Here is a 72,089-nt window from a genome sequence, read left to right on the forward strand (position 1 = left end):
TTGCATCACTGAGGAAGCACTGAGTCTCGTAGCAAGTGCAGAAAGCACAGTGTCTGCATCCTATCTCATAACAGACAAAGTGCTTCTCCCGGTCAGAGGCCTCCGATATCTTCATCTCCATAAAATCCCTTTTGGTTCAAGTCGAGGTTGCACACTTTGGCAGCGGAATACAAAATGGCATCCAGCAGAACTACTTCCATCGGATCTTGGCATTCTTCTGTGCTCTACCCTTCTTGGCAATTCAGCCATTGCCTGTGCTTTGGAGATATGCAGACTTGAGATATGCTTTTGCTTGGTGTCAAGAATAGAGAAATCTATCTAAAGTTCTGCCACCTTGCACATAGAAGAGTTATTTGTTTTGGCCAAGTCTTTTAAAGAAAAGGAGGATTTTCTTAAGACTATAAACACAAAAGAGTTGGCATGCACTGAACAACCGTGGAGTATTTAGATGCAAACCTTTGGATTATGACCGTTTCTGTCAGACAAATCAATTAAAATACTTAAATCACTGTTGCTTTAGTGGATTTCCTGACTATAATGCAGAAGCTCCTGCATATTTAATCCCTCATTTCCATCAGTAAGGTGATGACTTTTCTTTCCAAATCCCCTGAAGAAATACAAAAACTGCTTCCCCGCCTGCTCAGAGATATGACATCCAGTCAGTATCTTTGGAGCCCGCTCGTCTGAGACAAGATTGAAGGAAATGTACAGAAAAAAAGCCTGCCTGTATTATCTGATGAGCTTCCCCCATTCGGCTTTTTTCCACATTTTGTGAGAGGAACTGTTTGGCAGGCCCTTAAGACGAGAAAAAAAAAGTCTTTAATGTTTAAAATGAGGTCATCTATACAATGTCTTTCTCTGGCGTCCAGTGTTTTTCGACTTTGCCTGTAGAGGAGCTGCTTGTCTGAGAACTGATAAAATCCGGATATAAAACCTGACGTTGAAGATGAATGTGTCCCTCAGCCACTCTCGCCTATCAGTCGCGAGCACAGTCGAGGATAGGGGCCTGGGAAACATGTCAGGGAGCTATCTCTGCTGCCGCTCCCAGTCTCTCTCCTGCCCTCTTCAGTCACAGGCAGAATTTAATTTGAAAAGGTTTGCGGCGAGGAGAAAAGAGAATAAAGACTTTTAGAAGATGGTAACATTTAGTTTTAAGTTTTAAAAAAAAGATATCAGGGTTTTGGTATCATATATTCCCGGTTAATTTGTTTCCAGTCAAATAAAATATGAAATAAATAACCTAGACAAATCTCCATTACTCCATGATATCAAACTCCCAAGATACCAAAAGAATAAAGAGAAAGTTCCAAAGCATTATTGCCAAACATGTTAATCTGATATTGTCTGGCCTTAATTAACCAAGCGGCAACCTCCGGGTCTAAACAGGGAGGCAAACCAGGAAGTGCCTTGAGCCTGCATTCTATATATAATATGAAATTTAACTTTGTTAAACAGATGCACAGTCACTGGGTTTACATGGTTAAGTTCAAGCACGTCTGGAATGCCCTGCTTAGCCTGCTTAGCCTGCTGACCCCGCGACCCGGCCCCGGATAAACGGAGGAAAATGGATGGATGGGAGTTCAGGCACCAAAACTGATGGTTAAGTTTAAAAAAATATATCAGGGTTTTGATATAATATATTCTTGATTAATTTGTTCCCAGTCAAATAAAATATGAAATAAATAATCTAGACAAATCTTCATTACTCCATGGTATCAAACTCCAAAGATACCGAAAGTTACAAAGAGTCATTGCCAAACATGTTAATCTGATATTGTTTGGCCTTAATTAACTCTGGCTGGCTAATTGTGCTGTGTAAACCAGGCGGCAACCTTAGGGTCTAAGCAGGGAGGCAAACCAGGAAGTGCATTTACATGGTTAAGTTCAGGCACGTCTGGAATGCCCTGCTGCTGTTCCCAGTCTCTCTCCTGCCCTCTTCAGTCACAGGCAGAATTTAATTTGAAAAGGTTTGCGGCGAGGAGAAAAGAGAATAAAGACTTTTAGAAGACGGTAACATTTAGCTTTATGGATTTTATAACAGGTATGCTCAGAGAGACGTGGGGGCATTTGGATGGCTGACCCACTATATAGTCACCGAGCCAAAAAGGCCTAAAGATAGCTGTTTTAAGTATGACAAAAAGCAGGGCTGAAAAATGATTTTAGCCCCCAGCAAGAACCCATTATCTTGAAATGGGTCAGAGCCTGCACAAATGAGAGAAAAGACGCCAAGCTCCACAACATTCTTCAAGCTGAATTTCAATTTCAAAGAAAGTACATGCAGAAAGACATTAGTGACACTATAGTAGAGCAGGTTCACCTCCACATTCTCTCAATCGATGGAAACAAACACAAATCCTGGTAAACATGCTCCGTGGCAAAACAACTGCGACTGCAGGACGCATTAAAATAACTTTGAAAGTTTAACCTTAAATTCTTTTTTTTTTTAGACATTGTCAAAGACATTTTTGGGGCATTTTGTAGCTTTATTGACAGTAGAGGTATTTAGAATGAAAGGACTGGGCCCCCAACGTTAAATTCTTAAACATAATACAGTACGTAAAAGAATCTTGTGTTGCTATATTTTAAATGGCTACACTGTAAAACTTTTCAGTGTAAATTTACAGCAATTTACTCTCATTGACAATTGATTATATGTAATTTAAATGCATATGGAATTTATATCAAATTAGTGGTTGGGACATATCCCCCACAGTCCATACCATAAATTGTACTGTGAACTAGCAACAGCTAAATGCTGCATGGTTTGAGGTGATTAAAGGTAAAACAAAACTTTTTGAAGTTGAGTATAATGATATACTGTAAACCTTGCATGTAAATTTACAATCATACTGTATATTGCAATGCAATCCGGGAGAAAAAATATGTTATACCAGCACTTTTAAGAATTTAAGAGAAATTCAATGTTTGAAATTCAATGTGTTTCAGAGGTGTTCAGGCCCCTAACAACAACTAAAATTATGAATTATCAATGTTACATGTCTTTCAGGCATAAGTTACATTTAGGTTGCTGGTCAGTTTCATCCAGCTTGATTGATAGATATAATTGAGTGTCGTCACCATAATGATGAAAGTTAATCAAGTGTTTTCTTATATTTCCTAAAGGAAGCATGTCAAGTGTGAATAAAAGTGGTCCAAGCACAGAACCTTGTGGAACACCATGACTTACATTGCAGTGCAGTGTCATACTGTATATCTGGGTGAAAAAAAACTGTAAATATAGCTCCTAAAGTGCTGTAATCACTGTTTTATGAAGTGCTGACATACAGGATGGTAAACTGGCGAGACGTGTACCATGTTATATCTGGAATTTACAGTATATATGAGTATGTATACAGTCTACAATACTTTATTATGGCATTGTACTTATGTATATAAGAATGTGAATTTGTGTGTTTATTTCACTCAACTTTTTTTTACTTGCATATTTATTATCATGATTACACATTTTTCTTTTAATTTTCTTTTCCTTTTTCCAATGTTCTTTTCTGCCTGGTTCGAGGCTTATATAATGTTTTCTGCCAGTTATTATGCTTTGCTTTTATGTAAATGCTGAAAAGCAATAAAAAAGCTTCATCACATCCGCTATACATGCTGTGTGAATATGACCCACTCAATTCACTCTGAAATTAATAAAGAAAAAGAAAGGAAATTGTACAATTATTATGCTCCGAGTTTGATTTATTTGATAATGACAAGTTAACACATTTATACATCAGGAAAAAACTACGTTGATCAAGTCCTCTTGGAATGTGACACTGTTATTTCCATGCAGCCTTTGATTTGAATCTAAGTTAAAAAAAAATTGTTTTCATACTTAAGTCAATCAAAATTAACTACAGAGACTTACAGCAAACGCAGTAGGGGTGGGTGATATGGCCCTAAAAGAATATCACTATATTGCTATAGTATGGCATTTTATAACGATATTCTTGAAGATATTAGGAGATACCTAAAAAGATATAGAAAATGTATAAATAAATACAAATCTAAAATGTAGTGTGAAGTGCAAATCTCAACAGTTGCCAAATACAAAAAATGTACTCTTGACTCTTGAGTATGAGCAAATAATAAAAATAACCATTTAGGGGTTCCGGGGGCATATTTTAATGAAATATTATAAAGGACAATAAAGGTTCTTATATGTTTTATTTAAGGCATCTTATTTTGACAGTCTTTTTGTAAATTCTGTGGTGGATTCTCTTAACACACTGTGCTCTTATTTTGAAAGCTGCATGTGTTTAGCGACAGGGAGTAAGTAGCTTTTTGTGATTAAAACAACTTTAACCACTACATCAAAAAGCAGGAACATTGCCAATATCATGATATGCATAAAAAAAAAATACCGATATTATCGTGAACGATACGATATGGCACACCCCTAAAACGCAGGCATGTAAAGAAATAAATAAACCACATTTCAGACCAGGAGAGAGTTAATGACATGAACAACAGAGAGTGAGGCATGTGTGTGAGTAGGAGAAGGTAAGAAAAAAAAAGAAAAGGTGGAGAAAAAAAAAGGAGACAACCCCCTCCTCGAGGATGAAAGCCCAGGAAGGCTTGGAGGGGAAGTGGATGGGAGTGCAGTGAAATCCTATTTGAGCAGCCTGAGGGGGACCATGGCACCAGGCTACTGCAGCGGGCCCCTCTGTTAAAGCCTGCTCAGCGACAAGAGGGGGGGGGGGTTATGTGAGTGGTCGTGAGTGTTGAGGCAGACATGAGTAGAGATGAAAGGGTGAGGACTGGATTACACTGAGGAGAGGAGCAGAGTCTTTGGCATTTCAATAAGGCTGCTTTAACACAATGTATGACAAGGACACTGTGTGTGTTCAACAGCTTCCTGTCGTTTGATTGACAGCCAAAAGAGTCCGCCTTACACGAGACAAATATAGAACTAGATTTTAATGTTTTGAGTGAAGTGAAATTCATTTCCGTCCCTTTGTAATTGGGATGTTTAGGAGGCAAAAACTTCAACTACCTCTATGACTTAAGGCAGAATATATATTTTTTTAAATCAAGAAAAGAGTAATTAGACACTTTTCAAAGGTTTTCTTTTGAAGTTTTTGTGATCTGATGGGAACTACTATTTGACATTCCTATGTATTGCCCACAGTTCATCAAATGTTTTCTTTCAGAGGTCGTAGCGGGCTTAGTTATAAGTAGTGATGTGCTAATGAAGCCTCATGAACCATTGTCATTATTTTCTGAGACCACTAGATGGTGCTATTGGTTTAAAGAAAAAGGCTTGAGAGCACCATCTAGTGGGCTCAGAAAATAATGACAATGGTTCATGAGGCTTCACTGGCACATCACTAGTTATGAGGCTATAGAGAAGATGTTGGTATCATATCAAACTAGAATATCTGATTTCAGATCAGTTGGTATCAACTAGTGATGTGCCAATGAAGCTTCATGAATCATTTTCTTTATTTTCTGGGCCAACTAGATGATGCTCTCTGTTCAACAAAGGGGTTAAAAGTACATTCAATTACCATTGCTTGAGCCTTTTTCTTTAAATCAAGGTCGCCATCTAGTGGGCTCATAAGATAAAGAAAATGGTTCATGAGGCTTCATTGGCACATCACTAGTATCAACCATGTCATGTTATGTTGCGTCAGGAAGGGGGTGAAAAAACATGCCAGAGCTATTTTAGCAGGAAAGTGAATCACTTATATGTACACTGTAAAAAAATTCTGTTGCTTTTACAGAAAAAAAATGGCAGCTGTGGTTACCAGAATAATTCTGCAAAAAATACAGTACAAATGTAAACAACTTTACAGAACAACTTGTAAATTTTACTGGCATTTAGTGTACAATAAATAATAACCGAATGTTAATTTAGTGGTATTCAATGCGCAATAAGCAAAATCTGCATGTAAATTTTGCATAAATAATTAGTATAAAAGCAGCATCGTCCTGTTACATTAGCAGTAAAGGATGGCATAATCTAAAACTTTATTTTTTTCAATTTTTTTTTTAATTACTACAGTTTTAGGATGTAACATTTACAAGTTGTTCTGTAAAGATGTTGACATATGTACTGTATTTTTTACAGGAATATTCTGGTAACCACAGCTGCCATTTTTTTTCTGTAAAACAATGGGACATTTTTACAGTGTAGCATTTATTGTTGATCTTCTATCTCCCCCTAAAATCCACTGCTGCCCAACCCCCAATTCTGTAAAAGGGGGCCGAATGATAGGGGGTTAACCGATACCTTGATTGTGTCCTGTAAAGAATGAAACTGAAGACCTGCTGTGTACATATTGTGGTTTTTTGGTTTTATTTCTGGCTCAGTCAAACGCCGGCAGGCCAAAGAGCTCCGGCTCAAACTTCTCCATGCTGCGGAGTCGCATTGTGGCCTCCTGGGTCAGGCTGGGGTCCAGGTTGTCATCGGGAACCATCACCACCTGCATCCCCGCAGCCAGTCCCGCCTTCACGCCGTTGGGAGCGTCTTCAAACACCAAGCACTGAGCAATGACGGGAGGAAAACGAAATGATATTATCCTATAAGCCTATTAGGGGGTACAGACGCCGCAGAGCTGAGAGCAAAAACAAACAGCAAAATGGTACAACATTTCCATTTTTCAGTGTCATGAACTTGGTATTCCTCAGAGAGTACAGTTTACCTCTCCCAGGTGGAATATCCATTTAATCTACAATTACAACAATGGTGCTCCATGTGGCACCATGTCATTGGCATTGTTTATATATTCAGTCACAGCCTTGAAGATCTATGTTTGTCATATAATGTGTTTATATCATCTATGTTTTTGAAAACAAGTTTACTGAAAGTAAACACAATTAACCCCTTAATACCCCTCAGAGATATATGAAACTAGGACAGGGGTCGACAACCTTCACTAACAAAAGAACCATTGTTGGCCAAAACGAGAGCCTTACAATTAAGATAAAACAGCCTTAATTGAAGCCTACCAACATTACTAATAGGTCACAATGAGCAGGTATTAATATGGTTTTCTTAGAATGCAGTAAGGATCCAAGTGCAAATAAGAGGCTAGACTCCTGAGAAATATCTCAGGAAAGCTAGCCTGGCAAGGGAAACTCAAAAACTATACTTGAAGTTGGAAAAATGTAGAGGTTAAGGTGCCAGGCCGTAGTCTTTCAAAAGCTATGATGCACATTTTAGTTGACTAAAATTAAAAAAAAAAAAAGTTTTACTGCTGTTTATAAACCACACATTTTTACAATTGAAGAATACAGATTGATTTGGGCCTATAGTGTGAATAAAAGTGGTCCAAGCACAGAACCTTGTGGAACACCATGACTAAAATTACTGTGCAGTGTCATACTGTATATTACAATGAAATGGGTGGAAAAAAAAGTGATTACAGCACTTTAAGAGCTACATTTACAGGGATTTTACTGACAAAACTGAAGAGCATAGTGTTGTAAATTTACAAGAATACAGTAATATACTGCAAATGTAGCCACTGTATTTCTAAATTACAGTAAGAAACTGTAAAAAAAACAAAAAACAGTACTTTGAAGACAAAGCTGCTTAAACTTTACACTAAAAAGTTTAACAGTGTAGTCTATATATACTTGGGGCCCTACTAAAGGGGATCCATGAACCCCAGACATATTGGATCCACAGTCACCGTGCTGGGCAGAAACCTCCATATAAGGGAATAGAAATTGGTGAATCCTCCTCCATCTTTGTACAACAGGAATACTCATCACCATACTCATCAGTACACCACTTTAGTGTGGCACCTACTGTTGACCTGCTATCTCCCCCTAAAAATCCACTCCCCACAACCCCCAATTCTCTATAAAGGGGGATGATTGCCAAGGGGCTGATATTAGTATGTGATTTATTTTTGAAGAAATGTATAAATTAGCATAAACGGTTTAGTTTTAACCCCACCCTGAGTTAGGTATAGCAAAAAAAGAAAAGAAATCAGACTAAGTAGTGTCATCACTTCATTACTTACTTAGAATGCATATTCTATGGAGATGTACTTCTGTGCACTACAGTTAACATTTATTATCATTTGGCCACAATTATGTTTATTGATAATATCTTATTTTAAGATTGTTAGAGGAAGAAGAAAAACTATTTGGCCAAAGTAAATCAGACAGAAGCTTTACAACATGCTGTTTCCCATTAATGAGAATATTTATCCAACTACAGGAAGAGAGGGAGCAGAATGTGTGGGGGAGAGTCTATATAACACAGAGGGAGACTATTCCTCCAATGTTATAATTGGATACCCATGTATTAATGCGTTTGTAACAATTTACAGCATGTACAGTCAGAGGGTAAAAGTTCCAGCAATGGCATGAACGCCTGTCGTATTGAACCAATGAGGATTAATGCCTCAAACACCAAAAATAAGGGATTATGGTGAGAATTTGAGAATTTCACCACAGGGAGGTAACAGTTATCCTCTTATATGTCAAAGAAAACTGTCTTTCTGTGTGAAGTTTCTTTTGAAACAAGTTGCCGCGGTAGTGAATCCTGTCTGTTACAGTCTCGGGGAATGGATGTCATTTGTGAGGCAGAACTGTGTCGCAGAGACATGCCAAGCCGAGTCAAAGTCTGAGAAACACGGAGGCTAATTGACATTTGAAATACTTAACTGTGCACATGTTCAAACAAGGACATTCCAGCAGCTGCAGTAAATTAATACGGCTGAACCGTCACCAGGAGGTTAATCTTTTTCAGTATCCAATAATCACATTGAAAGAGTGTGCAGACAGGAAGAGGAGAGGCTCACTAATCTTAGAGTTTAATACCAACAATTCAAGTGTTTGAGTTGCAGACAAAAAGCAAGGGCATTGATAATTACACTGAAATGGCTGCATTTCATATAGGCTGTTCCTGTTTACGTCCCTATTATGATGCACAAAATTCAGATAGAGGGCAGATTATGATGAATCCATATACTGCATGAAAAGTGACTGCATCATAGAGTTGGATTAACCTGAAAAATAGAGGTGCGGGAAAAAAGATACAGCATAGTATAGTGATATCGATTCAAGTATCGATACTAAACATTCTGACGGCCGGAGGCTGTAGTGGGCTCACTTTTTGGAATCTACTGGAGATACTGGTATCATATGAAACTAGAAGATCTAATGAATCTATAGGCACCATGTGCATCAGGACATCTTGTAGTTTTGACTCTTGTAGTAGTCAAAAATAACGCTGCAAAGTTAGGCTTTTTTGTGTTTTATTAAAAAAAAGTCAGAGCAGTAAAGCTTAAGGTTGAGAAAAAGTTTGATAAAATGCTGCAGTTGTTGTCGTCCATACATGTCCATACATCAGTTCAGTTCAGTTTGACTGAATACTTTGTTGGTCAGTCTGTGGGTTTGACTCTCATTGTGGAGAAATAAAAAGACTGAAGTGCGAAGAATACACTGAGTTTTTTCTCTTATTTGACAAAATTCTTGATTGAATTTAATTTTGTGGACACAAAATGCAGTTAAACAGCTAAATCACATTATATTGTATTGCAATACTCACCATATTGCAAAATGCTTAAAATCGTAATAATATTGTTTGCTGATTCCTACCTCTACTGCAAAACTTAGTAGTTTTAGGTTGTAAATTTCCATCCGTCCATCCATCCATCCATCCATCCATGAAACCCCCATATTTTTGAAACCTAGACTGTAATTTCCAAAGTTTTGTGCCTAAGTGACCACACTCGGGTCCCGGGGGGCTGGAGACTATCCCAGCTGACACTGGGCGAGAGGCGGGGTACACCCTGGACAGGTCGCCAGACTATCACAGGGCTGACACATAGAGACACGGACAATTTAGAGTCACCAATTAAACCTAAGTGCAGGATTGTGGGAGGAAGCCGGAGGACCCGGTGAGAACATGCAAACTCCACAAAGAAGAGCCGCAGGCTGGAGTCAAACCGGCGACCCTCTTGCTGTGAGGCAAAAGTGCCAACCACTAGACCACACTGTGTAGCCCCCTAATGATGATTAGAATTATTGAAATTGGTCCAGTATTGAATGAGATCAATACAGCAGACAGCCTCAAAACAGCCTGCAATCATCCTTAAAGTGCTTGGTTTTGCCACTTTTTTTTTGTTACATATACGACAAGATTGATTGTATGCATATGAAACCAGATGGGGGGGAAAGAAGAACACATAGCTAAATTGTTGTCAGATGATTGCTGATGGGTTCTGAGATTGCATTTCAGCCTCTTTTGCTCTCCATGCTGATTATATGCATGCAACCGAAGCCCTTACATGGTCAATACTATTCAGACTACAAACTGAATCCGTATCCGTTTATAGAGATTATGGTTTTAGTGACTGAATAATGACTTTAACCTGTTACATGGTTTTTTGTAGCCTATATATTAAATTTTTTTTATGTTTCTCTCTATTGCATTGACAGCATACCTTGGGCTTTATCAGCATTTGTGCTTTCAAACCTGTCATCTGTAAGTTCTTGTCAGGTTCATGTTCATGCTGACCTCTTATCAACAAACCATGAGGTCTGAACGATGAGTCATCAGGACTGAGTCACCAAACCATCAGAAAATGTATTTAATGCTAGTTGAGCTGTAAAACTCCTGCTAAAATGACATCACATCACAAAATCTTGTGTTTGGTCTGTTTAATTTTAGACCACAAACAAACTGTAGAGTTCAGAGTCCACCTAGAAGTGAACCAAGACTCAAAGTCTCTTACCCTGCTTTTAAACAGGGTTTTTTTTTTTTTTAAATGACCACTGTGAAACTAGAGGCCACAGTGTTAAACTTGTTGAATTGTTGTGGAATGATTTAAGTAATGTCATTAGTTTGCATATTTTTTCCCAAATGAGCCACATTTTAAGCCAGAATCTACCCCAATATACACTTTATTAATCTGTAAAGTAGTGTTTACAATCCATTTTCTTTGTCTGCAGCTTGTATTTATTGAATGCCTATATAGTAAAGGTTACACAAGCTAAACTTAATTGCACAAGCCTTAGAATTATGCACTTGCACAAACTGATTTTTCACCGCTTGTCAAAGCTAAATATTCTATTACCCATTCAACAAGGCAGCGAGAGCAGGAAGCCCATTTCCTGGACAAAAGCACTGTTTTGTTGGTAAGTAGGTAAGTGAAGTGTCCTTGGCTCAGAATCACACTGAGGAGGAGTGAGTTCATTGTTTAATCACAGAGGCCTTTGGCCCACTTTTGTAATCCCTCATGAATACTTATACAAACAGCGGAAAATAAGGAAATAAAAGTCTATATTGATTTTTCATGCACATGTACGTTCACTTGCTGTAGTCTCTGTAGACTCACTAGACGTAGACTGTTCACTCTAAACTTTAGATGTAAATTTAGAGTGAAATCTGAACCGTATTATGCTAAGTTGATGATAATTGTGGAGCTCCAGGTGACACTTTGGCCTGAGCAGATGGTCCTAAGGGAGATATTAGCTGAAAAATATGTTTTAAGTGATCCACAATTTTTATCTTTCAGAAGGCTGTAAAGAGACTCACCAGAGTAAAGGCTATTAACTGTCTATGATGACATAGCTTGTAAGAGTCGCTCAGTCTTTATTCTGCCACGCTGCCATTAGCTGTGTTTCCTTTAGGGGGGAAAGTGGAAAGAGGAAAGTCTCAGGCCACACCCTCTCAAAAGTCCACTCACTCTGTATGTCTCCATTACAAAAAGGGCCCCAGAGGGATTTACGAGGCCCCGGAGGTGACGTATGGTTTTGAACCATCGCGTAATCTTTTAACGACAGTTTCGACCGTGACATCACAAACGCGACAGATTAAACACGGGAGACTCAACTGTGGCCGCCGTCGCTAACTGTGCACAACATCAACAGCTGATCATAAACAAAGCAGCATGGCTAATTATGCGCAGCTTCTCCGCTGATCATACACAAAGTGATTGTGAACAGTTAGTGATGCCGGTTAATTCACAGAGTGTCCGGTGCTTGTTGTAAACAAACAGAGATCGCTAAGTGAACACCTCCTGCAGCAGCAGCACATACACACTGTACTGCTACAGAGCTAACTGTTAGCCTATTAGCAATTTTCAGACTGGACGCTAAGGGGTTAACATCCCCTCCGGCTCTGCAGCTGGGAGAGACTGCTGCAGGAGTACTTTTGCCGATTCGAGTCGTTTTTACTCTTCTCTCAGCTCGTTGAGAAGAGTAAGAAGGAGTCTCCAATAACACCATAAAAAGTCGCTGGATTTGTTGCCAGTCTCTTTCTTAAAAAATAGTGGCTAAGGGGGTCTGAAAAGTCACTAAATATAGCAACAAAGTCGCTTAGTTGGCAACACTGCTTCATCGGCTTGTCTACAAATTGCGTGTGTTGTTGTCGTGTAGAGTACTACGTCACATCCTGCTTAGCAATCTATCCAATCAGTAACCGGACTTTTTCAGGGGAGAAAAAAGGCCCTGCTCTTCTACAGAGATGAAAACAGGCATGACAAAAGTCCACTCCGAACGGCTCAAATTCAAATTAGGGGTGTTTCGGCGAGTGAGACCCGTCTCATTCCGGGTATTGGGTGGTAGTGGAAACAGCCCTATTAATACCATAAGGGCAAAAAATAACATAATACAAGTACAAGAGCTATGACCTGGTCTGAGCAGGCAGGATGCAGACTGTACATAATATACTCATCAGTTTTATTTAGTTTGTCAAGTCTGAAGTGTATCTTAGATGAGTTAATGCAATTAAGCTAGTCTCAGTTTGTTTGTTTTTAGTACTTTTGCCATAATCTCCTGTATTTCTCCTGTGATTGCAATAATCTCCTGTATTTCTCCTGTGATTACTACAAGTAAACACTGATCTTTTTACATCGAGTTGTAAATTGTGCCTTTGGGTCTAAATCATTTGCTGTAGCCAATCAGCGTGATAGAACTCAGCAGTATGAACCACCATCCAGACACAAAAGGATTCATTATTGCAGGTGGAGCCCTCAATTTTGAGCCTTTATTTCAAATTCACATTAATATATGCTACAAATAGCCCTTCAACCTGAATTTTTATTCCCCTTTGTTATTAAAACCTGTGGATAGTGAATTCATTATTGGGTTAAACCACTGCTTTAACTTTGTGGTTGGAGTAGCACTTCATGTGAATAAAGGAAACAGTTCTACAATGAGTCTAAAGCTCTACAAAAGCCACAAAAAGCTAAGTCTCAGAGAAAGCCTTAAGGACCTTTATTCGTCTCAACTCTAATACTCAGGTAGAACAAAGAGGCCTCCACGAGTCTCTTTAAACCCTAATTGACTTCTATGATGTCACTAAGCCTGAGACTGGAGGATGTTGAACAATGATGGCGGAAACACAGAGTGCACAACGGAGGACCCTTGCTAATTCCCTTGATTGGGAGCAATTAAAACTGGTAATTACCCAATGAGCTAGTGAAATGACCCTTTAATCTGCTCTCAATGTGCTGTATTGAAATGAATGAAAACAGCCACAGATGCATTGCAGTTCACAGTGGATTGATGGCTTCGGTGGATTACAAGAAGAAGAAGAAGTTTATAGCTGATTGCACACCATTATGTGTCTGTACCACATGTTGAGATACAGTATTACTACCATCTTCAAGGACCATTGGCAGAACTGAAAAGCCAAGTGTAAAACACAGTCCAACCAGATGTTGGAAAGGTGTAAAAGTATCTCTCTCCCTAAAACACTGGGATTTTTGCTGGAGTGCTCTGCATCAGTACCACCACTACATCCTTTTTGAAATACATGAAAGACCTCTGCTTATTAGGGACTGAGCACTGAAAGTGTGAGGACCCTATTGTAATTGGTCCGTTTATTATTATTATTTTTCTGGAAAATGAATCGCCTTTTTGGGGCCTTTATCACATTCCTAAACTCTCCATATTTTGGAATATACATCTATCTCCATCTATCTCTACATATGGTAGTGTTCGCAGGAATGGACGTGGCAAAATGACTCACTAGCGCCTCCCTCGAAAATTTCAAAAAAGCCTCACCATATAGGATTTTTTTATGTAGAGACACGAAATTTGGTACATACGTGTATCATGGGAAGACGCACCAAAAAGTCTCAAGAACCCATACCCGAAAACGAACAGGAAGTCAGCCATCTTGGATTGAATATCGCACTATTAATCGTTTTTTGCCATTCCAACACCACATGTCTTTAATTGTCTTAGTAAATCAAGCTTTAGAATACAATAGAATAGCCTTTATTGTCATTGTATATAATACAACAAAACAACCTAAGGACAATAAAGGTATAAAAGGTATAAAAATATCACAAACAAGAATAAATAATTGGCATGAAAATATTGGAATATAGAATAAATAGCTATGTAAGTGGAAAAGGAGGATAATGAGGAGGAGTGGTAGCATACAGAGGTAATGTTATTATATGAATATAAATATTATTGCACTTAGACAGTAATTGCACTGGAGTGATAATTGCACATAAAACGTAACAGAACAAGACGTAGCAGATACAGAAAACAGATGGAGGTTATGTATGGATCTACTTGTTTAAAGTACCCTATTATTTATTTATTTCAGTTTATAACTGTATTTTTAAAATACCACCACCAACTGTAGTAGGCCTTACCCTGATTTGCATCAATATAACAAATTATAAACATTTGTGTTCAGACTCTTTCATTGGGCTAAATATGAAAGAGTTGAAACATAAGTATCTGGGGTTGAATTGTAAAAACATACCTTACACATTTGTTAAACACATATTCAACCTATTATTGTCAGTAAGAACAGTTAAGTATACACATTTCTACCTCAAGTGACCACAGAAGGAAACCACAGCAGCATCAATAGCTGAGTACTGCTGACTATGGCCCAAATCCATTCCCTACAGAGGCTGTCACACAAAGAGGAGGTGTTCTGCTTGTTAAACAGCCAGACATAAAGCAACAAAGCCTCATAAAAATGTAACAAGGTAAATCCACTGAAACTCACTTTCCCAACCTTTTTAGAGGAAGAAAAGAGTTTAACCACCTTTTCATGTCAACAGAAATAAAAAAAAAACTGAATTCTGCGCACATCAGAGCATGTATGCTCACTGACGTAAACAGAAAGAAAGAGGGGGAAAAAAAATCACTATTTCTGTCAACTGAAGGTCAAACATCAGCAGTACTGTGGGTTTAGTTTTTATGTTTATTTCACACATATATATATAACCCCCACTGCTTCATGTGAAGCTGCACAATCCTCACATTTTCTCTGAGAATACAAAAACAAAATAATAGACGAGTAAAAAAGGAAAGCATGTCATGGCCAAACACATTATAATACACTGTAAAAATGCTTTAAATTAACTATAAATTCCTGTTAATAATGCTCTTAAAGTGCTGTAATCATTTTTTTTGTCTCCCAGATTACATTGCAATACACAGTATGAAACTGCATGGTAATATTCGTCACGGTGTTCCACATGGTTCTGTATTTGGACCAATTTTATTCACACTATACAGACTTCCTTCAGGAGATATCATTAGAAAACATTCGATTAACTTTCATTGTTATCTCTGTAAATAATTATCTTAAAGTGCTGTAATCACACTTTTTTTCCTAGATTGCAATATACAGTATGACATCAATACAGTAGAATACTGTTCAGATTTCACCGTAAATGTGCAAGGTTTATGTTTTTTTGCTATTTTACTCGATTCTAACAGAGAGCTGTCTATTATTAGATTGGATTTAAGGTTTTAGGATGACTCTTGCTCTCTCTTGCACTTGCTAATTAACATAGGCCTAATTAATACACACTGACAGATACAGGACTACCATCTAATAGATAGAAACATCTATCATCTGCAGATTTCAACATCAGACATGATGCCAGAGTTTGATGGTCTTCCAAAGAGAGGTTATACCCTGTAGGTTAAATAACCTTTATCTAATTCACTATAGCCCTCTGGAAAAATAATGTTGCCCAGCCCTGATGTCGACAATGGAATACCTGCATTCCCAGTGGCACAGTTTTAAATACCACTCTTTAATTTCAGACGTCTCTACGGGGATTGATGGACTCCAGAGGCTTGTTTCAAATAAAGGAGAAATGAGACTGGTCTCCCTTCAAAAACAACACCATAAGCGCTTTTTACAGGGAGAAAAAGAGGACCAATCTTTTACATTTGAGACTGTCCTCCCACACCCTCTAGTGGTGGTGAACGGTTCAAACAAATGTCAGACTTTCACCCAGGAGAGCAGGGTTCGTGTCCCATGCAGGCGGCAACCTCCGGGTCTGAGCAGGGAGGCAAACCAGGAAATGCCTTATGCTGCATTCTACTGAAAATTCCAGCAGGGGGCGCCAAGTTTGGCTGCAAAAAAATTCTGTCCATTCATTGCAGTGCAGTTCACTTGATTTATTACCTCAGACATTTTTTTTAGGACAACACTATGGTCTTAATCACTAGTAAAAAATATTCAAGACAATTTGATGTTAATAGTTCAAATAATGGGGCGTCCCGGTGGCTCACACTGGTAGAGCGCTTACCATTAAGGCTGAGTCCTTGCTGCGGCGGAGCCTGGTTCGAATCCGGCCAGAGCTCCCTTTGCCGCATGTCTTCCCCTCTATCACCCCCTTTCTATCTATCACTTTCAATAAAGCAAAAAATGCCCCAAAAAATAATCTTTAAAAAAAAAATAGTTCAAATAATGGCCCCATTTAGAAGAAATTATAAGAAAAAGAATCGTATGATTTGGGGCGTGGCTACCTTTGATTGACAGATCACAAACAAGGTGAGCCGTCATCAGGAGAGAAGTAGAACAATGCGTATCGACGGTAACGTGTCAATAAAGTTATGTATAACGTTATAGATATAAAAAAGGACGTTTACTGATTTGGTCTCATAACTTTGACCCTTTCACTGTATTTCCACTTAATGACAGTTTATTTGAACGTTTTGTTCAGTAAAATTGTCTTGTTCAGCGTTTGGTTTGACTAACAGACACTCCAAGGCGTCGCTGCTCAGTTTTCTGAGGTAAGTAACGTACATTTTGTTTTTGTTTTTTGCTAGCCAAAATGAACTTCCCGGTTAATGCAAACATGAATTAGCAGCGACTTCACTCAGTCAGGTTGAGGTGCTCCCCGTATTGGAAACAAGATGGCAACGCAAGATGCGACGAGTGTAACGCTTAACTCGATGCTTCCAACGGGCCACAAACCAATGAGTGACGTCATGGTCACTGACAGATTTATACTGATTTATATACAGTCTATATTCCCATGTGAAAACAAAAGTTAAGTGTCATTAAACAATACTGAACTTACGTAACTTCAGTGTCTCACGTCACACTCATAACCACTTCACTTCCGGCATTTGCGTACATTTATTTACTGCTGAAACTGTTTTTATGACGCCTTACCAGGAAGTTTATTTTGCCCTTAACCTATTTTAGTGGTTTTCTAGTCTACATTCAATCAAACTGAAGTTTTTTTACAACCGTGAATCTACATGTATGTATAACGACGTGTGTGCTAGAGATAGACCGATATATCTAGCCGATATATCGGCCGATATTTGCGTTTTTTACTTGTATCGGCATCGGCCGATACCTGCATGCATTTGCCGATCAATGAGCCCATTTCACCGAGCCAACAGCAGGCAAGGCTCGGTGCACCATCTGCCATTCTCTGGTGAGCTGCTGCTGATACCGGAAAAAAGAAAAACACATTAAATATGTGGATCATCTGAGGCGCCACCACCTCGAGGCCTAGAACAACATACGGATCATGTTAATGGAGGGAGAAAAGGCAATATCAGCTTGAAGAATCGGTCCCCAAAAAATCGGCAGCACATATCGGGGATCGGTTAAGACTGATGTCAAAATAATCGGTATCGGCATTAAAAAACTCATATCGGTCGACCACTAGTGTGCGCTATTTCTAAGAACGCATCATGGGTGGAATTGACAACCTAGTCTGTCGTTTAGGTTGGAGATCTTGTTGGGAGAAAGGGATAAAGCAGTTGTTTCAGACTCATTGGCAGCTGTAGCTCTATAAGTGTGTACCGTATTTCACTGTCACTGAACAAAGTTTCAAATGAAGTCCCAGTGGTGCTGGCTGGTCTCCTGACTTTGCTTCCCTCTGGGTGAAACTGCGAGGAGACGCAGTACCCCTCCCCTCTTCAAAAGGTGCCATGGAAGATTTTCAACCTGTCCTCAGGCCTACACCCAAACACATGCAAGATTCATCAGCGCCAACTGAATCTGGATTCACTGTGTACCAGAGTCAGAGCTGCTGAATGGGACAAGACAAAGGGGATGTGGGGTGAGGCCAGAGCTGTAAACTGTGCCTGTTTGTGCACAGATACATACACACACCTTTCCTATTGTCTCGGACACAAGTGGCCCACGAACACAACACAAACCCTTTTTCGAAGAGCGTGTTGTGGGACAGCAGCTGATGCCTGCGTGCTGTGATTTGGAGAAGACCCAGGCCTTGTTTGCCTGCAGACAGTGCTGCAGGCTGTGGACAGCACTTCAATAAGAACGCCTCCACAATGAGCAGCGTCCTGCATTTCAGCTGGGCTCAAAGGCGCCCATAATCAGGAGGATCATTTCTTTACAGACAAGGATCACACATGGGATTTCACACTCTTAATAACACATTTTCAATACTTAAAATGGCGCATAGGTGCCGAATTTAATGCATCAGTGCTCTGTAATGACTGGCAAAACTACACATTTCCACAATCATTTATTGATCACATTAAACTGACAGGAGAAGAGGCTGTGGGGACTCTAAAGCAGGAAATATTAGATTGATATCAATAAGATGTTATTAATAATAAAATGTATTTTACTTCTTTAAAGAGGCTTTTCTTCCACTGCTCACCTATTTATTATTTTTGATTCAACTCATTCATTGTAATGTTTTTAAATGGGGAACTTAAAAATGGAAAGGAAGGATTTCTATGTGAAAAGTGTAAATTTGTTAATGCATGCTCATAAACGGCATAATTCACTAGTAAGTGTACATGATTTATTGATGCCAACCATGACTACCTATTGATATGGTAATTGTGGCTATATTTATGAAGTTAATTATTAATCAGATTTCGTAATTGATAGTTAATACAACTGTATTGTTTATATTGGATACCTCTCTGTTTTACAGAGTGGTACCCCTAGGTGATTTAATGTGAATATATTAACCATTTAACACTCTGATATAGGCTTAATCTATATCAGGCCTGGGCATTGGACAGCCCGCCTGAGGTTACCCAGAAATTAGAAATCAATACAACCGCAGTGCTTTTATTTTGAAGGCGGTTTAGGTGTATCTGCCTGCATGCATACCCACCTGCAAAGAAACACGTTCCACAAATACACTGAGTTACCTCGGTACCTTGTCAAAAACACCTATTGCTTTTTGCATAAAGTTAATAAATTACTGGTTTACTGAACAACATACATGCTCTTTATTGTTTTTGTGGTTTGATTGTATGTTTAGTAGCATTCCTGGCTGAATGATGGTCGACTCTTTAATAATAAGACATTCCTTGGTCACCTTGTGAATCCACCGTAAGAGCTAACAAACATTAGCATTAGCACTTGAGCAAACAAGAAATTTTACTATCGTTAAGACAACAAATATAGCCACTAATATATATATGACAGAAGAAAATAAACTTTAACAAACCTTGTGTCCTGTCAACCAGTCACTATAGAAGCCTTTTTGATACTTTATATCAACTTTATATGAATTACGACACACTCATTATTTACCGTTCATTTTTAATTTTACTGTTCCACCTGTTATTTCCTGTCACTACCTTTCAAAATGAAAGCACCCATTTAACACTGGATGGCAGCTTTTCAAAATAAAAGCATCGCAACATTGTATTACAGCTAGAACATTTACAAACCTGAAAAACAAGCTATATAATACAAAAACACCAATAGGAACCTTGCTAAAGGCCATTTACAGTTGTGTTTAAAATAAATGGAAAAGTGATATAGTGATTGGGGTATTTACTACTTTTTACTGCTATATTTGATTTACTCCACATTAACAGTCTTATCATAACATGTACTCTATTCTGTATATCTTCTCAAAAAGCTATTAAATTAATATTGAGCAGAATTTAGTTCAGAGTTTTGGTCCTGGTAGTGGTATTGGTCATGTGGCCCCTTGAGAAAATGAATTGCCCACCCCTGATCTATATGTTGGTGTCAGCATGCAGAAACCTTTTCGACTTCATCTATTCTCTTTCAATACACAGTCCTTATAAAAGGAAAAAGAAAAAGAAATTAGACGAACATTCAGCTCTTCCAACACAAAAACCCCTGAGAAATACACTTTTAAGTACAAGGACGTCGCTCCGGACAGGATTTAAATAATTAAGGACCAGCGAGTCTGCAGATTTAAAATCAATCCACCTCCCCTTAAAATACACAATAAAGGGGCTCTACATTTCTGTCTGTCCTTGTGCTTAGAAATGTCTTTACTTTTGCTCAATAGCTGTGTTGCCATGAACACTTGTAAGCTTCAACTCTCATAAATTCGATTCATAAAGCACCCATTACCCAGGATCCAGAATTCTCTCTCTCTCTGATAATTGTCTTCTAATAATGATCTTTGCTGTGTTGAGCCATAAGCGCTGCACCACCAGGAGGAGTCTACAGTATTTCCTCAATTTAAAGCCCCGCCCCTATTAATGACCGGCCTCATTTAGTAACCGGGTGTAAAAACAATTTTAAGTAAATAAAAGCCGGCCTCTTTAATAAGCCGGGTGTCTTACCGGTGTCAAAGTCTGTTCCCCCGTCGATATGTGTCCCTCTTACCTTAACCTGCACCAACCTGACCCCTGACCCCAACCAGTCCTCCTTTAAGTTGCTTAACCCTTAATAGGACACTCATTGAAATACTTGCAAATTCCAAATTTCAACCCTAGAGAAAATTGGAGGATATTACATACAGCCAGAATGTGTAAAAAATACAACAACATACGGACCCGGGGGAGGCGGGTAATATTTTGAGAATAAAGTTTACGAGATTTAAAGTGGCAAATCTATGAGAAAAAAATGTGCAGATTTATGAGATTTAAAGTGGTGAATATGCAAGAAAAACGTTGTTTTTTCCCACTTTTTCTCGTAAATCTGCAACTTTTTTGTTGTTGTAGATTTGCCACTTTAATCTAGTAAATTTGCAACTTTTTTCTCGAAATATAGTCAAGTTCTCCTCGTACCAGTCATTGAAGAATAACTCTGTTTGTACGACTTTTTTTTTTTTTTTTTACATTGGAAGTCAAGGCCAATAAAGTTAATATTATTATATTATTATCATAATGATTGGTCAGATGTCATGGTGTCACTGTCTGTGACGTAGCCCAAGTTTACCATAACCCCAACCAGTTCTCTCTACAAGGCATAACCTTAAACTTCAATCCTAACTCCAACCGCGGAGGTGATGCTACGGAGAACACCATTCAGGAAACATCGTTTGACGGGGTAACAGATTGACACAACACCTGTATTTTGAAGTTTGGCCACAAGAGTTAGTACTGTAAGTAAGTATGGTTGTTTCTCCCGCTGTCCTAGTCATTCTCTGTAAAGTCGACCCGTTTATGCACGTTCTTCTGGGCTTTTTAGTAGTTTAGACATTTTAAATCCTGCTTAAAATTAACATTCAGCTTGCTGTTCATTGTTTGTTTACATCCGACTACTTCCAATATGGCCGACATCCAGGTAACTGGCTACAATGCCCCGTGTAAAACATTCTAAAAAGTGCCAGTCAGAGTAGTAGAATTTTGTTCATATTTTACTGTCAGTATAGTGTAGTAAAGGCATCTCTACATCAGAGACTTCATAATAGTCTAATCAAGTATTTAAACCTGGATGACAGTCCGGAAAATCTGGACTAGGGTTGCAAAGGGTTGGAAAATTCCGGGTAAATTTCAAGAAACTTTCCATGGGAAGTTAAGCTGGGGAATTTTAGAAGTACAGAAAAATGGGAATTATGGAAATTGGGGGTAATTTAAACTAACTGTTTCATATTCAAACATAAATATAAAGATTTATTTATTCCTATGTAGAACTTCTAACTATCAAGTTTTAATTCTTTCATTGAACAACAAAAACATGAATTGTTGAGTTGAAAACATTCATTGCATGAAATCTGGTTGGTTTAGTCAAGATTATGCTAAAACATATTTTTTTCCCAGCGTGCTGTTCATTGTTTGTTTACATCCGAGTACTTCCAATATGGCCGACATCCGGGTAACTGGCTACAATGCGCTGCGTAAAACACTCTAAAAAGCGCTGGTCAGAGCTGCTCTGATTTTCTTTTTTAAATAAAAGCCTCCTTCTAATAATAGCCTGCCCCTATTATTAGCCGGGTCCCAAACTGATTTTTTATTAATAGAAGCCCCGGCCACTGTTTGAGGAAATACGGCAGTTGATCATTGATAAAGCATTGAGAAGAACAAAGCTTTTCCAGAGAGAGATCTGCCATGCTTGACTTGTTGCTTGTTTAACTTAAAGACTTTTCCAGTCTTTGACACTGAGGTGAAGGCAATTTGTCAACTGCATATCTGTCCGCCTCTCCACGTTAACATGGCAGTGAAAATCTTCACCGTAGAAACCGTTCGAAAACAGCTCTTTACTGTATGCTAAACACTGACTAATTGTCTGCAAATACAAATTCAAGCTCAGCAGCATCTCGGCACTCTCGTACCAATTACGCAATGGAAAGAAACTATTTCTGCAGCTTTCCATGTGAGATATACGCCTTTGGCAGTGGATGGTGTGTTTTCCTCTGTCAGCCAGTTTTGTAGTTTCATATTTGGCTCCTGGCTTCAAGTCTGTTAACCAGTTTAGGTGGACTGGGATTCGGTTCAAGACTTGGTGGACTGTTTGATGCGGCTGCCATGTTTTCATCTTTTTGACATCTGCACATAAACACCCAGCGGAGATGACTTTGGAGTTGCAGCTTGCAGACAACATCCAGGGAAAGTATTGAACATTTCAGTGCTGAAGTGAATTCTTAAAACATATAGTTACTGTTTTATGTATATATATCATATACACATTATAGATGCAGTATGTGTACTATCTTAAGAGATGCACCCGTGTTCTTTTGTTTCTGATCAGATTAAACTGCATTGGCAATAGCAACTTCCACGCTTGGATCTATTATCTATCTATAAAGCAAGAAGCGTCTGTGTGTGTGTGTGTGTGTGTGTGTGTGTGTGCGTGTGTTTGTATGCGTGTCTAGGGCATATCTCGCTGACCGTTAGTCAGACTGACCTAAGATTTTGTATGTGGCTTGTGCATGGCACAAAGCTGTGCATCTTCGATTTAAGATTTTTTAATTCATTTTTCAAAATATTATTATTTACGTAGGACGTGTTGCGGCATTGCACTGTTTCTGATCGGACGCCTTTTAGGGAAGCCCCGCCCCCCTTTAGGGAAGCTCCACCCCATTGTGTGATAGGCCTACACCTGGTTACTAACACAATTCACTCTGGATTTCCACCCTGACTAATCTCATCTGTAGGTCTATTTAGCCTACCTATCTTTAGGAGTTTTAAAGTGCGCGACAAGATTCAATTTTCCAATAATATTCGAACAGATTCCAGCGAATATCAATGTTCAATGTGTATGTGTTGGATGGTGTGGTACCTTATGAAAAGTAAGTGTTTTATGGGGTTGCAGACGTTGTTGTAGCGTGATTAGCATGCTAAGTGCAGATATAGCTTTATTCACGTCTTATGTTGCATTACTACGTAATTCAGGGATGCTATTCACGTTGCTTAGCGTAATGCCCATACTCATTTGATATGCAATACAGTATATCAGCTAATTGGGTTCATGTTTATGTACTTTTAATGCAGCACACTGTGTAATGTGCTATCCCACGATTAGCATGCTAAGCGGAGATTTAAGGCCTTTCTTCTGCATCAGTTTGATCCATTGAAACAGTAAAAACAAAACTTAAGCATAATACAGACGAAAATATAGCGTTTCTGTGTTATTACGCAAGACTATTACACCTCATTGTACATGTCACTTTCACACACAACTTCATTTGTCCACAATTGAAAAATCTACTTCTATACGAATACATACTTCTTACGGACACTGCACTAGTTCCAATAGATTTGAAATCCTGTCAATTCTGTGGTTTAGGTCAGCTATATATGTGTTTGACTTTATACTCCACTCTTACTCCAGTCCCTTTTGTCCTTGGAAGTTTGCTGTCCTTGAGTTGAAAAACACCTAATTCAGCTGCATTCTGCTGAAAAGTTGTATGGAAAAACCCTTTTCAACATAACATAATACATATCTCAAACAGCTTGAAATATTTGCACTGTCTATCATAGTATGAGATGGATAGACAGTTTCTGGGCTTAACCCTAACCGTTCTGGTGAAAAGAGAACTTTGTTTTTTACATGACTGTTTATCAATGCTTCAATGACAACTTTGAAAGAAAACATCTCTCATACTTTATTCATGGATAATGTTGCAATAAATAAATACACATATGACTGGTATAATAGTCAAGATGGAAACTTAAGAGACTCAGAAGATGTCTCCACTCTGTACATTAAGGAGAAGTGGGAGAATGAATTGAAGATCAACATTACCGTAGAGGAATGGCAGAATATGTGTGAAGCACAGCACACAACCACAAACTCGAGAATATGGCGGGAATTTGGGTGGAAAAATCTGACCGGTTTCTTCATCACCCCCAAATTAAAAAGTAAACAAACAGGCATGTACTGGCATACATGTGGAGAAAGGGAAGCGAATCATACATATATTTCCTGGGGATGTCAGAAACTTGTATGTATGTAGTGAATGTAGTGTTATGTACCTTGGGAATTTGAATCAGTATGTCCTGGTCAAAGACAGATATCTAATAAAAATACTACTGGTCACATGTAAAAAAAACAATAACAAGAAGATGGTATAAGGTCGAGCCACCAGCTGTTAATGAATGGTTAGAAATCATTAGAGAAATCCATAACATGGAGAGAATGACATATAGACTTAGAATGAAGGAAAACGTCTTTTTGACTAAATGGGAGAAGTGGACGCAATACGTAATACGTGGATCTATATGTACACTTTGATGTTTACATGTGGAGCTGAAAATTTCAATAAAAATTTAACTTAAAAAAAAAAATAATAATAATAGTCAAGATGTATGGCTAATGCAAGGTGTGAAATTTTAATGAGTCCATGTATATGTCAAACACACATGTGATTAAGGGGAACTGTACTGTCCGTGAATGTGCATCAGGCATGCAGTTGAGTCCTGCGTGCAGTGGCCAGTGAATAAGCGACAGTGACGGATTGCCCACTGCATCTTCTAAATGATCCTGGAGCCGAGGGCAGCTCGAGCGAGGGATGTGTAACATCTCTCATCTCTGTTGTGGAGAGCACAAATAAATCCAGTGTTGATGATAGACAGACCGTAAGTATCAGTGTGTGTGTTTGTGTTGTATCTCAAAGGTTGGCTAAATGGTTCAAGGTTGTTTCTGAGGTCTTTCCTTTCCCAAGGCAAAGCTCTGACTGGCTGGGTTAACAACAAGAAAATGCTGTTATAAAAGTCTGATTACCACACTGATGACTAGCTTGACAAATGAAGTAGTCACTGACCTTTTTAAGTATTAAGATACTACCCACAGGCCAGGGAAAGAGAACAACATGTCAAAAGTGTCTGAGTTCGTCAAAGTGTTTCTAGATTTCTAATCCCCTGACTCATCAAAAGTATTTGAGTTCGTCAAAGTGTTTCTAGATTTCTAGTCCCCTGACTCGTCAAAAGTATCTGAGTTCGTCAAAGTGTTTCTAGATTTCTAGTCCCCTGACTCGTCAAAAGTATCTGAGTTCGTCAAAGTGTTTCTAGATTTCTAGTCCCCTGACTCATCAAAAGTATTTGAGTTCGTCAAAGTGTTTCTAGATTTCTAGTCCCAACTCGTCAAAAGTATCTGAGTTCGCCAGTGTTTCTAGATTTCTAGTCCCCTGACTCGTCAAAAGTATCTGAGTTTGTCAAAGTGTTTCTAGATTTCTAGTCCCAACTCGTCAAAAGTATCTGAGTTCGTCAGTGTTTCTAGATTTCTAGTCCCCTGACTCATCAAAAGTATCTGAGTTCGTCAAAGTGTTTCTAGATTTCTACTCCCCTGACTCGTCAAAAGTATCTGAGTTCGTCAGTGTTTCTAGATTTCTAGTCCCCTGACTCGTCAAAAGTATCTGAGTTCGTCAAAGTGTTTCTAGATTTCTAGTCACCTGACTCGTCAAAAGTATCCGAGTTCGTCAAAGTGTTTCTAGATTTCTAGTCCCAACTCGTCAAAAGTATATGAGTTCGTCAGATAAATTACGATAAATGCCCTGTAAAATAACCCCAACACCCACCGTCACCCTACGGTCATATACTGTAATCCAAAATACGATAATATACTGTTAAAATAAATTATAGTACTATGGACTGTAAAATAACAGTTAAATACTGGCGTCCCTGCTGTCAGTATTTAACTGTTATTTTACAGTGAAATTTGTTACAGTGTAGTTCCTCAACTGGTTCCTGTTAAGGGCCAACATTCCATTTTGTAAATTCCCAGTTTATTCCCATTAACTCCCATGGAAAGTTGCCAACTTTGAAAATTTTGCAACCCTAATGTGGACACATGACTCCCTTGTATTACTTCAAATGATATAAGTGCTGGAAACCGGAATGTTTGGCAAGTTAATTTCTTCATTACATCAAAACGAATCAATCACAGAAACTAAAGTTAAATCTGCATGTTGTTTGGAGCTGCCTGGTGTAACTTCCAGTTTGAAAAGCGCTTTTAGAGACTGCTGAGAAAGAAACGCAGCTTGACATGTTTACTGACTGACACAATGCATTCACTATTACTGAGTGCGTTTTCATTTGGAGATAACTTACCGCTGTGCTGAGTGTAAAGAGATTGCAATTGGCTCAAAGAAAAGCCCGTGGACAGCCCAAGGACTTAATCAAAACAAAAAAATAACCATTGAGCCAAAATGAGTGTCTGCAAATCTTACAGCCACCCTGCCTCCCTTTGCTTTGCTTGCGATCTGAGGAGGACCCTGCAGCAGGCTTACCCCCCCCCACACATTTGAAGTCTTTGCTGATAAAGTATCCAGCTGGGAAAATACAAACAGGGTGGAAGGACAGAGTATCTGCATGGAAGTTGAGCAAGTCATATGCTATGGTAGATAGGCGGCGAGGGAGAGTGTGGGCTAAGTGGTTTTAAATCAACTTGGCCATCACTGCACTTTAAACCATTCACTGACCCATAATATTTTGTCAGAGTTTATTCCGAAAGCTTACCATCTTGAATATTTTAGAGAGTAGGAAACACAAAGTGAGCCTCTTAGCATGGACACCGTTGGAAACCACTCGGGACTGGTTTTGGTCGATCTATGAAAAGTTTTTAAGGCACTCTGCTTCACAATTTCACAGCATCTTTATCTTAAGAGATTCCATTTGGCACAATCAAGCATCAAAGTGGAGAAAATGAATGGCTGGAGGTCAACAAACAGACCTTCCCCCCCTCATACTGGATTAGAGTGTTGATTCTTTATTATGTGAATCCTTGTAAATCCCTGATAGTTTCTGAGGGATGAAAGCCAATAAAAAGGTATGGGGGTGGGGCAAGGTCCAGAATCATAGTTGCCGTGTTGTTGCAGCATCATTATCCGCACATCCAAAGCCCCCATGGCCGTAAGGGAATTCACCGACTCTATCTACCGCGTGTGAGAACCTTTTCTTACCCGCTCTCATTTCTCAGGGAAAGCTTTCCCTATTTTAATGCTCCTTCACTAAACTGTTTGCAATAAAAGTCTTATGGTAATGACAAAAGCCAGTAACAGAAATGGTCATTTTAGCATTATATCATAGTTAAATGGAAGTATACTTATATGATGTGTCTGTTGTCCGCCAGTGGTAAACATTTCCCTTTGAGGTTCACCGGTGACAGAATATTGAATAATATAAGTATTGTACAAAGGTCAGACAGTGACATACTGTATATTGCAATGCAAACTAGGAGAAAAAAGCATGTACAATGTGAATAACAGTGGTCCAAGGACAAAACCTTGTGGAACACTATGACTAACTTTATCACACAGTATAATATTGTATATTGCAATGCATATATTGCAATGCAAACTGGGAGAAAAAAGCATGTATGGTGTGAATAAAAGTGGTCCGAGCACAAAACTTGTGGGACACTGACTAATTTTACCATACAGTGTCATATTGTATATTGCAATGCAATCATGGAGAAAAAAAGTGATTACACAGGAATTAACTGCAAAAAGTTTTAAAGTACAAGCTTGGGTTGTATTTTTGAATAGGAAAAAACAATGCAAAATGTTACATAGATACCTATGGCAGCTCCATACCAGTTCTTGGTACCTATTATGGGGTCAAATCATGAAATTCTTTGGAAAATTACTGAAAAGATTGTTGATTAATCCTCTGAAGGTGCTCCTTAAAAAAAGCCAAAAATATGCTGTTCACCATAGAAATAAACTGTTAAACAGACATTATTGTTGGAGTTTGAACTTTCCGACAATCCTTAAATAGGTTTTGATGTTTCTGTTAGAAAAATAAATTGTGTTATTTCTGTCAAACTCACTGCAAACTTTTCTACGGGTCACATTTAAAATGTTAAAATAAAAATAAAAAATAAACCAGATACTGTTAAAAACATTACATTCCTCATGAAAGGTCACATGACAAATATTTACTGAAAATTGGATGGAACAGCATGCTATTTTCACAGAGCAGAGAGGAGAGGACAGGAGAGGTTGTAAAAATGTAAATAGTTATGTATTATATATATTATGTATATTATGTTTAGCATGTGGAGACCCTTTATTCCCCAATATTCGTGACACTTGTGGGCACTTGGAAAAGTCAGAGAAATTCAACCTGGTTGAGATGCAGGACCTTTATATTGCAGTATAATACAAGGCCACGGGAAGTAAAATATAAAAAGAGCACAAAAAAAAAAAAAAAACACTTAAAACTGCTTGGGGTTCAGAGTGTTAAGTTTCAAAAATTACAAAAATAGAGATTGAAAAACTACTGAGTGATATTTATGTTGACTAAGCTATTATTAAAGTTGTCAGGCATTAAAGGGGCAGGTATTATTCCAATATTGAAAGGTTAAGAGGGAAGAAAATGGCAAGTGTATTTTATTTATTTTTTACATATTACATGTAATTACATGCCTTCAAAAACACTATTAAAATAGTGACAGCTCATGCAGTGTCACTTCAAAATTATGTTTCACTTTGCAAGAATGTATCAGTTAAAAAATCAAGTACACGCTGCCTTGATTCCTCTGTCATCCTAGCTCTCCCTTCAATAATTAGCTCATGTCTTAAGTGCTTAAGGGAAGCCAGTAGGCCTAAATTAGAAATTAAAAAGACAAAATCTATGCTTGGTGATTCTGACCCAAAAGAATTGTGTTTTTTTAGTAGGTGTTTCCTTGGAAAAATCCTCTGGTTTGATTGATATAATCAGAAAAAGTAGGTAGTTGAAACAAGAGGTGAACAAAGAACAAAGAAGCCAATCAAGTAGTGAGACTGGGAGAACAGAGGTAGTTTTACATAAGAGTCTTGCTGCCTCATTTATTCGGCTGCATTTTCTTTCATTGATGATTTATTTAGACTTGTGACATAAGTCCAGCTGGGATGGGACAACAGAATCAAAGACTTACTCTACAACAAAGTAAGGGAAAACAGACATGAAATATTTCTCAGGTAGAAACAGAAAGAGCCACACAGTGCTCTTAAAACTTTATCGCGTATCAGAATTACTCCTACTGCAAGGAAGCACAGATGGACTGACAATGCCAACTGAAGCTCATATGTATTACTGACATCAGATTCAATAATCAGGACTTCAGGTGATGGTTGATGACCAATTGCTGCATAAAGTCGGTTTAAGATGCTGTTACAATCCAAAAGTTGAAGCGAATTTCGAAGCTAAATGTGAAATGTTGCATTAAAGAAAATGCAAATTAGAGAGGTTTCCATCAACTGGTTTAGAGCAAATAAACAAAGCTGCAGTAACATGCTTTGGTCAGAAGATGGCAGTGTAATGTGTTGTTGGAAGCTAATCTGTCAGTAAATAGGAGAAGAAGTAGAGATTGCCAGAAAAAACAAACAAAAAAAGAGTGTATATGCGCATTTTCTTAAGTTTTATCGTATTTTGATATTTCCACCAAACTTTTCTCATGCAAATATTCAAATTGAGTAGAGAAATATGTTGATGGAAACAGAACTGGTGTGCTTCTTGTGAGAACCAGGATGAAACCTAAATATTTAAGGGTATCCAAGAGCGAGCAGCACTTCAATTCAGTGGGGTGAAGTAGTCCACTGCTTTGCAGCGAAAGCAACTGACATGTTCAATGTGTTAGGTAAAACAGCCTAAAGCCAAGAATTTGAGAAACTTCCTCTCTGAGAAAAACTTGGAAAGTTGGTGAGAAGTCTTTTCAAAGGCAGACTTGTTGAGTAAAGTGATGCGGTTCCAGTCTACCACCGATTTTCCACATCACCACAACACTATGGAAAGGGCAAATATGGATTGAACTCTGGGAAGGCAGAAAGGCAAGTAGAAGCACCCTAAAGGATCAAGTGTATCTGGCATGGACCCCTGAGAAGCACTCTCTGATGGCACTTGTATACTGACCAAATCACCGCATTTGAGGGACAAACATAAAGAATGTATTGGCTTCCTTGTATTCCTCAAATTATACCCTAAACCTTATATGTCAATTTACAGTGAAATCTAAACAGTGTTCAAATTTATTGATGTCATATAGTAATTTGCAACGCAATCTGGGAGAAAAATATGTGATTACAGCACTTTAAGAGAATGTTGTTATTGAATTTACAAGAATACCGTCACATGCAGCAAATTTGTTTCTAGTAATACACTGTATGTTCTTTGCAGGCCCAGCTGCTGCAAGTTTATCTGTGAAAACAGGTGGGTACAGCCAAAGCTCAACTGTGTCTAGCCAGAACGACAGATGCTTTAAGGGACCACCCAGACCAGAGACTAGCCTGGCTAACGCCAGACTATATCACAAAAGAGATATAGTCTGGAGACCACCTATTCATTTTTCCGTAGAGGAGGCGTGGTTTACGATCATCCAGAGCCGTTTATTGGTTGCTACGAATGCCTATCATAAGCGTCTATACGTAGCTCTTAGCCAATCAATCAATTATACCAGATGGTGTATGTAGAGCGACAGGAATTCGACGAGGAAGCATCGAGGAAAAAGACTACTGATGTTTACACGATGGCGCCGAACAATTATTGACGTTTGTGCAAGATATATATGAGTAGGAAGAAGTACACTCCACATATGCACTCTTCAGACATATATTTTTCCAAAAAATATATTGATCTGGTCCTCCATCAAGGCGATCAATGGTGAGACGACCACACCGACCGGGGTCTCGCTAAAACCCATTAGCTTAGCCACTGACGGGGCTAGTTGGTAGATTAGGCTTTTGCCAAATCCTGTTGGAAGCAAGGCTAAAACATGCTTTTTGGTGGTGATAAAGGAGTGTAAAGCCAAACGTTGTTCTTCTTTTAAAATAAACTTTGGCTCTAAACTATCTAGAACACTGTCTACAGCTAGATCGAAAGAGAGCTTCGTGTCTGCTGCAGCCATGTTGGATCCGTAAACAAACTACAAGCTTCCATCTGTCGAAAAGTACCCGTCTTGTCTTGCCATCCCTCCCCGTTCTGTGATTGGATACCAAAAGCAGGGCTAAGAATCGGCCATGGACACCATGCCGCCTTGCAGTTCCAAACAAAATTGAGCGTGCAAGGCAGCATGGGAATACCCAGGCTAACCAGAGACTGCTTTGTCCATGTTGTGCATCTGATGGATATGCTTCTATTTTAAAGAACCCAGCTGTCTGCATAGGTCACTTGCCTCAAGTGACAGCTTGCCTCAAGCCCATCCATCCATCTACTCCTTAACCGCTGATCAGAACTCTGGTCGCTGGGAGGGGGAGGGTACACCCTGGACAGGTTGCCCGACTAGCGTAACCTAAGCTGCATGTCTTTGGACAAGGGGAAGGAAGTCGGACCTGGAGAGAACCCAAGCTTACAGGGGTAAGACATACAGAAGAACCGCAAGCCAGATCCAGACTCTCTGATAGCATGGAGAGTACATTGGTTAAACAAGGAACCTATGCAGCAAAGGAAGGAAATGAGTGGGATCTCGGGGTAGTGCAGTGTAGAAACGATCAATGAGCACTTAGCATTTAAAGTGACCTCAACCACTTAAAATTTACTTGCATTAAATATCTTCCCATTAAAGTATTAATTCATAGATATGCATTTAAAACTCTAAGGCCTGGTGTGTATTTGATGAAGGTATGGGGTGAATATGGCCAGCTCTTTCAGAGCAGTAATGGGCCAATTTAATGTTCAGATAGAAAAGTTCATGTCATGATTGTACCTGATTTGAATATCTGGATTATAAGCCTTCCCCAGGTGTAATGCCTTGTATGATTAATGGCAGGGGAAGAACTAGTTATCTCTGCCTCTCTCCCTCCCTATCAGCGTGGACATGAACTAGCTCACTTTCATGTTTCATTAATCTTATTCAGGCCGCTGAGCACACCTTTGGTAAAATCTCCTGTCTCATCAACAATGTTACTTTGGAGTTGTGAAAAATGTCTTTGCTCTCTGTGGAAAGGAGAGCAGTGCTTTTTCTTTCACTTTCGGTCAGCTCAGACAGCAGCATCGAGACCACATTACTCACCTGTGAGGCCACTGAACTGCAGTGTTCACGGTGAGGGACAGGTTTTCTCAGCTCTACCCCTGGCGTTCTGAATATAACATTAAATCACGTCTTGTAATATATTTGCTTTGCTGCAGGAGATATTTTTATGGAATCAGTCTGAATAGGACACACTGCAGTTTTGCAACTCGTCCTATGTTGCGTGATATCAAAAGTTTTAAAAGCACATTTACTGAAAGGGAATCTATTTCCTCAGTAGCATACTCCAACCTCACTTGCATCAGGGGTAAACTCAGGCTGCATGACATATCAAATACAACTCATTAATATTTGTTTTGCATGATGTGTCATATGTCAATATCTAAATCATAAAAATTAAGTTATTAATTTGTGTACAAAAAGGTGTCTCGGGTCCCAACAGTCCTGTAATCTTCAATGTGAATAGTAACACTGTGCACCTGCTGCCATTGACAGAAGTTGTCACTCCAGGTGTCCTGCTGCTGCAGATGGCAAACTGTCTCACGCTGTAAATACTTAGTTGTAAATTTACAGTTAATTCTGAACAGCATTCTACTATATTGATGTCATACAGTGTCATAAAATATGAGGGAATTATTTTTGAGTTAAGTTTCCTAAAGGAAGCATTTATAGTGTGAATAAAATAAATAAAATAAAATGGTCCAAGCACACAACCTTGTGGAACACCATGACTAACATTACCATGCAGTGTCTACTGAATTTTGCAGTGCAATCTGGGAGAAAAAATATGTGATGACAGAAGTGTAAGAATGCCATTATTTACAGGAATTTACTGTAAATTTACACTGAAACGTTTTCCAGTGTTCTGTAAATATTCAGTAATTTACTGACACAAGTGAATAGTATTTTGTTGTAAATTTGCAAGAATACAGTGATATACTGCAAATGTATTTCTAGTAATACACTGTATTTCTTAAATCAATAATCTGAGAGACTCCTTACTTGGGATGCAATGATTAGTTGACTTAAATTAGTTGCAGACCAATTTAATTGTCGGAGTTGTATTGGCTTTTAACCTATTCCACCTGGGACTTGCCATTGGAGGGTTAAGCCTCTCACCTCTCAAACGCTGTACTTCCCCCAACCTGTTCCAATTTACATTACCTAAAGAGCAACTAAATGTTAAAAAAGGTTAAAACAGCAGCCGTCAAATAAATATAATCAAAAATCATATTTTTTAACGAATCAGATGTATATATTGTCTTTGTTAGTTAGCACATGCTTAAAAGTCCTTAAAAGACCTCCAACCTAACTTAAAAGCTTGACAACTAAATAAGAGCAATTATGTAAATGTGCAATAATTATCTGATGAGTCGACTAATCAATGACTATACAACTATCAAAATAATCGTTAGTTGCAGCCCTACTCTGTACACTGGCCCACACTTGTTTGTTTTGGAGGGATTCTTTGGAGGTGTCCTTAACAAGAGGTGACCAAACAATGGGAAGACTCAACTTGTTCATTCTTCCCCTGACAGATAGCTATTGCTTGCTAACAAGTTGTTTGTGTTTCTTGAGATCAAGCTGCTATCTACAAACAGCAGAAAGTGTGCAGATTTTTTAGATAAAAGTGGATATCTGCACTACACTTAAATGAAGCACCTGGTACTGACAGTCCAAATCTGTATGGGATAGATGCTATATATATAACCTGTATTTTAAATGCATAATGCAGCCTTTCAAGTGGTGCAAGTCATTTATTTTTGCATAAATATTGCATTTTCTTCTTCAAGTTTGCAAAAAAAGATATTGATTAAAATCATGAATCTTCCGACTCTAGAGAAAATCCTTCAGGTCTGTCTGTGTGGACTTAATGTCTGACATGCCTTTCTGACGGTCTCTCGTGTGTCTTAGTGACTGAAAACAAGCTGGTGGGCTTTTTTTTTTTTTCATCCGAGTTGAGATTAGGGCAGGCAGAGCTGACAATTGGATGTGTGTTGTTACCGTACGGCTTCTTCTTGTGTTTACCTCCTTCTCTCCACCCTCCTCCCTCTAGCTTTGCCTCTGTCTGCTCTCCTTCTCTCTCCTTCTGTCTCGTGTTCCTGCCGCTCACCCCTCCGCCTCCGCCTCCTCCTCCTCCTCCTCCTCCTCTCCCCTGTCACGGAGTCGGAGCCAGGGAGTGACGCATCATCATTCGTTATTCCACTGAACACTCTGTCGATTCCCCCTCTGAGCCTCAGTTTCATATCTCATCAAGAAAAATGCCAGCCCTAACCATGGCTGGCTCCAGATTAAAAAAATCAGGTGCGCCATGCCACAGGCAGACCTATTTGCAGCAAAAAGCCTTTCAAATGAGAGGAGAAGAGTTAGCGAGAATATATCAATTGGATGCCTTAAATTTCCCTGTTAAATTAGGCCGTAAATATCCAAATGCAGTTTGAGAAAAATGCCATTTTTGATTTCCTTTCACTGCAACTCAGTTTTTAAATTATCCAGATGCCAATTGTTAATGCATGGTTTTATTTGCTAAAACGTGCCCAATATAACTTTTTATTAAGGGACATAGCATAAGTGATGACAAACCTGATGAAAAACAAGCAAACTGTGCTCTAACTGAAAGATACACTGGAACTACAGCACTGGTGATCAACGTCTATTAAGAACTAAAGTTCGGCAACACAGGATTGATCAGATTTTTATTTATGTTTTGATTAGATAATGCCTCATTTATGGGAACATTCTATTTATCAAACACTTTATTTCCTTTGGTCACTTTTTTTTTGATTGATTGATGTATTTTTCGAACTTTGGCTACTTCAATTAATTAAAACAGTCCTATAACGACAATGTGCAATCAGCAAAGTAAGATATTGATATTATATTGGTATTGGGAATAAGATATTAAGGATGAAAAAAACCCCAATAAAAAAGGCAATATAAGAGCTGAAGAACCTTGTCCAGGTTAGGGTAATCGGGGCATCCCCCCTCAATCCAGGCCGGGGCTGGGCTAAGGATCATGTTAGACCACTGTCATTCTGAACACCTCCCGGTGGAGTAGCCCCTGGTATGGTGTCTTCAGCCTAAGTGGTCTCAGGGGAGGGCCCTGACAAAGAGCAATTCAGGTACCCCAATGAAGGGGCATTATAAGAGCTGGAGAACCTGGATTAGGGTAACTGGGGCACCCTCCTGGATCCAGACTTGGAAAGGGAACTACCTGGTGGGCATTTGGTGGCGGCCAGGCCTTAGCCCATTGGACTGCTGTCTATTTGGGCATCTGATACATATTCCTCCTAAATGCCTCCCTGTGGACACATTCCAATCATGAGATCATGAGGCAGTCCCAAAACACAATGGAAGTAGAGTTGGGTTGAGTTCCAGTTTTGCTGGTCCGGAGTTGTCTAGGCAGGAGCCCCTGGTAGGGTCTCTCAAACAAAAGTGGCCCTAGGGGAGGGGCCAGACTAAGAGCAATTCAGGTACCCCAATTAAAATGCAACATAAGGGCTGGAGAACCTTGTCCGGATTAGGGTAACTGGGGCACCCTCCAGACCTGGGAAGGGAACTATCCCAAAACACAATGGAGGTAGAGTTGGGTCCAGGTTTCTAATGGTGGTCTGTGGGTGGCATATGGGATCTATGGAGGGTTGTCACAGACATGGAATAGCTTTCAACAACTGTAGTGCTACATAAGGCTACTCAATGAATAAAATAACAAAATTAGATGTACCCTGTCATTTACGTGCTTGAGTTTTTAAGAGTCCATCAAGTAAATGGCACTCGCAGGGCATGTTGATGGTGTGACACGGTTAACAAGGTACTCCAAGCTACTCAAGCTGAAATGCCATGTTAGTCGACAGCATTTCATGTTATCTAAGGTTTCATGTTATTCCAGCCCCTCTGCTGTGGCTACAGGTAACACCACTTCCATCCCAGATACAGATATCGAAAATGTCTCGTTTGCATTAATGTTGAATGCATAAGTAGTGTGAGTGGGCAGCTGTTAATAGAAAACACTTCATATTAAAGTAACTTTTCATGTTTTAAAAAAATCCAGTTATGTCTTTCTATACAGGATTCATGTTCCAAGGGCATGTTGCCAACTCAATCTCTGTGCACAGCTGTCCTGAAAAGACTGAACACAGAGGATGTGCTTGTTGAATGCCATACTTACAAAAGGACAATGAAAGTCCATGGTCTTGTTACTGACTAACAGAGTAGGTACTTTCTTTTGAAAGGGTATATTCAGATTTTGTTCTGAGTCTTTACAGAACCATCTAATCAGCCCATTATGTCAGAATTGTGTTCACCTTGACCCAAATATAACTTTATGCAGGCTGAATAATACTGGTTGTACTCAAGTACACCATAATAGCTTTTGTAAAAAGAAATAAAAGTTATTATGTGGTGGGCAGCTCTTTAATGGTTACTGGCAGCAGCCTTGCCTCCAAAATACTGCATTTGTTTTACTGTTTATTGCTGTATTTTAGAAATGCAGTGTATTACTAGAAATACATTTGCCGTATATTACTGTATTCTTGTAAATGTACAACACAATACTGTCCTGTCAGTAAATTACTGAATATTTACAGTTCACTGCAAAACTTTTTAGAGTAAATACAGTACATTTCTGTAAATAATGGTATTCTCTGCAAGTATTTTTTCCCCACAGATTGTAAATGTGTAGCTTTTATACGGCATTAAAAAAATGTTTTAACATTTTTGTCAACTAAAATGTGCATCATGGCTAAGTCTATAGCCTGGCACCTTAACATCTACATTTTGCCAACTGCCAAGTGTAGTTTGAGTTTCCCTAGCTTGGCTGGCTTACGATTTCAATTCCTGAGATATTTATTTGGTATCCAGCTTGGGTCCTCACTGCATTCTGACAAAATCATATTAAAAATTGGTCATTATTATGACCTATTATAATTACAATTACCCTACCAGTATAACCTATTAGTAATACTGGTAGGGTAATTTAGACTTAATTGGCTGTTTTATCTTCATCGTAAGGCTCAAAATAAGGTTTGCGGCTCCTTTCCAACATTTTTTCCCTTTTTTCGACCAACAATGGCTCTTTTTTACACTATGACATTGTCAATACAGTAGAATACAGTGTGAAGAAATGGCCCATCATGGTACACTGTGACAATGGAAAGTGTAGTATGTCAGACTCTGCCTCTCTGTTGGAGAATCCAGTGGTTGATCACTAAAAGGTTAACGCTACTCAATTCATGCGCTTTAAACATCCTGTCAAATCGCCAAAAACTACCCATGAATTTAGCAGCACAGCAGCATGGTTACTTAGCAGTTTCTGTCCAAACCATGCTTTCCAACCAAGCGATGAAGTGGCAATGGGCATCACATCCAGAAAATTTCTAATAAAACCCAAGAACTGAACTGAATAAGAGTTTCAAAGAGAATTGTATTAAAAAACCCAAGCATGTAATTGAATTACATATTCATTAGCAAGTCGAGCACTGAGCAATGATCAACAGTAGATTTGTTCAAATTAGCATAATACTTCCATTTTTTACATGTGATCTACTTTTCGTGAAAGTAGGTCAGGCCTCACACTGTTATTTGCTGTCTTTTAGGGAGATATTTGGCAGCTATTTTAGACTGACTCAACACTGCGAAAGGCTTCCAGAGTGACTGAAAATATATCTTAAACAGTCCATGAACCCTGAAAGCTCAACACTTTTGATCAAAGTGCCACAGTAAAAGTGTGTGCCTGTCAGTGCAGAGAGCGGCTGACATCAGGCCCTGTCTGCATTACTGCAAATGGAACACATTAGCTGCAAATAAAAAGCTATTGGCTGACATACAGGCAGCTAAATACAACCAGATATAGGACATATTGTTTGACATACTGTCGACATATAGTCATATGTCTCCATTACATGCTGATGGATTATATCATCAATCCATGATTTTCATCCAGTGCCTCTGGATCAGAGTGCCCTTACTATGCCAGGTGAAATACATAAATTATAAAATTACATTGAAAAACAAGGCAGTTACAACAATCCAACATAACAGCTCAGCCATCAATTCTGCCTTTACAAAGCCATAAAGTTCTGTTTTCATTGGTACTGGATCTGGGAGGTATTCAGTTCAACTCGATGTCTATCTATCTATCTATCTATCTTGTAGTTCTGTTAAACTGGACTGCATTATATTGATGTGTTTTTTATGAGCTGCCTATATGGTTTCAAAATATGAGAAACCCATTTTAGGTCTAAAACACAACATTGGACAGCAAATCCATTGATACCAAATAGTGCTCCCAAAGGTCTTGATGTCCTGATGTGTATTTCAAAAGGATTTTTTTGACCATTTTCATCAGTTCTTAAGTTGTCACATTAGCACCAAATCTGTGTAACAAATGTATTAACTACGGATGTAACGATACGCTCAACTCACAATTCGATACGATTTTACGGGGTTAACAAGAACATTTTCTAATTTTCTTTGTTAACAGAATGAGCTTGCAGACAAATTATAACTGAAACAGTTTCCTTTGATTATTTCACAGACAAAAAACACAACATTTCTGAGGTTGGGTGTAACTGCAAAACCACGCATATGTCCTATTAAAATTGCAACTGAAATAATATTATATGTTAAATAACAAAAAAAACATTTTTAAAACAAATCCCACATCAAAATAACTAAGTGAATAAATCAGCATATCAACATTCTCAGGCAGAAGTTGATATACCTGCATATTCACAATGTCCTCTGTTGGCTGATAGCAAGCTAATGTTAACTATCGGTTGGGAAGCTAATGTTTGCTACTTGTTAGCAAGCTAATGTTAGATATGTTAGGAAGCTAATGTTAGCTATACGTTTGGAAGCTAATGTTAGCTATATTTTAGGATGCTAATGTTAGCTATATTTTAGGAAGCTAATGTTAGCTATATGTGGGAGTGTGTCTATGTTCCCCAGGTCCTATGTTCCCCTCATTGTATGAGACTGGGGAACATAGAACCCTTTTTCCCCGCTTCTCCCAAAATGGGTCCTATGTTCCCCATTACTGCCAAATTCCATGGCAAATAGGCGTATGTAGGCCTACGGGCTGTTTGACGAGTAAAGATTAGGTCAGGGGTGGCAAACCTGCAGGTCTCGAGCTAACCCTAACCATAACCCTTCAACAGTGGAACAGTGGAACATAGGACCCTTTTCTAGAAAAAGGGTCCTACGCTCCCCAGTATGTATTGCTACAGGGGAACATAGGACCCTTTTGGGGAAAACGGGGAACATAGGGATGACCCCCTATAGGTTAGGAAGCTAATGTTAGCTATATGTTAGGAAGCTAATGTTAGCTATATGTTAGGAAGCTAATGTTAGCTATATCCTAGGAAGCTAATGTTAGCCAATATCCACTTTTGTCCTCTTAATAGTTCAGTTTTTCACTTTGTCAGATTTTAAAAACTTATTTCTGGTTCTTCAATTTGTTGGTAGTACATATCACCACACAGCAACTTTAAGACACAACACAGTGCTGAGCTGCATCTAAAAAATTCATCTTCAGTTTCCAGCTTTCAGATAATGTACAATACTTCTATGTAATAGACTGTTGACCTGCTATCTCCCCCTTAAAACCCCCAGTCCCCCATCCATACCCCATATTAAAGTGTTAATAATATATAAAGGACTTTATTTAGATATGTGGCATGTTGGTCCTTTTTTTCCATTTATTGTTTGGCTACCATAAAAAATACCCTTAACATTTTCTACACAGGTGTTTGACACTTCCATTGGTACAAAAGGCATAATCAGCCTCAGTTTCGTAAGCTTTGAAACACAAGCAGGAAACGTTGCGTTTAATTCATTAGGACTAAACAGCAATCATAAAAAAAACAAGAAATATAAGGAATACAGTATCTGGCAGTGAGTGCAGAATTTCCTGTTGTTACTGTATGTTCTTTTATAAGTTTAATTTGCTGTTCGTGTTATTTACAGACAAAATGAAATGGCAAAAAAGAGAATTAGAAAAAGAGAGCGACAGAGTGAGAGAGAAGAGAAGAGAAGGTGACATCAGTTCGTCAGTGAGAGGTAATGAGACAGCAGCTGTATGTGAGCTGTAATTAAGGTGGTGGAGCCGGGCAGCAGGTGGAGATGACTGACAGCTTGTAGTTCATCTAAGCTCTCACTCTCGCTGTGTTTTTTCAGCGCATTAGGCAGACTGACACCAGTGTAAAAACCCAATGACATTTGAAAAACACAAATATGATAAATAAAAAAGCCGCATCTACAACATTTTGAAGCTAGAAAAAAAAAGTGAGCTCAAACATTTGTGGTTATATCCTTAGTTGGTCACCTGGGGTGATGTATTTTGTTCTGCCTTGACCAAATCTGCATCTAGTTACCACTCGCAGCTTTCCAATTTCTGTAAATGCATTTTCCAGAATTTAACCCTCGGAACCACAAGCTGTTTCAAGGCATTTTTGACTAATTAGATGACGAGGCATTTGGCTACCTTAAGAGAGTCATAGTTACTACTCACTGTGTCTTTGTATTTCACTGTACGATATAAGTCCTCTATGTCATCAGCACAATCATAGTTAGAAGTCGTAATAATTAAAAAATGTATTTTCAGCAGTGTAACATACAGTCATGGAAAAAATTACCACCCTTTTCTTCAATTTCTTGTTCATTTTATTGCCTGGTACAACTAAAGGTAAATTTGTTTACTCTCTCATATATCATAAACTCTCATAAGAGTTTAATTTAAGAGCTGATATGATATTTTGGTTATTATCAAGAAAACCATGGAAAATGGCTAATGTAATTTTAGTCGTACCAGGCATTAAAATGAACAAGAAATTGACGAAAAATCTGTCTTATATTTTTTCCAGTAACTGTAGGTATAATGTCATACATCAAAAAAGAAAAAGAAACGCAAGTTGAATTTTTCTGATTTTTTTTTTTTAAAGAATTGGAATAACATAGAATCTATATAAACAAGTGCACCCAAATGTCGTGAATATTGGGCGGGAAATTGGATCTCCACATGCTATACAAATAGAACTGCCCTCTCCTCTCTGCTCTGTGTAAACAGCCTGCTGTTCTGTCCAATTTTCAGTGAATATTTGTCACAAGACAGTTTGTCTCAGCAAAATCGACTAAGGTTTCCCAGTTCCGCTAAAAATCACACAATTTAATGTTTTTAACAGGATCTAGTTATCCCAAATGGTTTATTTCTGGCAAAATGAAATCAGACATAAAGAAAAAAAGAGATATCACAATGTTAAGCTTTGTTTTGCTACTTTTTCTAACGAAAACATTTGTAACCGATGATCCATTGGTGATTTTTTAAAGAAAAATTGATCAGTTGGTTCAGCAGAGCTTGTATTGAGGTGAACAAACCACCTGTAATCTGTAGCACTCACCTTCTCTGGAGAAGCAGGAGGTTTAAATCTGCTTGCACAGACCAGGAAGGAGTCCGGTTGAGGTTTGCTGTTCTTCACATCGGGATCATCACCCAGAACAATGTGGTCGAACTTGCCGAAGAAGTCTTTGTGTTGGCTCGTCTTCAACTTGAACGTGACACCGGCGGAGCTAGTGGCCACTGCAATGGGGATATTGTGCTTCTTTAAATGGTCCACCAGTTTCTCCACACCTATGAATACACATGTTGAGAAATGAGACTTATGTTAAGACTCATAAAGACTGTACAAGGTTTTCAATAAAAGAAACACCTGTTGAGATGAAGCTCCTTTCCAGCCCACAGTTATGAATATGTTTTTATTCTTCTTTTCAATTTCAATCAAAAGCAGAGCAGAGCCGTGGGAGGATTTTAATCTTCAGCTTCAAGGATGACAGTCTATACAGATTTAATGAAAAGTCCCTTAAGGAACACACTCCTTTAACTTTCCAAATGCGTGAAGAGAACATGGACACCGAACACATCTCTTATGTACTCAGAAACATTGCTGCACATGCTGAAAACTGAGCAGTATTGTGTTCTAAATTTACAAGACAAGATTTATTTCTATAATACACTGTATTTCTGAAACACAGTAAGAAACTGAAAAAAAAAAAAAAAAGTACAGTACTTAACAAGCGAAGTTGCTGCCAGTTAATTACTTTCATTTTTAAAAAATTAAGTTTTACATTGCTCTAGAAAATCATGGAAAATGGCTAATGTATAGCTGGCTAATGTAATACCTTTAGTTGTACCAGGCATTAAAATGAACAAGAAATTGACGAAAAAGCGTGGTCTAATATTTTTTTATTTTTACTAATACACTGTATTTCTGAAACACAGTAAGAAGCTGCAAAAAAAGAAGCTTTTACAGTGCTCAAGAAATTTAATTAGAGGTGGTGTGAGTAAGACTGCTACCCCATGATTGCTATGATTAATATTTTGTACACCTGTTCAACTGCTTGTTAATGTAAATATCTAATCAGCATCAAATTCAAAGTGTGTATAGTGTGAATAAAAAGGGTCCAAGCACAGATCCTTGTGGAACACCATGACTAAAATTACCATGCAGTATCATACTGTACAACCACCAGCTACTACATTGGATACACCTGATCAACTATCTATTTACTTTATTATTCTTTTTATTTTATTATTCTGTTGTATTTGTATTATTTTAATCTATTTTACTCTGTACTTCTATCAGCCAATCACACTGTAGCAACTCAATATATTTGGACATGCAGACATGGTGAAGACGAGCTGCTGAAGTTCAAACCGGGCCTCTCGCACATTCTAATGCCACTATTCCATCTTAATCATTGCATATTTTAATGAATTATTGTAAAGGAAAATAAGGGTTCTGTTTTATCTAAGGCATCATATTTTGTATGTACACCTGTTTAACTGCTTTTAATGTAAATATCTAATCAGCATCAAAGTCATAGTGTTTATAGTGTGAATAAAATGGGTCCAAGCACAGAACCTTGTGGAACACCATGACTAAAATTACCGTGCAGTATCATACTGTACAACCACCAGCTACTACATTGGATACACCTGTTCAACTTTTTATTTACTTTAATATATTTTATTTTATTATTCTATTTTATTTGTATTATCGTAATCTGTTTTACTCTGTACTTCTAATCAGCCAATCACATTGCAGCAACTCAATGCATTTGGACATGCAGACATGGTGAAGACGAGCTGCTGAAGTTCAAACCGGGCCTCAGAATGGGGAAGAAAGGTGAATTAAGTGACTTTGAATGTGACGGGCTGGTCTGAGTGTTTCACAAACTGCTGATCTACTGGTATGTGCACTTACAACTATCTCTAGGGTTTACAGAGAATGGTCCATAAAAGAGAACATTTTCAGTGAGCAGCAGTTCTGTGGGCCATAATGCCTTGTTGATGAGGTCAGAGGAGAAAGGCCAGATTGGTTCTTGATGACAGAAAGTCAACAGTAACTCAAATAACCACTCATTACAACCAACGTATGCAGAAGACCATCTCTAAATGACATCTACTAAATTGCATCTTAACATGTCACCATGTTAGTTTACATATTCCCATGTTCAGTCAAGTTGTCAAGGAAGAAAATCTGTGTGAATGATTGAGCTCTCATGTGCCTTTTGGTGAATATACTTTTTAATTCTCCCAGGAAAAAATGGTCTGCATGGTAGCAATGTAAGAAGCTTATAAAGGCTCTTCCAAGCCTTGTTATAGTGGTAATAATGGGGCATCTAGGTTTGATTATCACGTTCTACAATCATATGACTTGGTCCACTTTTCCATTGAACACAGCTTCTTGGTTCAAACTTGAAAATTATGTCTTTTTTGGTGGAATTGTCCAAATGTATTTTTCCTGCAATGCTCACCTTACCAAAATTAAAGATTATCTTGATTAACATCATTAAATGTGAAAGAAAGAGCGTAAAAACGACAATAATAACAACGACAGTAATAAGAAAGGTGAAATGTACCACAGTACCACAAAGAAAATGCAAAAATGTAAGTTACTGTGGAGAAAACGATTTTAACACAATACAGCCTGATTGTGTCCATTCTTCTTTATATAGTCATCTTAACATATAAGATCAAAGAATGAACAGTGCCTAGATGTACCAGGATGTACTGCTTAACAGCGAACACTTGTTGTGTTCAATAGCATTAATAGCACAAATGAAATGCCCCCATTATAATTCAATCATGGTGTGACATTCTAATGATGAAATCCAGTCATCAAATGATGGATTAAATTATGAGAGGCCACCTGCTAAATCACCATCCTCATTGTTTCCTCGAGGATTTTCTTCAGCAGGGTAAAGGGTTATTTGTCCCCTGGATGTTGTGTGTGTGTAAATATCAATCAGCAATTTAGAATGTATAAAAAATGACACTCAACTGCAAAACAAGCTTACGAGCCAGGATTTTACTATGATAGCGGGACCCAACCAAAGTAGGGGGGGTTGCAATTTTTTGCCCTAATAGCCGAAATTCGGTGCCTCTCGCTCATTCTAATGCCACTATTCCATCTTAATCATTGCATATTTTTAATGAATTTTTGTAAAGGAGAATAAGTGTTCTGTTTTATCTAAGGCGTCTTCTTGAAAATTCTGTGGTGGACTCTGTTAAAAAATTAAATATCTAATCAGCATCAAGGTCATAGTGTTTATAGTGTGAATAAAATGGGTCCAAGCACAGAACCTTGTGGAGCACCATGACTAAAATTACCGTGCAGTATCATACTGTACAACCACCAGCTACTACATTTGATACACCTGTTCAACTTTTTATTTACTTTAATATATTTTATTTTATTATTCTATTGTATTTGTATTAACGTAATCTGTTTTACTCTGTACTTCTAATCAGCCAATCACATGGCAGCAACTCAATGCATTTCGACATGCAGACATGGTGAAGAAGGGCTGCTGAAGATCAAACCGGGCCTCTCGCACATTCTAATGCAACTATTCCACCTTAATCATTGCATTATTTAAATTATTGTAAAGGAGAATAAGAGTTCGGTTTTATCTAAGGCATCTTATTTTGACAGACTTCTTAAAAACATTTTTTTGTGGATTCTGTTAACACATCCATGTGCTCTTATTTTGAAAGCTAAATGGCGGGTCTAAGATCTTACTGTAACGCTTAGTAAATACAAGCTACGGGAAAACAAGTGGAGGGTGACTGGCCGCTTTGCTTTGTTTTCTTCCAGTAACGTTAGCTAGCATTAGCTCTAACAGGCAGTCTAACCTCACCTTTAAATGAGAGTAATATAATATTCAGATGTAGCAGCGGGCATAATTTAGCAGCGGCAGGCCACAGCAACTAAATGAGTGTAGCGGATACTCTGATCCTTATGTAACATCATTTTTTTCTTTCGGAACTGATTTCTAATGTTTGTATTTCAAGAAAAAACTGTCTTCATGATAATTAGACTTTACCTTGAAGCCGCATATTACATTAACCCTCTGAACCCCACCTGCCAGTGGGATTGAAAAGTATGTGATCTTTTTTTAAAAATGGTCAAAAATACTGTTTATGTTGAGAAAAAAAAAAATTAAATTAAATTAATTAAAAAAATTATCATTATACTCAATTCTTGAAGGGATCATAGGCTACAAACTTTTCCATTACAAAAAGTAACCAAAATGAATCTTAAAATTTTGATATATATATATATATATATATATACTGTAGGTTGAATATTATTGCAAAAGCATTTTCTACCATTAAAACGTGCTCGTTTCAAGTATTGATGGCTTATTTTAATGTCACAACAGTTGGGCTATTCAAGCCACAATTGCTCAAAATAAGTATATTTGGATTTATTTCAAGCTATCATTGGTTTTTTTCCAGTCCCAAGATATTTTTTACTTATTTAAAGAATTCTTAGAAAGAAAAATTGACTTACTGCACTGGCAGATATTTCGATCCAGGATGTATTTGCTTAACCCTTTGATGCACAACATGGGTCAAAAACCCATGTTGTGCATCAAAGGGTTAAGCCCTCATTCATTCCCCATGTTATTGAATATAATGTTATTTAATGCTGTGTCTTTCTGTGCTCTATCTTTTGATATTCACTTATTTTATGATTGAATATTCTTTCAATATCTTGTTTTTGATAACATATTATTTCCATTTTGCCTCTCATACTTTATAAAGAAAAACGGTTTTGTGTTATTACATAGCTTACTACTTGGCTAAGTAGCTTGGTAAGCTAACTACTGAGCCAAGAAGTTAGCTAAGCAGTTAGCTTAGCAAGCTACTTAGCTAAATACTTAGCCAAGAAGTTAGCTAAGCAGTTAGCTTAGCTAAAAAGTGGATATGGGTCATTTATGACCCATGTTGTGCATTAGAAGAGTAGTGACACAAAAAGGGATTTTATTAAAAATGAATAAAGGAAAACATAAAATTAGGATGTATGATGATCAAAAAAAACTAATTAAGGAAAACCTGGAATACTGAATGATGAAAATAGTTTATTGTAAAGATATAGAACATAAAAACTCACACATATCGGGTCACTTTAGACCCATGTTGTGCATCAAAGGGTTAATTCTAGTTATTTATTTATTATTTTTTGTCAGTTGCAGTTTTGCAGTGCATGCCCCTGCTACAATAAGAATGAAGATGACAGCAGCCCACACAGGAGCTAATAACAGGCGACTGTTGGGTTTAGAACAAATCAGTTGCATTTCACTGTTTGGGTTACCTGGCATGAGTTTGGCAGAGGGAAAAATCCTTTCTTGTATTTTTCTGGTTTCCGCGAGGAGTTCTTCAGCTGTCATGGGAAGCTCCAGAGCGTCCCGAATCATTTGGGAAGCAACCAGAGCATTTTTACCCATCACTGATGACTTCACATCCCACGTGTACTGCTTTCCAAAGCGGTCACATACCTCCTGGAAGGACACAGTGTACAGTCGCTCTGTGTCTGAATATGGGAAAATACAAAAAAGAATAAATACCTTTCAATTAAATGTGAGGAGTGCATATGAATGGAGCCCTTGGTACACTGCCACAAATCTATTTTAGAAAATGAGCAGGGACTACAACAGTTGGCTCTGACATTGCTATAACTATATATCAAAAGCACACGTATAGAAGTTATTATTCCTGAGCAGAAAAATATACATTACAACGGTGAATATACATATTAGTTTAGGATGGGTTAGGGCTGGGCGATATATTGATATAAAAGATATACTTTTAAAATGTGATATGGAATTAGACCAACTCGCATATACGGATATACAGTCATGGTACAAATTATTAGACCAACATCCTTTTCTCTCATATCTTGTTCATTTTAATGGCTGGTACAACTAAAGGTACATTTGTTTGGACAAATATAATGATAACAACATAAAATAGCTGATATCTAGACATTGTCCATGGTTTTCTTGTTTATGATTATGGTTATTATCAAGGAAAACCATGGAAAATGTCTAGATATCAGCTCTTAAATTAAACTCTTATGAGCTATTTTTTGTTGTTATCATTTTATTTGTCCACACTAATGTATCTTTAGTTGTACCAGGCATTGAAATGAACAAGAAATTGAGGAAAACAATGGTCTAATTTTTTTTTTTTACATGACTGTAGTTCAAATTTGCACTGTGCTTCAGGCAAGCTACTGCTTTTATTTAAGATATTTTGTATTTAAATGTGCACTTTATGGAACTTTTATTTTATTTTTAAAAAGGTACTCCTGTTGTTATACAGTATTTATGTTCACTTAAATGGTTTCAATAAAACTACTTGTGACATGTCATATTTGACTTTGGGATAAAAATACTGGGATATATATCATATATCGATATTCAGCCTAAATATATCAGGGATATGACTTTTGGCCCATATCGCCCAGCCCTAGAATGGGTAGTTTACCCAAACTAAGAAGTTGGGGAGCATTGATGGTGTATTTCCATTGACAATTTTGCCTAACAAACAATGCTCCAGCTACAGAATCATTAAATATATCACACCAAAACTTACTTTATTCTATAGAATAAAGGAGCATATTTTGATACTCTATTACAACGTATTCATTAATGACTGCAGGGGTAGCATATTTCCAAAAATAGCTGTCCTCTATGACTGAACACCACCGAGTTTTTAGCGGTATTTAGATTTAAATGGCCAAGCATGACTTCAAAGTTCAATGTTCAATGTTAAAAAAAAAGTTGAAACTGCCCAGTAGATATTAATCTTTAATTCGGCTGATGTCTGATTAATTTATTTCTAGCCGTCTGTTAAACATTAGCTTGCAAAAGTTGCTCACCGTAGTAAACAGCTAGTGACACATTTAGGGGAATAAGTTCATGTCAACAAGGTTCACCAATATTAAACGTTGCATTTCTCAGGTTTCTAGCACAAACTGATATTTGAGATGTATGCCGAATTCCCCCGTAGGTTATCATATTTATATATTTAAAAGGAAAAAAATAGTGATGGTCGATGTTGTGGTTTATTTTGAACCTGTGCAAATAAATCATGAACTTTTTCTATGGAGTTCGGCATGACAACTCTTCACCTCGCTCTAAGTGAATGAATGAGTTTCTATATTAGCTTAGCTTTAGCGTAGATGCAACCACCTTATATACTATTATAAATGGAGTATACATAGCATGTTCCAATACCTAATAATAGTCCATCCATGTCGAAAATGACATGGCTCACGGGTTTGTAGCTGTCTGCTGCAGACATGTTTGACTCTGAACTGAGTTCCGCGTTGAATATAAAGGAAGTGGGCCAAATATAAAGTAACTCTGGTATATTTTATAGGCATAAACACTGTTGTTAATGCAGTAATCCTGCGCAAAAAGAACAAAATAAGGCTTCATTATAAAACTGGACTGATTAAAACAACCACAAATTAGATAATTCAGAGTAAAATAGAGCTTCTGTCTGCTCAGGGATGCTTTATAGTCGTCCCAGCGCAATGCACGTCGGGAGATGAAGTCCACAGTGAATTCCTTTGCCATTTCTATTTTTACACTTCATAATCATTTTTTAAAGATTATTTTATTTTTGTGAAAACATATTCTTCTTATAATAATATTGTTATTATTTTTATTATTACTATTGTAATTTATTTATATCAAGAGAAATTGAATTTAATTATGTGTTGTTTTTTTAATTGTCACCCCACTTTATATTGTGTACAGTGACAGTTGTATACAGTGAGTATGCCTTTAATTCCTATTTCCAGTGGTCCAATTTGATACATCACAATTGTAGGTTAATAGCTATAGATGCCAAAACTGCTGTTTGTTTTTGACCGTTAGTCAGACTGACCGCAGATTTCCTATGTGGCTTGCGCATGGCACGAAGGTGTGCATCCTCGATTTTGAAGATTTTTGAATTCATTTTTCAAAATATCATTATTTACGTAGGACGCCTTTTAGGGGAGCTCCGCCCCATTGTGTGATAGACCTACACCTGATCAGTAACACAATTCACTCTTGATTTACACCCTGACTCATCTCATCTGGAAGTCTATTTAGCCTACCTATCTTTAGGAGTTTTAAAGTGCGCTACAAGGTTCGATTTTCCAATAATATTCAAATAGTTTCCAGCGAATATCAATGTTCAATGTGTATGTGCTGGATGGTGTGTGTAGCTTATATAGTTGCAAATTCTGTTACTCAAGATTAGCATGCTAAGCAGAGATTTAGCTTTATTCTCTTCTTATGTTGCATCTCCCACTATACGAATACATACATCCTACGGGCACTGCACTAATGTCAACAATGGACATTTCTGTGTGACATTTTGCAAACATTCAAGACAATATATAGCACCAAATCACAATCCATGTTATTCAGGCATTTGTCCTGTTTGTCGTAGTGGAGCTGCCTTACCTTGCTGTCTCATCGGCGAAGTCGCTCAACCAATTATATTTGGTACAATGGTGATTGGCATGCCCGCCCCCTTACTGACAAAAACCGCCCACTAAAAAACCATACTCGCGTGCGAGCAGAAGAACGTTTTTGCGAGCGGACTCTGCACGCACACATGGTTTTTTTTTTCTCCTAGCAGGTTACAATATTGCTCTAGGGAGCAGAGATGCAGGATACAAAATAGCTTGCAAGTCATTTGAAAGTGCTGCAAAAAAACAATATGTGCACGCGGATGTTTGATTTGCGCGCGCTGGTCTCATTACCAGTGCGCGATTTATGTCAGTGTTCTAATCCCATACACTTGGTAGCAACCGCCTTTTTAAGGACATGTAAAAACTTCAAAATTCACAAGTTTGGGTATTTACTAACGTATTTTATGTTGTACAACAAAACTTGAACATCTCTTCAGCTTGTGCTAAGCACAGACATTATTTCAGACAACCCATTTAAAATCCTCTCTGAGTTTGAGAGGACAGACCTCAGGATGCTAAAATGCTAACTTGCTTCCTGGTTTAAGATCTCATTCCTGTGGCGTTCTATATTGTAAGGCTTGGCAGAGCTCCTCCAGAGCCACAGAAGACACTTAACAATGGTCTTTACAGGCTAAGCTGCACTTACCGGGACAGGTTAATTGACTTTTATGTGTAAAATCAGGAGAGTGCCAATTTAAGTCAATATCCGAAACTTCTCAATGCCCTCACTTCCACAAGACATCCAAGTCCTCAGAGCAGCTCTTCTACAGGCTGAATAACAAATGTTTTTATTAAGCTAAAATTCATTGTCTTACATCTCCATTCTCCAGAGTGTGTCGCAGAGATGGGACACTGCAAATTACTGACAAAAGGCTGTTCACTGCATTGTTAGCAGCACTGCCACATTTTTCTGAATAATTGGAAGCTCCATGTTAACAGAGTTTGTCTTGTTAGTGTGAAAGAGATGTCAGGGGAATGAGAGAACCCTGTAACCTGGACAATCTAATGAGCTTATGGATTTCAGGTCTAATTGGGGGACGGTGAGATTGAAATGGAGGCTTTGAGTTCCGTCGAGTGTGCTTTGTGCCAAATTGTGTAGTTTAGGGAATTGCTCACACTTGGAACACTAAGTAGGAGAACCGTGTGTCTTTCTGGAGATGCAGTAAGGCAGCTATTCTCAACATTGGGGTTGAAGATTTCTACGGGTCGCCAAATCATTTTGGAAGTGTTTTAGTCTTTTTTGTCTTTTTTGGTCAATTTGGGGGTTTTTTGGTCATTTTGTGTCTTATTTTAAGTCATTTCCTGTCTTTTTGGTCAATTTGTGTCTTTTTGTGGTCATTTTTTGTCTTTTATTGCCCAATTCGTTTTGTTTTTTGGTAATTTTGTGTCTTTTGGTAATTTTGTGTCTTTTTTTACTCATTTGGTGTCTTTTTTGGTCATTTTCTGTCTATTTTGGATCAGTTTGTGGTCAATTTCTGTCTTTTTTTGGTCGTTTTGTTTTTTTTTTTTGTCATTTCCTGTCTTCTTGGTCAATTTGTGTCTTTTGTGGTCATTTTTTGTCTTTTATTGCCCATTTTGTGTTTTTTTTTTTGGTAATTGTGTGTCTTTTTTTGGTCATTTTGTGGGGTTGTTTTGTCATTTTGTTCCTTTTTGGTAATTTTGTGTCTTTTTGGTCAATTTGTGTCTTTTTGTGGTCATTTTTTTGTCATTTTGTGGTCAATTTCAGTCATTTTGGTCAATTTGAGTCCTTTTCTGCTTAGTTTTATGTATTTTTTTGGTCAATTTGATTCTTTTGTGGGTAATTCCGTGTCTTTTCTGACAAATCCCAAAGTAGCAAGTTATTACTTTGCTATAAGTTTAAAGGTCCATTCTGACTTCCTGAGTGTGTAACAGTCAGCTTCAAGCCAGATACTCCTTGCAAAGGACTTATATTAAAAGTAACAAAAAATATATATAAGTGCACAGACAGAGATGTTTTAGTTGTTGCCTGCTTCATTATTTGTCCAAAATTCGTCTTATCAACTGAGTTTGTATGATCTGAACTGTTATATTGTGCATATGCATGTTAAAAAAAGGTTGAGAACTACTGCATTAAGGAATAGTTACATTTTCTGATGACACATTTGTATTTTTCCCCCTCGTTTTGTGCAAATATAACAACTCTGACAAGACGAAAAAGTTGAGTATTTTTATTTTGTTCCAGCAGGATCATGAGTGCAGAGAAAACAGCACTAGAAAAAGAGTATAAGCCTGATGATGCTTCCAATCCCACAAATCAACACAACGACAAAAAGATGACAGTCTGGAAGAAGTAGCAGGAGATTGCTATGAAGGTAGCCCGGAGCGACACTTTGCTGTCTGACTGAACCAGTGTGTCTGTAGATATAAATAGTGGAGTGGTAAAATCACAGCCAGAAACACAGTTAGTTAGTTTTCACATCTCCCTCTGGAGTGGGACTGCTGCAGAGATACTGCTACAATTACACTGGGAGACGCTGCTATTCAAAGCTTTATGTTTGCTTCCTAATTATTACGCTGAGATCCATATATAAACATCGTTCCAGCTATTCATTACAACTCAACAGTCAGTGTCGTCCATCTTTGAAGACAGAGTTTACTTGATTAATGTGGAATGGATCAAAAAACTGATTGGTTCGACTCGTTCTAACCTCTAAATGACCCTCTTATATTTCCCATGATGCTTCGTCACAAAGTTGTGACAATATCATATGTATTCTGTATAAATTTCTTCAAAAATAATTGGTAAACATTTTTGCCTCCCACTGTGTGCGGTGTGTCATTTAAAAAAAAAACAAAAAAACATAGTTATTTAGAAAACTCTGGTCCTTGTTTCACCACATCTCTGCAATAGACAAACTAAAGTTTATTGTTATGTGGTGAACAAATTCCCCCAAATTCATATTATTACCATTATCAGTTAAAATGTGCACTGTGAAACTATTCAGTGTACATTTACTTCACCTGCAAGTACTGTATATTTTTAAATACAGTTTTTAAAAATACAGTTATTACTAGAAATACATTTACCAGTATATTACTGTATTCTTGTAGCCTGGGTGTACCCATGCTGCCTTGCACACTCGATTTTGTTTCGACCTGAAGGCAACATGGTGTCCATGGCGGATTCTTAGCCCTGCTTTTGGTATCCAAAAGCAGGGCTAAGGGGAGGGAGGGGCAAGACGATGATGCGTACTATTGGACAGACAGAAGCTAGTAGTTTGCTTACGGATCCAACATGGCTGCAGCAGACGCCAACCTCTCTTTGGATCTAGCTGTAGACAGTGTTCTAGATAGTTTAGAGCCAAAGTTTATTTTAAAAGAAGAACAACATTTTGCTTTACACTCCTTTATCACCACCAAAAAGGATGTTTTAGCCTTGTATCCAACAGGATTTGGCAAAAGCCTAATCTACCAACTAGCTTAGTGGCTAAGCTAACGGGGTTTAGTGAGACTCCGGTCATTGTGGTCGTCTCGCCATTGATCGCTTCGTTGTTTTTTTGGAAAAATATACATCTGAAGAGTGTGCATATGTGGAGTGTCCTTCTTTCTTCATATATATCTTCCACAAACGTCAATAATTGTTCGGCGCCATCGTGTAAACATCAGTCGTCTTCTTCCTCGATGCTTCCTCGAATTTCTGTCGGTCTACATACGTCATCTGGTCTAATTGATACGATTGGCTAAGAGCTACGTACAAGACGGTTATGATAGACATTCGTAGCGACCAATAAACGGCTCTGGATGATTGTAAACCACACCTCCTCTACGGAAAAATGAATAGGTGGTCTCCAGACTATATCTCATTTGTGATATAGTCTGGCATTAGCCAGGCTAGTATTCTTGTGAAAGTACAACACAATGCAGTTCACAGTATTGTCAGTAAATAACTGAATAACAGTGTAAATTTAAATTTAACGTGCTGTAATCTAATGTAAGTCATGGTGTTCCACAAGGTTCTGTGCTTGGGTCACTTTAATTTACACTTTAAAGGGATATGATATCACAATAATGGCATTGTCTTAAAGTAAATCATATTGTTTTCTCCCAGATTGCATTGTAATATTCAGTATGACACAATATGACATTAGTACAGTAGAATACTGTTCAGATTTGACATCTAAGGTTTACAGTGTAGATAGACTCATTGGCCAGCAGATGTGTTTTGTAAATCAATTACATTTGATATGGTAGATAGGCATCAATAACTGCATTCTGAGTTATTACCACAGCAGCAGAGGCCCAGTTGATAAATCCAGTCTTCTTACAGTATGACAAACAGCCAAGGATGATCATCCTTTAAAGTCGACACTGTCACATCCACAGATGAAACAGTCATTTGTAATTCTCCTCCAGTTTATCCTTTGATTACTAACCGTGACACTTTCACAGGAGGGATGGGCCCTAAAGCAATCAACACACACACACACCGCTATTTACATTGTGATGATAAGCTCGTTAACTCTATGTGGCTGATCGGTATCGCCCTCAGCTGCAATTCCCCAGCCAACCATTTGTCCTGGGTGAGATATCAGCAATCACCATTTTAAATGAGGAAAGGTGATATGAAATGCTAATTCAGCAACTAGGATCAATACTGTTCACCCAGGGGGATAAAGTGGAGCAGAGTACTGGTACAGACTGCTGTCCTTGAGTCTTCAGTGAAAGACATGACATTTCACTAGAAAACACAGAAACTACTGTTACGTCTGGCTGAACAGAGCTTTTCTGATTGGCTGGCAGGGTCCATTAAAGTTGTATCCCAGAGACCTTAAACATTGAAAGGTATTTTAAAGCACATTAAGCTGCATGTAGCCATATCAATAATAGTTTTGGCACATATTTGGACATGTCATGTGGCAACATGGTCTCACAGGAATCCGTGAAATAGCCACGGATTCGCTCAAATTTCCGTGAAACTGACACGGATTTCGCTACAATGCAAGTGATTATGTTCATTCACTGAGTGAATATTTAGAAAATAAAACATATATTTCTTGCTAGAAATGTAATCAAAATCCATTTCTATGCAGAAACTAAGTCAAAATATTGATTTTTTCACAAAAAATGAGAGAACTGTCCGCCATGTTTTTTGTTCTGACCGCCGGGACCTTGAAAGTCACGTGACTTGGAACAAACCAATAGGAACAAATATCCATGGAATAGCCACGGGATATGACTGTCATTAACTTGCATTGTAGCGAAATCCGTGTCAGTTTCACGGAAATTTGAGTGATTCCGTGGCTATTCCACAGATTTTGAGTTAAGCGAATCCATGGCTATTTCACGGATTCCTGTGAGACCAGGTTCCATATGGTGATAAAATATCACATAGGCACAGGTGTGTATAACATACACGATGACCGCATTCCATAGGTGTCAAGGTTATTATAGTTAACGAAAACTAACAAAATAATGAAAACTAGAATTAAAAAAACATTTTTGTTAACTGAAATAAAAACGATAAAAAACTACAACTGTATTGTGTGGTTACAAAACTAACTAAAACTAAATATAATTATAGTGAAAACGTCCTTCGTTTTCGTCTTTGTCAACTTTTTTCATACATCATCCAGTGTTTCTATTTATCCACCACTGAGTGTGTGTATTCCTGCTTTGTGGGCTTCCAGGAGAAGCGTGAGTGAAATTACCGTAATGACTCCATATTGGCTGTAAAGAGCAACAGCTTTCAGGAAACATTGGAATTTTACCAATAGCTTAAAGCTTTTAGTTATTATGGCAAAAGTGTCACTGGCGCAACACTCTGTAAACTTTGGATGTTTTGCTTTCAGTGAGCAAGTGAAAGTCTTCAATTCAACCATTGATATTACAAATCACATCTTTTTTGCGGTGGTGCTGAAAATCCAGCAGCGGCTGCAGAATACATATCGGGGCAACACTGCATAATCCTTTTTGGTTGATATGAAATGTATTTATTTAGCTGCGACCAAATATCTGCTGTTTAGTGAACATGCAGGAACACATGGTGAATATGTTTACTGAGACTGGGATGTCTACACTAGAACCAAAATCCCAAACACCCAGAACTGTAAGAGTTAATAACCTTATTGGGGCTGAGATGGATAAACCAAAGGAAATAAAGGCAAAATTTATTATGACCTCTTTGAATCTCGCACCCCACGCATAGCCCAAAAAGCCCTAGAACTAAACTAAAACTAAGCATTTTCAAAAACTAAAAACTAAACTAAAACTAGCAAACTCACTCTAAAAACGAATTTGAAAACAAAAAAATTCACAACGAAATTAAAACTAAAACTAATGAAAAATACAAAACTAATATAACCTTGGTAGGTGTTCCAGTTCCAGGACCCTGCTATTGGGCGTTCTAACTCACTGGCAGATTGATTGATCACTGATTGCAGCTAATCATGTTCTTCATTGATTGACAAGCCGAGTCAAAAATAGCAGAAAGTACGATTTTAAGGAAAAGGCATTCCCATAATGCAGTGTAAATATGACCTAAACTTTAGTTCTGTCCCTACAATACAGGAATTTGATTAATCATTCTGTCGTATTAACATGATCCATGTGTTGAACACACCTCCTCCTTCTTTCTCATACTTATAAAGGAATTCCCTTCAATAATAATATACGTATAATAATATATTTTGTCATTGTAACAGATCCAACACAATTAAGTGCATTCCTTTTTCAGTGCAAAAGTAGCAATAAATAATTAAAAAGTCACTATGGATATAAGAAAGTGCATAAAAACCTCACATCCCACATATTATTATTATATTATTCAAAGACAGGAAGCTTCATTCAGAACCGTTTTTGAAACTCCTTAAGAATTCTGCAGCAGAGGATGTTTGCTGGAAGTGATAAGCGAAGTGTTACTTTTGTTCTAATCAAACTATAATTGGAATGTTTGAATTAGCAGAAGTAAGCCTGGATAAACTGAGAAACCTGAGCAGATGTGTAAACAGTTATGTAGTGGAGGTGATGAAGATGATGACGATGGTCATCATTATAAATATGGTGCTGAATAAAATCCCTCAACCTCATTTTACTGTGTTGGATCCATTTACTCAGGGGGAGGCTGTAAGCACTTGAGACTGAAGTGTTTATGAAGTGGCTTCCCCTCACTAATGATAATGGTAATTATGGCGCTTATTTGGAGGCATCTCCATTTTCAATTAGAAGGTTGATTACAGGAAGAGTGAGTTCATCCGAAGCACTTTAGTATTCTGATCTTTAGAAGTAAGTAAGTAAGTGCGTAGGCAGGAAATTATTATTTCATGTATACACCAAATGTAATAGAAATCACAAAATTATCCAAGACTCCCCATATCCATGCGTCCATTCATTCTCGTTCGCTTATCCGGGGCCGGGTCGCGGGGGCAGCAGGTTAAGCAGGGCATTCCAGGCATCCCTCTCCCCAGCCACAACGTCCAGCTCCTCCTGGGGGACCCCCGGGCAAGAGATATAATCAGGCAGGATACCACTTTACAGGTCTTATACTAATACTGATATGTCAACCTTAAGTATCAGCCAATACCAATAACAATCCGATAACTAAACTGTTTTTGCTAAACCTGGCCATTTAAAAACATCATCCTCAAACTGTCAATCAACTACTCCCCTAAAGGAAGAAATACATTGCCCACAACTATACCTCAGTATAATACTAACTGTTCAGGTTGCCCAAAGTTTAGTAAAGCACCTACATAATAGTTTAGGCTTATGGATTGGATCAGATTCTACTTTTTTCCCCTTCCTATCCACTCCAGCAATTTTGGCCAACATCGGCCTTTTTGGGAAAAGGGTCCTATGTTCCCCGGTATGTATTGCTACTAGGGTTGCAAAGGGGCAGAAAATTTCCGGAAAATTTCCGGTAAATTTCCATGGGAAGTTAAGCTTAGGAATTTTGGAAATATTCCATATTGGAAGCTTCCCATGGGAATAATGGGAATTATGGGAATTAATGGGAATTTAGGAGAACTAATTGGGAATATATTATATACAAGCATAAATATAAGCAGAAGTCATAAGAAAACATCCATACAAAATGTTTTCAACAGATATTTCAACAGATTTATTTGTAAGTAGAGTAGAACACGTTCTAATTACTTGTTTCATGGATGAGCAATCCTCTGCATTTTTGCTCAGTCAATACACTCTTCCTGCTCCTCATCAACATCCAACAACATGTCCCCTTCCTCAACATCCAACTCTGAGTCTTCCTCTTCAGTGTCACTTTCCAGCCTTGTTGAGGATGGCTCTGTGTCAGGCTCAAAGAGCCTTAGGTTTGCGCGAATGCCAACCAGCTTTTCCACTCTCACATTTGTTAGCCTCTTGCGAACCTTTGTGTGGGAGGGTTAGGGTTAGGGTTAGTGCACAGTGCCAGTAGGGGGTGTGGTCTCAATAACCATGCAGTAAGCAGTGTGCTCTGTGCATGTGATTGAGGAATGGCATGGATATTCAAGTGTATTTGAATGGCATCTGTTTGTTTTAGTCAAGATTATGCTAAAATATACTTTCCTCAACTATATTTAAGTTCCCTAAGAAGAGCCAACCTTCAATTTTGAAAATTCCCAGTTTATTCCCATAAATTCCCATAAATTCCCATTAATTCCCCCATTAATTCCCATTAATTCCCGTTAATTCCCTTAAATTCCCATGGAAAGTTTCCGTCTTTGAAAATTCCGGGAATTTTGCAACCCTAATTGCTACAGGGGAACAAAGGACCCTTTTTGGGAAAAACGGGGAACATAGGACCCGGGGAACATACGGATGACCCCAATAAAAGTACTGTTCCAGTGTTAATTGCTTATTTACTTCTTCTTATTTTACACACAGATAGCGAGGTTTGAAAACAGCTAATTGAACAGAACAGGCCACACATTCAGCTGCAGGAGTTCTTGTCATTGTCCTCAGTCGTTCCCAGGTTGCAAGGCTTGGGATGGTAATATAAGTAAGTCATTGATTCATTCATTCTTCCTAATTGATTTTCCGAACTTGGGTCACTGGAGGCTGGAGCTAATCCCAGCTGACATGGGACGAGAGGACCCTAGACAGGTCTCCAGACTATTGTTGTCTTTGTTGTATGTAGTTTTCATGGATAAGTATGAGTGTTGGTGTCTAAAATAGAAAATATGACAAAAGTAAATAAATGTGTAAAATTATACGTAAAAGTTGTCAACAAGTATTTATAACAATCCTCACATATTCTTCTAACCCATCCAAAGAGATATGGTTTGCTTTCCTTTGAACCAATTAGCTGTTGCAGTGGTTTTCTTTAATTTCATTCTGTCATTGTTGGCTCTTTAATTGAAACATTGATTTGTTTGTGCCTTGAGAATGCTAAGTGTGCTGTGAAAGACACCGTGAAACCCAAACACTAAATTGCACAGACATATCTATTACTGCAGTAGATCCTCAGTATTTAGATGATTTTAGTGCTCTGTCTTTATTATCTTTGTATGAGCATCAGCAGCTCGTCCTCTTATGCATTAGACTGCATATAATTAGACTTAATCCACTGTAAACTGTACTTTTTAACAGAAAACATGTTGTATATTGTGATTTTTTTTACTGGAAATTACAATAAAAACAACAGGAAGTAGATTGTTTAGGTCCCTGCCAGTCTCCCTTACAGTGAAATCTGAACAGTATTCTACTCTATTGATGCCATACAGGGTCATACTTGCAATGAATCTGGGAGAAAAAAATAAAATATTTTATTATTAATTATTATTTACAGGAATTTAGTGTAAATTTACACAAAAAAGTTTTACAGTGTACTGTAATTTACTGACAAAAATGTACAGTATCGAGGTGTAAATTTACAAAAATACAGTAACATAATCCGTGTTTCCACTAGGGGGAAGAGTCGCTAATTGTGCACAATGTCAGCAGCTGATCATAAACAAAGCAGCATGGCTAATTATGCACAGCACCTCTGCTGATCATAAACATTGTGATCGTGAATTAACCGGCATCGCTAACTGTGCACAGAGTGTCCGGTGCTTGTTGTGAACAAACAGAGATTGTTAAGTGAAAACTTCCTGCAGCAGCAGCAGCTATACACACTGTACTGCTACAGAGCTAACTGTTAGCCTATTAGCAATTTGCAGACTGGACGCTAAGGGGTTAACATCCCCTCCGGCTCTGCAGCTGGGAAAGAATTGTTCTTCTCTTATTATCGAGCTGCTGGCCCCCGCGGCTCATTATGAAGAGTAAGAGAGTCTCCAAAAGTCTCCAATAACTAGAAAAAGTCGCTGGATAAGGGGGTCTGAAAAGTCGCTAAATATAGCAACAAAGTTGCTAACTTGGCAACACTGCTTCCCCGGCTTTTACAAATGTTGTTGCAAGAGTTGTCAACGTCACATCCTCCTTCTCAATCTACCCAATCAGTAACCAGGCTTTTTTCACGGGAGAAAAAAGGCCCTGCTCTTCAACAGGGACGAAAAAAGTCCCGACAAAAGTCAGCTCCGGAGAGCTCGTATTCAAATTAGGGGCGTTTCAGCGAGTGAGACCCACCTCATTCTGGGTATTGGCTGGTAGTGGAAACAGCCATATACTGCAAATGTATTTCTAGTAATACAGTAAGAGACTGTAAAAAATAAATAACTTTGCAGGTTAAGCTGATGCCAGTTAATGTCTGTAAACTGACACTGAAACATTTTACAGTGCTAGGAATTTGTCTCCTAAGTTGAATTAAATCGTATTGTGATTCTGTTCAAGTGTTAGAGGAATGTAACCTGAGGAGACCCAGTTTCAAGCAGCTCAAGTTTGGATGCAGAGATCCATTTAGAGACATACAGTATGCACAAAGGCTTGGCGTGTTTACTGAGGGCGCTTTGAAGCTGAGCATTGACAGGTTTGTTGTTCCACTGTTGACTACTTAAAAGGAAAAATATATCTGTGCTGTTGCCTTACTTCATCTCCCTACAACATGACTTGTGTCTTTTTATTGTTGATGCTTTAAAGCTTGCAATATTCATGCTTTAAATTCTGCAATCTGCTTCTTTTTTTCAGATTAAAATACCAATACATACACACAGTTCATTCTTCATTATCCGGTGTCTCTCTATGACTCAGACAATTTTCAAAGATAATGGGTTGTATTTAAGTATATACTGTTTGCTGTGAGTTCGGCAATATGTTTGTAGTTAACATTGCTGGTTGTCACAGTGTAGGTAACATGTACTTGCATTGCATTGCATCAACAGTACACACAAGAAACAAGCGTGTCAGCCGAAAGGTGCTGCCACATTACTGTTTAGTCATTATCCAACACTGCTTAACTGAACTTAGTTTGCGTGGGTTGGAGCAGATCCCAGCAGACATTGGGTGGGAGGTGGGGTACACCGCAGACAGGTCTCCAGACTATCACAGGGCAGACACACAGAGACAGACAATTACACTCTCATTCACTCCTAATAGCCGATAATAGTTTCCTTTAGGGGGAAGAGTGGCCACTGGGAAAGTCTTAGGCCACGCCCTCTCAACTGTCCGCTCACTCTGCGTGTCTCCATTACAAAAAGGCCCCCAGAGGGATTTAGAGACTCCGGAGGTGACGTATGGTTTTTGATCATTGCGTAATTGCTTAGTGACAGTTTCGACCGTGATCACATACGCGACGGATTAAACGCGGGAGACGCAACTGTGGCCGCCGTCGCTAACTTTGCACATCGTCAGCAGCTGATCATAAACAAAGCTGCATGGCTAATTATGCACAGCCTCTCCGCTAATCATAAACATAGTGATCGTGAATTAACCGGCATCGCTAACTGTGTACAGAGTTTCCGGTGCTTGTTGTAAACAAACAGAGACCGCTAAGTGAACACCTCCTGCAGCAGCACATACACACTGTACTGCTACAGAGCTAGCTGTAGCAGTACTGGACACAAAGGGGTTAACATCCCCTCTGGCTCTGCAGCTGGGAGAGACTGCTGCAGGAGGACTGTGCCATTTCGAGTAAGTAAGAAGAGTAAGAAGGAGTCTCCAATAACAACAGAAAAAGTCGCTGAATTTGTCGCCAGTCGCTTTCTTGAAAAATAGTCACTAAGGGGGTCTGAAAAGTCGCTAAATATAGTAAGAAATGCACTAAGTTGGCAACATTGCTTCGCCGGCTTTTACAAATGGCGTGTGTTGTTGTGGCGTCAAGTACTACGTCACATCCTGCTTAGCATTCTATCCAATCAGCAACCAGGCTTTTTTCAGGGGAGGAAAACGTCCCGTCAAAAGACCGCTCCGGATGGCTCATATTCAAATTAGGGGCGCCTCATTACGGGTATTGGACTGTAATGGAAACACCCTTATGGACAATTGTCACCAATTAAACCTAGGTGAAACTACTAGGTTTGTGTTAAAAAAAATGGTAAAATTAAACCTAAGCTTTATGCAGTGGCAGACTCAGGGGGGAGTGGCAATCCCCCCGCCTCATGAATGTCTGGTTGAAAAAGCGAGCTTAAGTGTCCTCAAGAGTGGTGAAAAGTGTCTTATTGGCTGCCCTTTACACGTGCTAAAAATGATTGGGTGCCCTCTAGGGTGCCCCTTCATACATTACATACACATACAATACATTATGATGATGTGCCCTTGAGAGCAAGAATATGGCAAACCAAAAAAACATGTTGTGGTTAGCTAATGAGGTGTAGACGTTCCTATATTTGGCAGCCGATGAACGGGGAATGCAAAAGAGGCGTTGCTTTCATGTAGCGTCGCTATGACGACCAGCTACATCGAGTGGTACCATATCATTAATTACTTTACTGGATCTCCTTTTAACTTAATGCTAATCATAATCAAGAATGAGGACTATTTCATCATACATGATGCAGCATAGCTTTTTGCGTGCTGGTGGGGCCCATGTTGTTCAGAATGTGCCCTTTTTGTTTTTTTGCCACAGGCTACAAGCCGGATTCAAACCATGGCCTTCTTGTTGTAGGGCAACATATTCTTTGGTCCAGTCCAGTAACATGTTTCTCTAAATGCATCTTGTGAGTCTAAGAGTCTTGTGTCAACGGACAGACATGCCCTTTTTGAGCAGTAAGACTCAACTTTAGTGTACAGGTCGGCTCTGGCAGTGCTGTCCATGTTTGCACTTAAATGAGAATCAGGAGCTGCTCTGCAGGAAATACAGAATCAAAAGGAGCTGAGGTTACCCTCTGTGGGACGGCTCTGAGTTGCTCTGAACTCTAATCAGCTGAACTGTTCTCATTTCTACCAAATCAACCCTGGTATTCAGGTCATTAAAGTGTAATCCCCACTCTAAGAGCTCACTGCTGGGAAGGTTGTGCTCTGCATTCACACTGAAGTTTATGTTTCTGTTACACTTTTTTATTGAAGTTTAACATAGTTTGTGTCCATTTCCATTCTATGAACTATATAAACTGGGTCTAAAATTACCATTTAGCCATGGATCACATTGTTTTCTTGCTTTGACGAGCCCTTGGAGACATGGTGGGAAAAAAAGTTCTATAAAGAATTGTTTAAAATTAATTAAATAATAATTACTTAATTACTTAATAAATCATTGAAGTGTATAAGGGCTTAGAGCTTAATGATCAAAGTATATGATGGCCCTTCCCATAAAGTTTTTGCAGCAATTTTTGGGTTTGAAACTATTTGTTTCACATATTTGGTGCTAAATTTAACCCATTTGACCACTTGAGAATGGATAAAAATGGACAAAAATCCTTCCAAAATACTGCATTATGACACCAAGACCTTAAAAAAACACCATAGAAAAATCCAAGCAAACTTGGTTTCCAAAACTTTTGACATTCTGCATTTCTGAATTGCATTTTGGGGCAATTGGATGGCGAACAACCTGCTGAGAACCCTATTTTTATTTTTATCATTATGTTTGTCCAAACAAATGTACCTTCAGTTGTACCAGGCATTAAAATGAACAATAAAATGAAGAAATCAATGGTCCAATAATTTTTTCCATGACTGTACCTCGGAAAGCTATACATCCTCTGAATGCTCTAGGTCTCAAGTTTGTGCTAGTAAAGTTTCATGAGGCTGTGTTTACTGTAGCGGCTACTACTACATTTATAATGAAGCCTCATTAAAAAATGTTAATGTTTAATGGAGCCCCAGCCGCCACAAGAAGAAGTAATTTAATCAATCAGTCTCTTATACAATAGTTGGAGTTCTTTTCGACTCATTGATCACTTGTCATCTGCTTAAGGAAACACACACAAAGGTAACTTCTTGTATATAAATAGTTATTTATTTACAACTAAAAACCAAATGTTAACTGAGTTCATGATTAATTATATAATGAAGCTGTGGGCTAAGCTCCCAGGCGACACCGGAGGCAATAGTTTGCCAAAATGCATGTCACTGTCACTGTTGTGGATCTCCCAGGGGCTCTCAGGTGAAAAGGCTGTCAAATCTCTTTTGATTTTGTTTGAGTGTCGCTTAAAAGTGCAAAGCTTTGTGCATTGCAAAAATATAAAAAGACAAAAAGGACACTTGTTTAGGTTAAAGCTGAGAGATTCTGAGAATTCAAGTTTACGAAAAAAAAGTCAACTTTCCCAGTGTAGCTTGTGAACAAAACCAGAATCAGAAGAAGAATCATGGTTTATGGGAATACTTTTGACCAGGGGTCTCAAACTCAAATTACCTGGGGGCCGCTGGAGGCAGTATCAAAATGACCCAAAAAAAGAGACACAAAATTACAAAGAAAGACACAAAATTACTGAAAAAAAGACACAAAATGACCAAAAAGACACAAAATTACAAAAAAGACAAAATGACCAAAAAAAGACACTAAATTGATTAAAAAAGACACAAAATGACCAAAAAAACACACAAAATTACAATAAAAGACACAAAATTACCAAAAAAAGACACTTTTACACAATTACATTACATTACATTTCCACTTCTTCCGAAGTAACAACAACAACACGGCAGATAATAAACGTTCCAGTAGCAGCTGCCTTTCTTTTTGTTAACGTCGTCATAGAAACAAGTGACACAAAGCTCCAGCTGGAGCAATAAAGGGACCTTCCACACACAACACAGTAAAGAGACATTCATATAAAACTCACATTAAACTTTCATATCAAGGTGAGGGCCACAAAATATCGCCATGACGGCCGCAATTGGCCTGCGGGCCACGAGTTTGAGACCCCTGCTTTTAACCATTACTCCCACATTATGGGTCTAGCCATTTTCTTTCATTTTTGATCTGGGGACAAAGACACACATTTCCAACAAATTCTACTGGTAACATGACCTATTAAACAGACTTTAATCAATGCCACAGTTTAAGCCACTTGTTTCAATCACTTTCTTGGAGGTAAAAACCACAAACAAATTGTTGCCTCTTCTCTTTTTCACTGTATTCTTAGAGAAATCTCTTCATAATTTACTATGTTTGGGTAATTCTTCACTGTTTGCCTTTATTTTCCCTTTTAAAGTAGTTGCTTCAATATTTATATTGTACAGTGGCCCTGAGAGCTCACAGCGCTGCAACTTAAGAAAACACAAGCAAATTTAGAAAAAAAAATCTTCATCAATTTGACAACACAAGCGCAGCATTTAAAAAACGCACTGCAAAGGCTACAAAACAACTCAAAAAGAAAATGTGCTGCAAATAGACCAGAACACAAGTGTTTCCAGAGGACCCTTTAAAGTGATGCACGTCTGGACCCATGTGATATTATCAATTTATGTCAATGTTATACAGTTATAACATGAAATTATAACATTATTTCATGATAATGATATTTTCACGTTATAACGTGATATATAGCGTTAGCCTGCTAGCCCGTATCAAACACATTGCAATTAAACAAATCAAATAAATGAATGATAGATGTTTGAGTTGGTCTCTGTCAATGGCACGGAGTTGGTCTTGGTCTTGCTCATCTGCTAACGTTAGCATGCTATCGATCACCGGCTAACGTTAGCATGTTATTGATCGCCGGCTATCGATCTCCTGCTAACGCTAGCATGTTTGATTGTTATAGCGTTATAACGTGAAATTATAATCATCTAGAAATAACGTGATAATATCAAGCGTGTCCAGTCGTGTGCATCACTTTTAAGTGTCCTCTGGACACACTTCTGTTGTGTTGTGGTCTATTTGCAGCACTTTTTCTTATTGTGTTGTGTTGTGGTCTTTGCAGCACGTTTTCTAAATGCTGCGCTCGTGTTGTGCATGTGTTTTCTTAAGTTGCAGCACTGTGAGCTCTCAGGGCCACCGTAATATTGTATTTTGAGCACATTGGGGTTTGAGTCCCAGCCCTCTGTCCATATCAAAAAAGCATAGAAATGCCAAAAAATAAATCTGAAGAAAAAAAAGAAAACCTTTAAGATGGCTCCTGTGGTTAATATTCTTAAAGGAATGGAAATGTGACCACAACTATAAAACAAGAACCGATTTATATTTAAAAAATGCTTTCAAAGCGAACATAAATGTAGGCTATTTAATGGTTGTTGATGCTGTATAAGAATTCCCGTCATGGCTCCCAGGTAGAGATGTGTTGGATGCTATAGTTCATTTATTTTATGCAGAAATAAACACAGAATTGTGGTGATAAATGAGGCCCATTATCTACATTCCTGTTGTGTGTTTTTGTCCCCTGCAGAAAGGGTCACAGTGGCCCCGCATTAACAGTCTGCTGCACCTCAGGAACATCTTCCCATTTGATATGGCCCTTGATTTATGTGGCTGTCATGGCTGACGTGCAGTGACCCCTGAGCAGTCCAATAAAATATTCATATCTGTGCAGGACACGCCGCAGCCCTCCATCCTCCCTGCTATTTACACAAAACACCGGCCCTTTCCGCTGTTTCAAAGTAAATATAAGCGGCGTCCTGTAAAGCACCAGAGTAGTAGTGGTTGGAAATCACTACAGCCGCCGGGTTTTGGACAAACTATAATCATTTGTGTAAATTGAACCCTGTGGAAAGTTGCAAATAATGGGTGCTTAATTGGGTGTGACTAACAAGGCCTCAAGGCAGCGCTGTGCATTGTGTTTACAGCATGAAAATCTAAGGAACCCTTTAAGAAGTCAAGAGGGTCCAGCAGGGAACTAGAGAAGGTGTTATGTTGTTAACCCTCTGGAGTCACCAAAAGCGCCAAATCCAGACTTCTTCATGACATCCAGACTAGAAAACAAAGCAGCGTGGAGCACTACTGTAAATTTACCTCTAAAGTTCTGGCTGTAAACTCCATGAGGCCAGTTTCAGTTTGATGATATATACCAAGTAAAACTGGAGACAAGCTCAAATATATTTAGTATAAAATGATAGAATTGGATGTAATATTTGTTATATTTGCAACCTTTGTTCACATTTGCAACATTTACATTTTTTTATTGAGCATGATAGTGTTTAGTCCAACATAAAATGTGAATTTGAATCTTTTTTTTTACTTTCTAAAGGACTAAAAAAGACACAAAATGACTGAAAAAAGACAAAGAAAGACACAAAATGACCAAAAAATGACATAAAATAACTAAAAAAGACACAACAAAAGACACAAAAAGACCAAAAAAAGACACAAAATAACTAAAAAATACACAACAAAAAACACAAAATAACCAAAAAAGACTATTTTCCCACTAGAATAAAACCAGAGTTGATGACAGGATCACACACAATCACAAGATCACATTTATGTTGGTTTTTCTTTGTTTCTTTTTGGTTCAAAATGTTGATCCAGTAGGTCAGAATAAAAAATAAATTATTATCAGGTCATATAAGTGAGGTTGTGCTGAAAAAAATATACCAACATGTCATTTAAACATTCTTTAAGTGGTGTATACAGGCAGGATGAAAAATATTCAAAAATGGACAAAATAGCCCAAAACTCCATAGAGTTAAAGGCATAGTCCACAACATAAATCAGTAATCTCATCATGCTATACCAGTTTTATTGTGGATTTCTTACAGTCAGCCAAGGCCATTTGGGGGGGTAAAACATGTGCATTTGCATTGCTATTTGTTCCCTATACTCTTCCCTCTTTTTATAGTATTGCATCACTCAAAAAGATGCATTGTAGAAATCTGACAGGCCAAAAATGGGTATGTTGTCTGAGGGCAACACCGTACCATAAAGGGTTAAATTTAGACTATCAATATAACACCAGTACAGTAGAATACTGTTCATATTTCAGATATAATTGGGTGTCACCATAACGATATAAGAAAGCATTTGAATAACTTTTAATATTTCCTAAAGGAAGCATGTATAGTGTGAATAAAAGTGGGCCAAGCACAGAACCTTGTGGAACACCATGACTAACATTACCGTGCAGAGGCATACTGAATATTGCAATGCAATATGGGGAGAAAAAATATGTGATTACAACACTTAAAGAGAAAGAATGCAGTAATTTGCAGGCAAAGCTGCTGCCAGTTAATTACTGTAAATTTCCACTGAGAAGTTTTACAGTGTAAGTACAGAGTTGTTATGTTGTTAACCTTGCTAAGTGTGAGGGTGGAAATACACCTACCAACACCTCTAAAGCTTGCTAATTAAATGTTTTGTTTGTTTTATCTGCACAGAAATGTAAAATAGACCATTTATAGGCCCCAGTCGGCAAGTCGGCACCCAGTGCACCAGGGTTGTGCAAAGTGCTGTAGAATATTGGCATACATGGATATGAGGAAAACCAGCAGGATTTATCATATATTATCAGTGGGTCGGTCAGGGGCAGGTGTTGAAACAACCCAACAAATAAGCTATTCTTCTGTAAAAGGAGAGTTCTGTGCCAAGGCAGGCTGCCAAGTTAGTGATAGAAGGCACAAATAGCAGCCCAGAGTGCTTCAAAAAAACAAAAAAGAAGAAGAAAAGTGAAGAAACTGAATTGCGAGTGAAGGAAAAACAGAATCACAAAGGACGAGCCCCCAAGGCCAGATGTAGTCAAATTAACATGGAAGCACAGTGGAGGCATAATTAACAACCTACGCTACAATAGCTTAAGCAAAATTCAGTCGTTCTTTATTCACATTTATTCTCACGGTGCTTCATATATAGGGAGCTAAAGGCAATAGCCTATAAGAGAAGACAGGTACATGGTGAGATGTAATGTGTCATCGCTTTGTGTGTAATAGATCAAACACTTTACAATATATAGGATCACATGATTGTGCTCACACAAAGCAGCAGTTTGTTCATTTGTTTTATTTTACAATATAATCATAGTTCCCAAAAAGTTGGGATGCTGCCTAAATAAAACTAGAACGCATAAACTTCAGAATACAAAGTATGTATTAACAAACACAAAAGTGTATCAGTTTGAACATTAACCTCTTAATTAAACGCAGTAAATATACAAAAAAGACAAGAAAAAAACATCAACAAAAATATCTATCTATCTATCTATCTATCTATCTATCTATCTATCTATCTATCTATCTGTCATCCATCCATCCATCCATCCATCCATCATCTAACCATCCATCCGTCATCTATCATCCATCCATCTGTCATCTATCATCCATCCATCCATTCATCCACCCGTCATCTGTCATTCATCCGTTCATCCATCCATCCATCCATCCATCCATCCATCCATCATCTAAACATCCATCCATCCATCATCTATAATCTAACCATCCATCATCTATCATCTATCCATCCATTCATCCACCCGTCGTCTGTCATTCATCCATCCATCCATCCATCCATCCATCCATCATCTAAACATCCATCCATCCATCCATCCATCCATCATCTAAACATCCATCCATCCATCCATCCATCCACCCATCATCTATCATCTAACCATCCATCCATCCATCATCTATCATCTATCCATCCATTCATCCACCCGTCATCTGTCATTCATCCATCCATCCATCCATCCATCATCTAAACATCCATCCATCCATCCATCATCTATTATCTAACCATCCATCCATCCATCCATCCGTCATCTATCATCCATCCATCCATTCATCCACCCATCATCTGTCATTCATTCATCCATCCATCCATCCATCCATCATCTAAACATCCATCCATCCATTCATCCATCATCTATCCATCCATCATCTATCATATAACCATCCATCCATCCATCCATCCATCCATCCATCCATCCATCATCTATCCATCCATCCATCTATCCATCATCTATCATATAACCATCCATCCATCCATCCATCATCCATCCATCCATCATCTATCAATCCATCCATCCATCCCATGACTGTATTACTAGAAATACTGAATTCTTGCAATTACAACATAATACTTTTCACAGTTTTGTCATTACATTTTTTTAATACTTACAGAACACTGTTAAACTTCTCGGTGTTAATTTACAGTTAATTCCTGTAACTAATGGCATTCTCTTAAAGTGCTGTAATCACATTTTTTAATTATGAATTATGAACATACACCGTATTGGTATTGTATGACATAGATACAGCAGAACCACATCCTCACTCCACAGAGATGATGTTAATATGCTTCTTTGCTTTCCTCCCCAAAGTGAGACGATGAATGGATATTTCCCAAAATGTTGAACTCTTCCTTTAATCCCTGTTGTTCCCAAGACACCCTGTCTGAGAGGCTCCATTGGGGGGACTTATTCGGTAAACTGTGACTATGTGTCTGAATTATCATAACCAAATGAGATTCATTTCATTGTAGTTGGTAGTTTTGAAGCAGAAAATGTGCATATATCCCACAAAATCACCTTGGATACTGTGAGTGCCAGCTCATTCATTGGCAGTGGAACAGCTCCAGAAAGTGTTGCTTGGTGGCAGAGCGCAGACTTGGCTCTCTTATTTTTTTTGCCTTGGAGGAGACTTGTTGATATTCACAAATTACATTTTCCTGCATGTGAATTCCATTTTAATGATAACAGAGTGTTATGTAAAGCAATCTTTTCACACGTTGCCAGACAAAGGGAACATTTTGGACTGACTATTCTCTGGTTGCCAGTTTCTTGATCAGAAAAAGGATACTGTTTATCTTCAGGCTGATGTCATTGTCTTTGATTCCCACAGCTTACTGGGATACTGTAGAGTGATTAACAGTCAAAGTCAGCCTGATGTACATCTGCCTCATTAGGCTTCCCAGAGAGAAATGGATCAGTCTTGTAACATTACTTCACATATTTACACTCCAGTAATTAGAAATTACAAAGTGAGATCCTCATCGCTGCATCTTTTATCGGTGAGATTAATTGTCTTGTCACAAGCGCATAATTTTATGGGCTAAATGGGCAGGGCCATGAGGATGGAAACTTTTAAAAAAGCAATTCAATTACAGCATTAAAGGCATTGAATCACAGAGGATTTTAATTATTAAAATGTATATTTCATATATATATATGTATGAGCTAGGGAAAACATCAGAGAATACTGGGAAATGGAAGCTTAAAGGGATAGTTTGTTTGTTTTTAAGTGGGGTTGTATGAGGTACTACCCACAGTTGATGTATTCTGTGTATTAGATGATGTTCTGTGAGCTCCTAGCATGGAGGCAAACCAGGAAGTGCCTTAAGCTGCATTCTACCGGAAATTCCAGCAGGGGGCGCTAAGTTTGGCTGCAAAAACATTTTTGTCCAT

General features: G+C 38.2%; 1 protein-coding gene across 1 annotated transcript; it reads right to left on the minus strand.

Moving 5' to 3' along the window:
• Window positions 1–6,092: 6,092 nt before the first annotated feature.
• Window positions 6,093–49,409, minus strand: pudp (pseudouridine 5'-phosphatase). The gene is made up of 4 exons (XM_059327582.1): window positions 49,313–49,409; window positions 47,386–47,604; window positions 42,124–42,353; window positions 6,093–6,488 (listed from the first exon to the last, which is right to left on the minus strand). Exons 1-4 carry the CDS (start codon window positions 49,377–49,379, stop codon window positions 6,312–6,314), a joined length of 693 nt encoding a protein of 230 aa, XP_059183565.1. The 5' UTR covers window positions 49,380–49,409; the 3' UTR covers window positions 6,093–6,311.
• Between the last annotated feature and the right edge of the window lie 22,680 nt (window positions 49,410–72,089).

This window comes from Centropristis striata, chromosome 24 (genome assembly GCF_030273125.1).
Source record: "Centropristis striata isolate RG_2023a ecotype Rhode Island chromosome 24, C.striata_1.0, whole genome shotgun sequence".
Taxonomy (NCBI): domain Eukaryota; kingdom Metazoa; phylum Chordata; class Actinopteri; order Perciformes; family Serranidae; genus Centropristis; species Centropristis striata.

What these genes read in the sequence shown, in the direction of transcription:
- pudp (XM_059327582.1), bottom strand. Translation starts at nt 49,379, where the DNA reads ATGTCTGCAGCAGACAGCTACAAACCCGTGAGCCATGTCATTTTCGAC. An exon ending in CATGGATGGACTATTATTAG is followed by an intron (nt 47,605 to 49,312) that starts GTATTGGAACAT and finishes TCCCATATTCAG; the next exon opens with ACACAGAGCGACTGTACACT. An exon ending in CTCCTGCTTCTCCAGAGAAG is followed by an intron (nt 6,489 to 42,123) that starts GTGAGTGCTACA and finishes GTCATTGCTCAG; the next exon opens with TGCTTGGTGTTTGAAGACGC.